This window comes from Sarcophilus harrisii, chromosome X (genome assembly GCF_902635505.1).
Source record: "Sarcophilus harrisii chromosome X, mSarHar1.11, whole genome shotgun sequence".
Lineage (NCBI taxonomy): Eukaryota > Metazoa > Chordata > Mammalia > Dasyuromorphia > Dasyuridae > Sarcophilus > Sarcophilus harrisii.
In genome coordinates, this window is record NC_045432.1 from 25,536,650 (window position 1) to 25,608,738 (window position 72,089).

The window sequence follows — 72,089 nt, forward strand, 5'->3', positions numbered from 1 at the left end:
CTGAGTGTGGTTCACAACATGGCATTTTCACTCTTTTTGTTGTTTGCTTGCATTTTGTGTTCTTTCTCATTTTCTTTTTGATCTGATTTTTCTTGTGCATGATAATTATAGAAATATATATAGAAGAATTGCACTTGTTTAACATATATTGGATTACTTGCCATTTAGGAGAAGGGGTGGGGGAAAGAGGGGGAAATTTGGAACATAAGGTTTTGTGTGGGTCAATGTTGAAAAATTATCCATGTCTATGTTTTTTTTAAATTATAATAACTTTTTATTGCCAGAACCCATGCCAGGATAATTTTTTACAACATTATCCCTTGTACTCACTTCTGTTCCGATTTTTCCCCTCTCTCCCTCCACCCCCTCCCCTAGATGGCAAGCAGTCCTATACATGTTATATATGTCACAGTATATCCTAGATACAATCTATGTGTGCAGAACCAAACAGTTTTCTTGTTGCTCAGGGAGAATTGGATTCAGAAGGGAAAAATAACCCGGGAAGAAAAACAAAAATGCAAACAGTTTACATTCATTTCCCAGTGTTCTTTCTTTGGGTGTGGCTGCTTCTGTCCATCCTTGATCAATTGAAACTGAATTAGGTCTCTTTGTCAAAGAAATCCACTTCCATCAGAATACATCCTCATACAGTATCATTGTTGAAGTATATAATGATCTCCTGGTTCTGCTCATTTCACTCAGCATCAGTTCATGGAAGTCTCTCCAAGCCTCTCTGTACTCATCCTGCTGGTCATTTCTTACAGAACAGTAATATTCCATAATATTCATATACCACAATTTACTCAACCATTCTCCAACTGATGGGCATCCACTCAGTTTCCAGTTTCTAGCCACTACAAACAGGACTGCCACAAACATTTTGGCACATACAGGTCCCTTTCCCTTCTTTAGTATTTCAATGGGGTATAAGCCCAGTAGTAGCATCCATGCCTATGTTTTGAAAATAAAGTTTAACAAAAAAAAATGTTCTATCTCTCTATCTCAGTATGTATGTATGTATACCCATGCCTCATACCCATACCCAACTCCCTCAGCCTTCATATCTAGTCAGTTCCCAACTCTCATCATTTGCACCTCAAGTCTCTATCTCTTCCAATCCAGCTTCCATTCAGCTGCCCAAAGGATAATCCTAAAGCACAGCTCTGACTGGTCAATAAACTCTCTGGTCAACCAACTCTAGTGGGTCCCTACTATAGCTAGCATCAGACACAGATTCCACTATTTGATATGCAAGGGTATCTTCCACAACCTGGCTACATACATGCATTTTTACCCTTCACATATTCTAAGGTAGACCCAGATTGGCTTTTTTTGCTGTTTTCTTTAAACCCCCAGTCAAATGTCACCTCCTACCCAAAGCCTTTCTGAGCCCACTCTTCTATTATTTATTGGTGCTTCTTACCCTCCTCCACTATCTTCCCTACTTATACACATTTTGTATATTCATACATGTGTATACATACAGAGAGAAAGAGAGAGAGAGAGAGAGAGAGAGAGAGAGAGAGAGAGAGAGAGAGAGAGTCTCAACCAATGACATGAAAGCTCCTTGAGAACAGAAGCGATTCCATTTTTTGTCTTTGTATTTCCAGAACCTAGAACAAGGTCTGGCACATAGTAGGAGCTTATTCAGTTTGACCATTTTAGTCAATGCTTTGAATGACATCTAGTAAGAGTGCTACTTCTAAATGAGTAGATTAAGCCTTTAGATAGATTGAAAACAGTGTTCATAGAATCCAACATCACTCCTGACCTAGAGGATGGGGTGGGAGGGGTGAGGGCAGGGATTTGAACTTTCTGATCACTCACCTTCCTTGGTGGCTCTTTCCATCCATTGGTCTTCTTCATGGATCCCTTCCTTCCTCAATGTTTAGTATATACTCCACGCTTCTCTTTTTGATTCTTGGATTCTTTTTGTTCCATGCTTAAATCAAGGATGATGTGTTAAGTTTTATGTTATTGTGCTATAACAAACGGCGAAATGGCAACTTTCAGAGGCAACTGGTGTAACCCACCTGCAACTAAGCCGGGAGGTGAAAGGCTGGCCCCTATGTGGCTCGGTGACAGTGATTCCGGACCAATGAAGCACAATTGCTTCAGATTGGATTGATGCCTGACAATGGTGTCTGGACGTCGACTGTCTTTGCAACTCGAAAGAGGAAATATCAATACAGGGATAAATCAGGGTGCCAAAGTGCCTAATGATGAAGTCTGCTACCCATCTCTTGCCAGAGAGATGGTGAATTCAGGAGGCAGAAGGAAATGTCCATTTGGGGTCATAGTCAAGGTCACTGAAGATTCGTTTTACTACACTCGGCGTACTTTTATAAGTGTTAGGTTTTTGTTGTTGTTTTTAACAGTTTAATGGGAATAAGAGGAATTGAAAGGGAATAAGGGAAGGGGAGTAAATGGCTTTTTAAAATAAAATACCAAGATATTTTATTAATATAATATGTAATATTATTGTATATTATAGATAATATAATTAATATAATAATAATTTTACTAATTGCTTTTCCCCAATGAGAGTCAGTGTGACATAGTGGATAATGTTGTAAACTTTGAGTCAGGAAGCCCTGAGTTCAAGGATCTTGCCCATGACCCTTCCTAACTATAACCATTGGCAAGTCATGCAACCTCTCTGAGCTTCAGTTTCAACTTCTAAATTTTATATTATATATATTTACATATATTCATATATATATTTTATGTATATTATATATATTCAATTTATAAACTGAAAGCAACAATACCTCTAGTAGAGAAGTTCTTTTTTGTGTTCTGAACTTCTTTGGCAGTCTGATGTAGCCTAAGAATCCTTTCTCAGAAAAAGGTTTTTAAACACATAAGACACATAGAACTATAAAGGAACCAATCGTATATTAGAGAAAATCAAGTTGTAGTTTGTCCCTGGACTCAAAGAAAAAAAAGTACTCTCACCACTCTAGTGATGCAGAACTCCCATCATTATACAAAGCCCATTCTCCATCCCTCACTGCCTGCTCTTTTATTAACATTCCCTGGAGCCTCCCTCTTCCCCCAGTGTCCCACTTCAGACCCAGCTACTTTTTCCACTGGGCCCTCTGCAACGCTGCTCCATAATTAACGAATCTTCTCTCATCTGACCATATTCTTCATTCCCTTTTCTTGTTTAACCCCTTCAATCTTTCAAATCTCTCCTCCTCTTCCCCATTTAAAAAGAGTAAAGTGTGATTTCCTTTGTAGAGGGAACTCGAGTTGAGAAAACTGCCTCTACCAATGCAAGTCTACACCTGCTCAGCAGTTCAGTCTTAAAGAGATGGCTGGGACATAAGGGAAGTTCAGTGACCCCTCCTCCTGCTAGGATCACATTCAGCAGGTATCAGAGGCAAGATCTGAACTCAAGTTTTCCTGACTCTTTATTTGAGCCCAGGTTTTCTTATCTCCCAGTTAGTGCTCTACCACACAGCTACCTCTTAGTCTGCCCTTCTGCCACTTACAAATCATGTGATCTCAGTCAAATCACATCCCTCTTTGTGCCTTCATTTTCTCATCTGCAAAATGGGCATCCCAAACCTGGAGCTACCTGACTTTCAGGAGTGTGAAGAGAAGAGTGCTTTGTAAAGCTTAAAGTAACACAGAAATGTTTATAGGGACACGTGGTTCAAAGGGGTAGCTGCCAATCTCGCTTCATCAGCTTTTCCCTAACTATGATGGAAACTATATGGTACCCTGCCCCTACCCCTACCCCGGTCTCGGCAGTATAAAATCGTTTTCGGTGTAAGAAGCATATAATGTGTGCTACCTTTATGTCAATATGCATTTATTAGATACCTACTATGTACCAGGTGCTGCATTAGGCACTTAGTAGGATGTAAAAAAGGTAAAAACAAGGTCTCTGTCTTACAGGGGCTTCCATTCTAATTGGAGGGACAGGATGCAAACAATTGTGTATGAAGAAGACACTGAAAGAGTGAATGGATGGTGGTCATGGAAGGAACTATGGGGGTGGAAAAGATAGGATTTGAGCTGAATCTTGAAGGAGGCTGGGAGGTGGGAGAAGATTCTAGGGATGGGAGATGGCCAGGGCAAAGTCGGGAGCTCGGGTATCGCCTGGAAGGAACAGAAAGAAGGCTAGAATTCTGAGATGGAGATAATATGAAAGGGAGTAGAATATAAAAAGATGAGGAAAGCAGAAATAGGCAGTGTTGAGAAGGGTTTTAAGAGACCTGAAATCAACAGGAAGGCACTGGCGTTTGTGGAGTGATCTGGTAAGATCTGCACTTTAGGGAAGCTCACTTTGGTCATTGAGTGCAGAATGGGCTCCGGCGGAGAGAGACGAGGCAGGATATTGCAGACGATTGTAATAGGAGAGTGTGAGGTGACAGGACTCATGTAAGATAGCAGCTTTTTGTGGAGGGAGGGGCAGAAATTGAGACAGAGGAAGAGCGAGAGCAGGAGAGAGAGGAAGGCAAAGGAAGAAATTAGAGGGATGATGATGATGAAGGAGGAAGAGGAGGAAAAGAAGAAAGAGGAGGAGAAGAAAAAGGAGAAGGAGGAGGAGAAGGAGGAGAAGAAGGAGAAGAAGGAGGAGGGGAAGGACAAGGAGACGGAGAAGAGGAGGAAAAGGAGAAAAAGGAGAAGAAAGAGAAGATGAACAGCCACAAGAACAACAAGAACAAGAAGAACAAGAACAAGAGAGGAGGAAGAGGAGGAGGAGGAGGAACAAAAGGAACAGCAGGAGGAGGAAGAGGAGGAGGAGGAGGAACTTCAATTTCCTCATCAAAAAGTGAGATTAATCTCACTGGTACTACAGGAGGTCTTAACTTTTTTGTATGATCTCCTTTGGCAGTCTGGAGAAAACTAGGGCTCCCTTCTCAAAGTAATATTTTTAAATGTATAAAGCACATGTAATAAAAAGGAAACAAACAAAAGTTAAAGAAAATAAAGATCTGACCCATCCTTCCCACTACAAATGGACAGAGACAGGGCTAAGGAGAAATAACACAAGTTTATTTGGTTGAGTTTACAGAGTTTGGAGCAAAGATGCATCAAAGGCTTAATAAACTGGTTTTTGTGATTAAAGAACTTATTAGAAAGTTAATATTAATAATCATTCCCCAAAACCTAGTAATATAGCGCTAAAAGAAAATGGAGAGGTGTTAAAGGGATATTTGATTAGTCATCCACCCCCTTCCAGGCCTGTGACAGTCTTCAGTACCCAAGACAGGTGGGCACTTACTCTATAGTGCTTTAGGAAGGTGACTTGGCCCAAGGCACACAGCTATGGTAGAGCAGAGGCAGGTCTTAATCCAGTCATGTCTGCTACTCTGGCTAGTGTTAGCTTCACTGAAATGAAATCCAGCCAGTGAAATTTGGGGGGGTAAGATATAAGAAAGCACCTGTCCCCATATTTCCTTTGCAGAAGTAGGAATATGGATATGGAACACTGCATACAATGTCAGTCTTTTAGGAGGTATTGATTTTTTTTTACTGGACATTTATCTTTTCTGATTTTTTTTAAGAAAAGGAACTCTGAACCAGGAGATCATTGTACACGGCAACATCAATATTATAGGTCGATCAATTCTGATGCACATGACTCTTTCAAACAATAATATGATTGATGCCAGTTTCAATGATCTTGTGATGAAGAGAACCATCTACACCCAGAGAGGGGACTATGAGAACTGAATATGGATCATAATATAACATTCTTACTCTTTGTGTTGTTGTTTGCTTGCATTTCATTTTCTTACTCATTTGCTTTCCTTTTTGATCGGATTTTTCTTATGTGGCAAGACAATTGTATAAATGTTTACACATATTGGATTTAATACACATTTTAACATGTTTCATATATATTGGATTGCTTGCCATCTAGAGGAGGGATGGGGGGAAAGGGGAAAAATTGGAACACAAGGTTTTGCAAAGGTCAATGTTGGATAATCATCTATACATATGTTTTGTAAATAAAAAGAACTGATTTTAAGAAAAAAGAAAAGGAACTCTAAAAGGGGCAGGTATATTGGCAAATGTGGATGATGCAAGAACAAAAAGTATCAATAAAGTTGCGATCAATACATCTATAACAAATGCAATCAATGAAAACGAAATCAAGAAAAATAATTCTACAGGATTACTCAGCTGTAATGAGCTTCAAAAGAGAATGGCAATATTGGGTGAGTAGGGAAATGGAAAAGATGTCTTATTTTTTTCTCATTCTCCTGCTGTTTTGCAGCTGCGCTATACTAGGATAGAGATGATGAGAGAAGGGTAGAATTTCTTGTTCACTTTCTTGTTGGTTGTATGCCTGGAATTCTCTCTCCCTTTCAATTCTTTTAAAGTGGCTCAAGGGCCACATCCTACTTGAAGTCTTTCCTGATCTACTCTCCTCCATTAGGTTATATTAATTCAATCTGTACATATGCTGAATTCATCAAGTAGCCTTTAATCTCCTTGAGGGCAGGACCATTTGGTATTTATCTTTATATTCCCCACATTCACAGAGCAATGCTTGGCATGCATAAAGCATTTAATAATTCGTTAATTGATTACTGGCTAAAATGAAGAGGAAAGGGGAGTTCTGATGGTACAGACTTCCTTCTTAGAATCGGCAAGCCCCTCACAACTCTAGACAGGATGAGCCAAGAGAGGAGAAAGGAAGGAAGAGAAACTTGCCGGAGATGGCTTTTAGCATCTATGAAAAATGTCTATTGTCAATCAAAGCTTAAACGCTCAAAGCAACAAGCTGATAAACAGGTGGCACATTTGGGGGGCACTTTGGGGCAAGAAGCCAAACGGTGATACTAACTACTCTGAGAAATAAGATAATAGCCCAAAAATTAACTGCCATGTCTCACTGCTACCAAGATTGGACTTGGGGGAAGAGGGGTGCAAAGTAGGAAGAAAAAGCTCAGACTCAAGCAACTGCTGTGAAACTTGGGGGCCTACAATGGGAGAGGAGGGCAGAGTGAGCAGGATTCTGAGAAGGCTTATGGGGGATAATTTTTTTCCATTTTGTTATAGGCCCCAGAGTATCCTTTCTCAGAGCTTCTCACTGTCAGAGATCTGAACTGGGCTTGCAGGCTAGGATCACTGACCAGAGCCAAAGTTAAAAGGCAATTCAAGAAGGAAAGGGATGCTTTCATAGCTTTCCCCAAGGAAATTCTAGAACATGGCTGACTGGGAGGAAGATAAATGTTGAGTCTGCATTAGTCCAAACCGTCTATTTTTTCTTGAGATTATGCTTGCTAACTTGATGAGTGGCTACACTGAGGATTAAGCAGCGCTTGGCGTGCTTGCGTTTCAAATACCTACAAGGTGAGTTCTCATTTCTAAGGCTTTTGGTTTCAACTTCCCTAAGATGGGCATACCCTTCACCAGTGGAGATCAAGGCTCCTCCCCGATGGTTTTTGAGAGATGCTGTTGTTGACTGGTGATACTAACGTGAGCCTCTGAATTTAGCAATAGGCTAGTCTTTGCACAATAGAAACGTAATTCATCTTGAGGCTTTTTTTACTTTACAGACTACTATTATTACTATAATTACTACTATTATTACTACAATTACTACTATTACTACTACTATTAATAATCCCAAGAATAAGAATAATAAATGGCAAAAAATTAAAGAAATCGCTACATGAAATAACTATCAATCTATTGATAATTCCTGCCTCAAAAGGCTTGGCTATGGAATTACTGAACGATCTATGGTCTCTCACTCTTTGCTTTGGTTTTCTTCTTGGCCAGGGAGAACCAGGGTGGCCACCTGAGGAAGCTGAAGAGACTCTTCTTTTTCAGCTTCAGACACCTGAGATGTCTCTTGATCTCCAGCTGCAATCACTGCAAACAACACAGGAGGATAAATTAGAAACTACAGGTGTGATGGGCTCACAGAGCACAACTTTTCCCCCTCCTCGGGTCCCTTTGGATCTCCGTGCCTTCTTAAGGTCATCCAAGTTTTTTCTGTTGCAGTGGAAGCTCAGTCACTGATTTGTTAGGTCTGAGTCTCACTTTCCCCATTTGTAGAATAGGAATAAGAGGAATATCGATCGCACTGGCTTCTTGTGAGTTACTAATGAAATATCATATAGAAAGAACTTTTCAAACTTTAAAACACTAGATAAGTACTAGGTATTATTATTATTATTGAGACAGAACATAGTATATTAGAAATCTGATCTCAGAGCCAGAAAGACCTGGGTTCAAGGCCCACCTCTGACATATACTAGCTACGTGACTCCAGAATAGTCCATTAACCTCTCAGTTCTCTCTAGACAACTCCCTAAGGCTTTAAGTTGCAAAAAAAAGAGGCCAAACAGCACCGGTGGAAGGACTTTCCTTACCTGGGACTTTGCCATTGTAGCAGTTCTCAAAGTGTTATCTGAGAGTCTCCTATGACCCCTTTTGGGTAAGGGAGTCTGCAAGGTCAAGACTATTTTCATAATTACACTAAGATGTTGTTTGTCTATTAAAATAACCCTCCCTTTTCCAACTACATATCTGTGAGGACAGATTTTCTCCATATACTTCAACCAAAACAACATATTGCAGAAGGCAGAAGCAGATAGGAGACTCCAGCTGTCTTCAATTAAGGCAGAAAAAAATGAGATTTACATAAATATGTAAAAACAGTACCACTCTTCACTCTCAATGTTTTTATTTTGGAAAATATAGCTATTTCCCCAAAATATGCTATTTATGTTAACATATAATGGATTTATTTGGGGTATTTTCAAATGAATTAATAAGCATCATAAAAACTTTTTAGATATGATTTCTAATATGGTAAATATCAATAGTCTAATCCACATAGACAAAACTCTTTTGGATCCTCGCTCCTTGTTAAGAGTATGGAGGAAAAAAAAGGTTGAGAACCACAGCTGCCATATCCCAATGAAATCAAAGGTCCAGGGGCAGCTAGGTGCCACAGTGGATAGAGCACTGGCCCTGGAATCAGGAGGACCTGAGTTCAAATCCAGCTTCCGTCACTGTGACCCTGGGCAAATCACTTAATCCTGATTGTCTCAAAAAAAAAAAAAAAAAAAAGTCCAGTAGCTATCCCCTATTATAATGATGGTAGAGAAAGCTTCTAGGGAAAGTTAGCCCAAGGCATGATGGTGATAACCAACTGAGACAGACTTCCAAGAGCAATGCTTAGGACACAGGAAGTCCAGGAAAGTCACAAGCTCATAGATGGAGCCGGTTGGGATCTCAAAGGCCATCTAGTCAGGAGAGTATCAAAATCTGAGTTTGGGCAAAGCCAAATTAAAATGCAATTGGGAAATGTTTAACAAAATAAATAAAAACACAACACCCACATAGAAATATTAACTTGGGGTTTTCTAAGTCAATATGCTAAAAGCAAGAATGTGTTTCTATTTAAGCTTGACACTACTGATCTAATCTAACCTTCTCATTTTATTATATTATTTGATATTTATTATGGATCATGATATTTTCTATTATATCATATTTATGAGAGCCAGAGAGGTGAAATAATTTGCTGCAAAGCCGCACAGGACAGCAGGCCCTCCTCACTTTTTTGCAGCAGTAAATCAGTATTTATTAAAATTTACATCCCCACTTACTTGCAGTTTTGAACATAGCTTGGGGTGCAAGTAGCAACTTGCCATTTTTATAAGTTCAAATAAAGGAAAATTATTTTTTCTCTTAAGAATTTTACAACTCCTCTGGAGGGAAACACCATAAGGAAACCCAGAAACAAGTCTGTGCTAGTTAAGGAATATGGGGCCAAGTTGTTCCCTCTCCATTTGAATCCGTGTTTCTTAGCCCCCTGGACTCAGAAAAAGAGCTAGCCTTCACTTTCCAGGCTTTTGATTCGGTTCATCAGCCATTCTGTGCCTGGCTGGCTCAGTGGTGTTAATGAGATCAGTAACAGATGTTAGTGTGCAGCTGGTTAACTCTGCTGATTCATATGCACAGACAACCCCAAGCTCCCTAGGTTGCTGAATCATATACTTATCATACATACACTGAGGCACAAGGGGATTGGGCAAGAGGATATAGCTCCTGCAGATCCGTTCCTACTATTGGATGACCCACTCCCAAGACATTACTAGCGCTACTGGTGAGTACGTCATAGTTACAAAAGCCCTTTTTATATAATTTTTTCAGTTTCTCAGACCACTACTCAAGAGACACCAAACACCTTAGATAAACCTCTCAAAAAGTTCATCAAACATGCATTTGCAGATGCTCTCTCTCAACAGTGAGAGAACAGTAGAGAAGTTACAGCTTGGTACCAATGGAAAAAGTGGGTGCTGTGCATATGTGTAGGCTCAAGAGAGGATGTTATAAGGGTGGTATCAGCGGTTAGGCACAAGCTCTATCAGCCACCAGAAAATAGTCATATTTGTCAAGTCATTATTTAAGAAAGAGATGCATGAAAATATGGACAACACGTTGGTCTTATCCAAATCTGCAAAAGGTAAATTAGCAATTTCCTATTGTACATCTCAGCCAGCTGAGCCTATATTCCCTTGGTCAGGAGCTCTTACCTGTAGTCTGTCGGTTGGGGTGGAAAGAGTAGGAAGATCTCACCCAAGTGACAAGGAGGCTTATATTAGGCCTCTTTATTAGTATATTATAAATACTATATACTAGTATTCGTATATAGGACAAGCTAGATACTGTGCATGTAAAGTTCACATTTGGTATCAAAATATAGGACTTGAAATTTAGCACTATTTAACTCCATTTGATTTGATTTGTAAGATCTTTTTAATTTTTGACTTTCTAATCTAATGGGTTAATTATCTTCCCCAGTTATCAAACTGTGTTTGACAAGCCTCCAGATAGATAAAGATGGTCCCAGGGATCAGCACAAATAGGACCAATAAGGGTAAGTAAGAGATATAGAGGCAGATCTAGCTCAATATAAGAGGAACTCTTTGATAATCAGAACTGGCCCAAAATGGAATGAATGGGCTGCTTCAGGGATTAAGGAACTCCCCAGAACTGGGGCCATTCAAGAAGAAACTGAACTTTGGACAACTTGTAGGGGTGTTCCTTCAAATAGAGGATTATAATAAATGACTTCTGAGTTCCTTAAAGCCAATTTAGGTGGTAGGGAATATACAGCATGTCCCTAAAGTCTTAGTGCAAGTTGAAGCTTGTAAAGCGTCACTTAGCTTCAGCTTGCACTAAGGCTGTTGGGATACTCCATACGTTGAGATTTTAGTCATGTTTTGCCAAGGATATTTTTTACCTGTTACGGCAGAAACGACAACCTCCACATGAGGTGCCTCTTCTGGCTTACGGGTGTTAGAAATGTTACTCTTTCTTGGTTGGTTTTCCACTTCGGGATCAGCTTTCTTGAATATACAATGAGGACAGAGAGCATGTCAGTCAGAAAAGCATGAAGCGAGCAAAGATTATCAGGCAATAAATACTTATCCAGTGCCCAGAAAGTAGGAAAAATTCTGTTCTAGGCACTGTGAATCCTGTAGTGATAAGAAAGCAAATACATCATTAATTTACACTCAACTCATTTGGAATTAACAATAACTACATGGACCTGGGCTGAATTTTGTCATTATCTGATCTATGGAGGATTGTCCAACAAAAAAAATGAAAAATGAATGAAGAGTGTTGACAAATGTACAAAAGTACCATTGGACCTACTGAAGAGAAGACTGGTTTCCAGGTCTTTGACAACATCTAGTTTCATGAAGCCCAAAGGTGGTACAGTGGATAGAGTGCTGCACCTGGACACTGGAAGACCTGAGTTTAAATCCTACCCCAGCCATATGACTCTGGGAAAGTTGTATCATCCCTCTCAGCCTCAGTTTCCTTCTCTGAAAAATGAAACCTCTTTGAGCATAAGGATTGTTGTTATTTTTGTTGTTAGTATTAATTACAACAGAATCTCACCTAGGCTTCCAGTTGTCAGGGGAGATGCCTAGAAGGGTCCCTATATAACAAATGCTTTTTTAACAAGCATTTAACATCTAGTCTAAATCCCCCTTTGTATTAAAACTCTTCAAAAGGCATTTCTTTTTTTAAGTACTCTAGCATTCAAAATTTTCCCTGGTTCAAATATCCTTTGAGAAAGGTCACTGGTGTCATGGAAATATCAAGAAGAGAACTTGAGTGGAAGCTTGACTACTCACTAGCTATGTGACACTGGACATGTCCCTTCCCCTCTCAAACCCAATTCTTTCCTCTATAAAATAAGAGAGTTGGACTGAATAGGCTTGAAGACTCCTTGCAGTTCTATCAGTGGGTGATTTGATTAGTCCCCCCATTTTGTGAGATCCTGTCCCTCTCCATATTCTGATAAAAAAGAAAGCTTGGAAATAAAGGGCTTTTCCTATCCTATCTGCAATCCATGGCTCCTTGATAAAAGGAGTAAGATTATGGTAAACAGATAAATTCGGATAAGTCTCTTAATTAATTGTTCAATTCTGTCTTGGATTGTCCCGTCAACGTGGGGATTGTTGTTGTTCAGTAGTTTCCAACCCTTTCTGAATCCCATTTGAGGTTTTCTTGGCAGATACTGGAGTGGTTTGACATTTCCCTGGAACTCCAATATGTCTCCATTTAAAGATGAGCAACTTGGGCAAATAGGGTGAAGTGACTTGCCCAGAGTCATACAGGTAGGAAGTGTCTCAGGTCAGATTTGAACTCAGGAAGATGAGTGTTCCTAACTCCAGGTCCGGTGTTCTATCCACCACAGTACCACCTAGCTTCCTCCTTGTTAGGGATGAAGATTAATATATAGTGAGATGGGGACCAGGACCAGAGAGCCACACTCTTTGCACATCGTGCTATCAACAAACTCATATCCTCTGTCTCAGTTTCTATAGCTACCAACAGGTGAGTCACTCTTTAAACACATACGATATTTTTAAAAATCTCAACCTACTAAATCACTAATTATGCAGGTGATACACATTTTATGTCGCAAGTGGTTCAATTGTCCATCTTATGGGATGGATCTTTGCTTTTCACACAAGTCAATACAGAGATCAGCAGAAGAGGGCAATAGTTAAAGGAGGGGAGGAGGGTCAAGAAGCCTGAGTTCAAGGTCTACCCTAACACATATTTGCCTTGAGATCCTAAGCACATTGGGTAACTTCTCGGGGTCCCTCTAAAACTACAAGTCACAGAGCTGTATTGGTGAAAGGAGTTCCTTACCAGAAGTCCTCTATATTGGTTAAATTATAAGTCTGGACTTTTTTTTAATAAAAAGAATGAATTTAAGGTTCTTTAAAAAAAAACCCTCCTTTCCCAAGTTTGAGGGGAACATGTTTTATGTGGCAGTGAAACTTATATATATGGTTTTAAATGCACAGAACACATAGAAAATCAATTAGAATGAAATAAAGATTATTTTCCCTATAAACCCTGAGTTAAGAATCTTTATCCCAGATAGTTGAAGACAAGAGTAGATTTGCCCCAAAAATCCAATATACATACACACTTGTGTAAAATACTTTTCAAGGATGCATTGACTGGCTAAAGTAGAACATACCTATATTCACAGCAAAAGACAAGCAGCCAGTTCAAGTGTCTAGCCCTGTAAATGTCCTTCTAGCTATCAACAAGCATTTATTAAGCACCTACTGAGAGCTGGGGACTGTGCTGGACACACAAAGACATACACATAGGAAAAAAAATGAAAGAATCTCTACTCTAAAAGAGGTTCCATGAATGAGGAAATGAATGAATGAACAAAGAAATGAATGAATAAATTTAATAAATACATAAATGAATGAATTAATAAATAAGTAGATAGATAAACAAATAGATAGCTATCTATTTAGCTATTAGATAAATAAATGAGGAAACACTTAAGGGCTGATGATGTGCCAAACTTGTGCTAAAGATAAGAAGATATAAGTTAACTGTCTGTGTATCTTCTAAGAGAGGAGAAAGCTATGAACTGAAACATATAAGTCTAGAGCAGATGGAAAACCACTTTTGAGGAAATAATACTCTGCCAGGGATTGAACCAGTAGGCAGTGATTTCTTGTCCCTGATTTCCAGACCATGTCACCTCTCTCCCCACCAGAATGTTTCCATACCTCCTCGGTATTGACGTCAGCTGCTTCATCTGTACCTTTTTTCTCAGAGAAAAGTCCTTTGGCAAGAAGATGCCCCTGGAAGCCCTTCTGCTTCTGCTTGGCCAGCATCACCCACGCAGGTTCTGAGTCACTTTGGGCAGCGGCGGCCTTTTCTGAGGAAAAAGAATTGAAGGAGCTTAGAAAGAAGATGAGAGATAAATGCTTCCATCCTCAGAACCTGGTCCTTTATTAAAAAGCTAGCCCTCCAGAGAATGGGTTTAATGCTCCTTTAATGATCACTCCAACAGAGAGGCTTCTGGGGTGGTAATTATGCCCCTGCATCTGGACAATGTTAGAACTTGGCTAAAAAAAAATTATTTCAACTGGCACCATTTTCACAACCCATACATCCTGTCACCAAATCAAGTTGGGGCAACTTGGTCTCCCTGGAATAAGTTGAGGGCCCTAGACTAGCTGAGCTCTCGGGCTCCTTCCAGTCCTAACATTATATGGCTACTGCCAAGGTGTCAGATCAGTGCCCAGATGTTTCCACTCCCTCTTTTCTCCTCAATGGAAAAGGGACATGATATAATTCTGTCCTAGGCCAGTGGGTTCAAGTGGAGCAGAGACTGAGCAAGAGAATGCCTGACAGAAGCGAGAACCTAAAAGGCCCCAAACATCTTTGGTTCCTTCTCCTGAAAGGGTAAGGATCCACCTGTGGGAGAAAATGCACCTCTTCTATCTCTCTTCTCTACTTGACTATTGCCTTTCACAGCTGATAAATGATGATAATCCTAAGAAATGAGGTACAGTTACAAAGTCCTTTACCAAGTTGATGTAACCTGTGGTGTAAGACTCTGATGAGGAAGTTTAATGGCCATAAAAGCATTTTAGAAAAAGCACTTTGGGGTTGGGAGACCCAGTTTGATAAAGCAAGCATCGCAAATATTGTTATTCTGTGGGAAATGACAAGCAGGATGTTCTCAGAAAAAACCTGGAAAGTCCCCCATGAACTCAAGCAAAGTGAAACGTACTGTGTACAAAATAACAGCAATGTTGTGGGGTGACCAGCTGTAAATGACCTTGCTATTCTCAGTCATACAATGATCTAAGATTATTTTGAAGGACTTAGGGAAAATGCTATCTGTACAGAGAAAGAACTGATTGTTTCTGAAAACAGATTGAAGAATTCTTTTTTTCCCTTTTTTTTCTTGAGCATTTTTTCTAGGGGGGGGGGAATGGAAGATCTATGTTTTCTTTTACAACATGACTTTTACAGAAATGTTTTTGCCTAACTTCACGTGTATGTTCTTAAAGGAGGGTGAGGCAGGGAAGAAGGGAGAGAATCTAGGATTCAGAGTTTCAAAAACAAATATACTTTTTTTACAGGCAACTGAAAAAATTAAATAATAAATATTTTTAAAAATTAAGATAGCAGCAGCTAGATGGCACAGCAGATATGAGTGTCAGCCCTGAAGTCAGGAGGACTTGAGTTCAAATCTGACCTCAGACACTTAATACTTCTAGCCATGTGACCCTGGGCAAGTCACTTACCCCCAATTGCCTCAGCAAAAAAAAAAAAATTAATAATTAATTAACTTAAAAATAAATAAAGCAAGCATCTCATGACAATGACAAAATGTGGGCATGTCCTGAAAGATAATAATAGTTAGCATTTATAAAGTTTGCAATGTTATTTACATATGTTATCTCATTTGATCAATGATATGAAGGTAATGATGAGGGAATTTGTATGAGGGAAAAAGAGCACTGGATCACAAACCGGGAAACCTATATTCTAATCTGAGTTTTGCCACCAGTTTGCTATGTAACCTTGGGCAAGTCCCTTCATATCTCTGAGCCTCAGTCTTGCCACCTGTAAAATGAAAAGGAGCATGTTAGAGTCAATGGTCTCCAAGGTCTTTTCCAGGTATGACATTTTTGAAAGTTCCCAGGCTATGATTTTCCTTGGATGTCTTTTTCTGACATAGGAAAAAGCTTTGGAGGCAGATGACCTGGATTCAACTTCCACCTCCTCCATACCTGTAAAAGTCCTTAAACCTCAGTCTCTCGTCTGTAAAAGGAAGGAGTTGGATTGAGTAGCCTCTGAGGTCCCTGCTACCTTTGCGACGATGAGTATATGAATCACTGAATGACTGATCTCAGGCTCCAACCCTAATCACTGAACTCATGCTTCCAAATCCCCTTACCCAGCTCCCAAGTCCACAAAATGGCTCCGCCAAAATATCAACCAAAGGGGAGGTATGCTAGAAATGGGTGATTTACTAAGTATGTACGTCTCACTCGGGTTTTTCCAGGTGATTGGCTAAGTCAAGATAAGGTCTCACCTAAAGGCTTGACAGCACGGGGCTTTCTGTCTTCACTTTCCAACTTGAGTTTGAAAGGAACCTCTTTCGGAGGGACCAAGTTCTTGTCAAGGTCTGACGGCTCCTGTCCGGGAGTCTTGGCCCCTTCGGCTTTGGGATCCTCCTTCATTATGGAAGACATCTGAAGAGACTCTTGTTTCTTCCGTGTCACCTTCAGGGAAGAGTTGATCCTTTTCAGTCGGACCCCAAATGGGTTCTCCGGGTTGGTAGATTCTTGGACGTTTGGGTCGCTACCGTTGCTCTCCACAGCAGAGGGTTTCTCTTTGGATGTCTTGTCGGATGCTTCTTGTTTCAGTGGAAGTGAAGAACTGCTATCCAAGGGCTCCTTCTTAGAACCGGAGGCTTCTGGCTTCGACTTTGGCCAGACGGGATTCATAGTGAACCTCACAGACTTGGTGGCTGAAGGGTTTGGAGGATCTTGGCCAGGCTTTTGGGGCAGGTCAGCTTGAGCACCCTCTGATGGTGTGGGGTCAGATAGCTGGGCTTCTGAATCACTGGGAGACTGAGATGGGTCCACTTCTTCAATAAGCTTTTCATTTGATATATTCTGCCAAGCTGCAAAATGACCTTTTGGCACCTCATCCTCTTGGACAGGAGGGATCTTTGCAGCTTCTTTAACGACTGGTTTCTTTTTGGGCTCTAGGCCAAATGAAGACTCGGTTTTTGACTGCTCTGTTTTGAAGATTCTCTCTTTGCTGAATTGCTTGGTACTGGAAGGCTCAAAAGTGCTGGAGACAGAGGAGCCCTTGTGGGCGGAAGATTCTCTCTCACTGCCTTTGCCGCCCAGGGAACCTTTCTTGACCTCAGGAAAGAATTTCAGTAATGGTGTCCACTTGCAATCTCCGGGCATGGTCTCGCTCCTTCTTCCCAGGCCAAGCAAATAAGAAGGGAAATCCCAAGATGATCTTCGTTCTACAAGCGCGGGTTTGGACAGCCCGATGATTTTACATCTGGGGTAGCAAGATGGGAAGATGGGTTCCCTGGAAAGGTCTTGGAAAGGCCTTGATCCCTTATTCTCTTTGATGAACAAAGAACCAATTTGTTTAGGTGGGACTTTGGGTCTGAAGGCTGCCTTAAGATTAGCATATGAGGCTTCTGAAGAGTCTTCCCTCTTTTGCCCATCAGTGGGATCAGTTGCTGCGGCAGGCTGGGGACCCCGTCTCTTGGTGCCCCCGAAGCTTGGAACCAGGTCTGGCATGCTCTTATCCCTGTCATTGTCGCCCTCTACAACGGAAGGACCTGGACATTTGCAAAGGTGAGAAAGACATGAAGAGTTTGGGTTTTAGCTTCCAGTTAATAAGGCTGCTTTAGACAAAATCCTGGTTCCCTGTGTAGCCATCTACCATTGAATTCCCTAACGTTAAGAGGCTGTTCTTCAGGAGACACAGAACATTGAACTCTATCTCTAGAACTAGAAACCAAGGGTAGTCCAAGTAGAGCTGGCACCAGGATCTAGCCACCCAACCTCCTCGCCAATGTGCACGCTGCCAGGCAGAGCGGTACATTCGGAAGAACGCTAAAAACTTCTTCCTGTAGGACAACACGTGGTACCAGTTCAAGGTCTTGGACTAACCCGAACCACTGACCAGATGGAAAACATCTTTTCTCTTTCCTCTCTAGTCTTTTTTATCAAAATGAGCTGGTTAACACACAGCTCTCAATGCCAAGGACGGATACCTCCAAGAGTAGGAATGCTTTGATTGCAGGCTCCAATCCTAATCTTAAACAACTGTCTCACAAATGAATATTCACAAATTACATAAAGAATGGGGGGGAGAGGAGAAAGGAAGGACAAAATCCAATGGATGCAGCCCAAACTCACTCCTCGAGGAGAGCACAGTCATGTGTTCTGACAGCAACAAATCAGTCATGTGATCTGCAATATGACAAAGATGTCTTAAGTGAGGGAGGGGAGGATGGACGGGTTCCTGATCATTTCCTTTAACGGGATTTTATTCTTAAGGAGTTAAAAGTTTGAGTGCAGAGGTCAAATCCCACCATGACATACTCCAAGGAAGTGCCTGGACTCACTGGCTCTGCTTGGATTTTAGTACATGAAATACTGTCCAAAGTAAGAAGGTCACAGGATTTGGAGACCTCCTCCCCCCTCACCTTCTTTTACAGCGATTTTTCACTGTGTTGATATTTCCTATTCTGAGTTCTGCTCTTCATGCCTCCCCGAGACGTCCATCTGTAGCTATACCCAATCCTTCTTCCTTGCCCAGAAGTATCAGAATCTGTCTCACCACTACCAAGGCTATTTCTCTTCTTGGAAAAAAAATTCATCGTACTAGAATACAGTTCTAACTTCTGAGTGTTCTTCTCAACCTTCAGTGGCTCCCTATTGCTTCTAGGATAAAATATAAACTCTTCAAGCCCTGCATGATGTAGCTGTCGCTTACCTTTTCAATCTTACTTCTTACAACCTTGTTAGCATTGTCTGTTCCAGTCAAACTAATCTGCTAAGCCTCATTTCCCTGTTCCACCCCCAGTTTCCATGCTCTTGCCTCTCTCAATGCCAAAAGCCACAACTAGCACGGGACAAACAGAGGAACGCTTCCTCTCCCCTGCCGTTCCTGTACCTTCACACAAAGGACTAGGGAGACACAGGATGCCCCTTTGGCCCTTTCTGAAGAATGGGGCTACCTTCACCGAGAGCACGTTATCGTCTAGTCCAAACTCTCTCATTTTACAGAGGAGAAAACTGTCATTTACAGAGTTAAATAACTTGGGGAGCCACCTCATGATCAACAACTCCTGAAGAGCCAGTGTGCTATAGGAAGGATGCTAGATTTGCAGTCATTTCACCCGCGTTTAAACCCTGTACCTGCTACCTAATACTTACGTGGTCTTTCAGTCCCTTCACCGGCTCCCTCTGCCTTGGTCTCTTCACCTGTAAAATGACAGGAGTGAATCAGATGATTTCTTGAGTTCCTGTCCAATTCTCTATCTCTGAATCTGGGAATTTTCCCAGGTGTCATTTCAGCTGGTGATGGCTTGGCCCATGTATGAAATATATTCCTCTTAGGCCTCTGAATATATAGAGCTCATTTCCTTACATGAATCTATCGTGACTCCAATTGTTGCTATCCTCTATGGCCCTAGAAATCCCTTTGCATCTGCATTGTATTTACTTTTCTACATAGGGGAATGGAAACTCCACAAGGGCTGGCACTGCTTAGTGTCTGGCTTACTATACTTACTACACTTATGGTAAATGTTTGCTACATTGGAATAATACATCGACAATGAATCGGTAGCCAATCGGGTGCTTTTCTGGTCTACACAAGAGGGCCCCGCCATCTAAGGCAATCACCACCCCAGCTCAGTTCTGAGGATCCCTGCACGGCAGACATTTTGTGTTCTGAACTCTAGGCAAGGGATTGGAAACCATCACACTGAAAATTCACATTCAGCAAGGCCTGCCTCAGTAATCACACCTGAGCTGCATCACACATGTGCCCCATCCAATTGGGCTATTTTAATAGTAGTAGTGGTAGTAGCAGCAGCAGCAGCAGCAGCAGCAGCAGCAGCAGCAGCAGCAGCAGCAGCAGCAGCAGTAGTAGTAGTAGTAGTAGTAGTAGTAGTAGTAGTAGTAGTAGTAGTAAGAATGGTACTGTCTAGTATTTATACACAGCAATTTTAGGTTTATAAAACACTCTAAAGATCTTCTCTCATTTGATCCTCAGAGCAACCCTGGGAAATAGGTAGGTATTATTATTATCTCCACTTCTCAGATGAGGTAAAGTGACTTGCCCAGAGTCATACAGCTGGGAAGTATCTGAAGTTGGATTTGAATTTGGGTCTTCCTGACCCCGGGACACTGGCAGTGCTACCTAGCAGCCTTGGACTTCAATTGTAATTCTCAAGGGAAAGGAACTGGGTCTCAGTGACACTTTCTTCAAGGCATTTATCAAATCTACACATAGTCATATACTTAGCAAATGCTTTGGGGCATGAAGAGGAGAAAGTGGAAGAGGTGGAGGAGAAAGAGGAGGAGAAAGAAGAAGGGAAGAAGAAAGAGGAAGCGGAGGAGGAAGGGAAGAAGGAAGAGGAAGGGGAGGAGGAAAAAGAAGGGAATCAGGAAGAGGAAGGGGAGAAGGAGGAGGAGAACAATAAGAACAAAAATGAGGAAAATGACTACCTTTAGTCTTTTTGTCATTCTCGTTGTCCTTTTCTTCATGGTCATCATTATTCTTTTCTTCAGCCTTTGGCTCACTTGGTTTTGCCTCTTTTTCCACCTGAAACAGAAGAAGAGATTGGATTGGACTGAGTGTTACTCACTCTGCTGTGCCCAAGTGAGAATGAAGATTCAAGTTCAGACACGTGTCCTTGATAGCCCACTGTCCTTAATATACTTATCACTGATAGCGTGACAGCTTTCTGATGTACTTTTAAAATAGATTACTTGGGACCTGCTCTCTGGGGATCATGGGGCATACCTGTAAGCCCCTGAGGCTCCACCAGCAGGCACGGGTCCGGTAACAGCGTGGACAAGTCTGATAAAAGGCACTTCCCTAGTAAGCAGGAGCTTCTCACATCTAAATATCTGCCAGCTTTAAATACCACTTGGCTTCATTTAGTGAAAACAAAAGGCATCCTAAAAGGCTTCCTGCAGCCTAAGCTTTAATAGCTGTTACAAACAGTATCTTTCCAAGACAAAACTGATGAGAAAAGAGGATTGGGGGGTTTAGTAGGGAGAGGACATGAAAGGTCCGTCTTGTAGAGAGAGAAGACGGTGAAATTGCTTTGGTCCCGGAGATCCAAGCAACGCTGCATGGGAGAATCTCAGTACCTGTTACCCTTAGAAGCCCTTGGCAGCATGGATGTGAAGATAAATCGGCACCCCCACCAGAATAAATGCACTCACAGAGAAAGCCAGTTTTAAAAGAATGCATTAGTATGGAAGGGGAAATGTGCTTCACTACTTCCCTTGGATACTCATGCAGCAAGATAAAAAAAATACTTTCATACCCCTAACTTCATTTGGATAGAAATTGTGCTTTTTTCTTACCCTTTTTTTTTATTCTAGACTTAAGCTTCCCCCAAAGGGGGCATTTCCATACACACAGCAGAACACACAAAAAAAGAGCTCTTCATGAAATTATGAATCAACATTTCACACTTGCTTTTGCTTTAAAAAAAAAAAACAATAACATATAATCAATTCTACCCGGCCCTTTCCCAACCATACTGCTTATCTATGCTAAACAGAAATCTTTTTAAAATGGGTTACACAAAACGACTATCTCCTTGAAGCAGAAAAGTGGAAGACTAAGGGTACAAGTCTATGAACAAATGCATAAACAAATGAAAAGGCGTTTATTAAGTGCTTTCTACGTGCAAAGGACTATGGATCTAAACAGAACAGCTAGAGATCTGATTCTCAAGGTGCTTCTATTCTAATGGGGTACAACACATAAGAAAAGTGTGGGCTACAAGTCAGATGGAAAAGTCTCCTGGCCCTTAAGCCACAACAACAAAGCAGATGGTGATATTTTATTAATATGTGTGTATGTGTATATCTGGGTATATATATATATATTCATAAACATACAAGGTGTCCCAAAAGTCTTGGTGAAGTTTTATTATTACAAGTTTTTATTATTACTATTATTTTATTTCAATTTTTAAACTTTATTATTTTTTAATATTTAATTAAAATAAATTACATTTAAATAATTTTAATAATAAATTTAAATAAAAAATAAATTAAATTTAAATTTAAATATTTAATATTTGATTATTAAGTTTTTGTTAGAGGTTGAAACTTCATGAAGACTTTTGGGGTAGCTAGTATCTAGTCAAGTGTGATATTTTTACTTGTTTTTCTTTGTCACAAGGAAAACTTCAAGGTGGGAGTGGAGGTAAGGAGGAACTAGTATTTCCAGAAATGAGATAAACATAAAAGGCATCGATAAATAGATATCTTTCACTAAGGAAGAGAAAATAAAGTATTTCAAATGTGATTTATACTCCTCTACCTTCTATAGAATAGACGACTTCAACATAATTCATCTTTTCCTTGATACAAGGCAACTGGGTGTCTCAGTGGCTAGAGAGAGCTCTGGGCATGGAGTCAGGAAGACCTGAGTTCAAATTCAGTCTCATACACTTACACTATCTGTGTGACCCTGAGTAAGTCACTCTACTTCTGTCAGCTCAGTTTCCTCATCTGGGAATGGGATAACAAATGGGATAACAAAAGCATCTACTTCCCAGGGTTGTGATGAACATCAAAGGAGATAAGATTTGTAAAAGCACTTAGTACAGTGCCTGCACATGGTAGGTGCTTAATAAATGCATATTCCCTTCCCCTTCCCTTGATTCAGGGTTATCCTTATGAACATCTGTTACTGTGCTATTATAATACTTTGTTGCTCTCAGAGAATGTAAAAGGAGAGCTGGTTGCTTCTGAGATGAATGACTCCCACCACTACTTTTTCACTAGTATTTGTCCTATCTTTACTTTTGTCTCTTCTGGATGGGATCAGTAGGCACTTTGACTCTTCCTCGAACCCTTATTTCACCCAAATTAACCCGGCGGGTAAAGAGTATCAGATTTGTGCCAGCCGTTCCCACACTAGAGGCCCCTCCCCCCTTTCTCAAAACTTCTCTTTGGCTATCACTTTTGGACTCTCGGTGGTGGTGGTTGCCCCCAATTGGCCCAGTGGCTAAGTGGGGAGAAGGAGGGCTTTGCTGCATTTCGTGATGGATGGGATGTACTTTGACAACATAGCCAGAGACATCCTCCACAACAAAGAATGGGCGCGTTGCCAGGTGCCGAGCCTGGCTTTTCGAAGGTCAAAAGTATCTAACGTGTTTCTAGGGCCTCACAGAACTTCCACTTCCTGTCCTGGTCCTAGTTTTAAAAGTCTCCAAGTCCAAGCTACCCTGGCCTAATGAATCAATGCCTTGGGGAGTAGCCGGGTCAAAGCTAAGACCAGCTCTGTCCTCTCCTTCCCTGGCCCTGCTCACTGGCCCATTTCCTGGGCAATTCCTACCAGCCCTACTGGCCTACTCAAGGGTGCTTTCTAGAACTCCAGATCTGTCTTTCCTTTTGCATGGCTGTCAACCCCCCCCCCCCGCCCCGGTTGTGGGGGTTTTCACAACTGAGCACTTACTTTTGCTGCTTTCTGGTTCCGGTTGATTTTTTGCTTCCTTGGGTTCAGTGCCATCTTGTGTCGAGCAGCCGAGGTGTCCAAGCACCCCATGGGGCTGGCTGCGGTATTGAAATCAATGGGGAGCTCGGAGACGGTCTGAGAGGCGACCGTGGATGAGTCCCGTGTCTTAGCAGGTTGGGAGGAGGCAGATGAGGAACTCTAAAGGAGACAAAACAGAAGCCATGACGTGCTCACCCTGTACCATGACTGTTCCCTCAGGATTTCATTTTGTCACAGGGCCTGGCCCATTCTAGGCACTTAATAAACACTTGACTGCTTCTGAACCTGCACAGGACTCATTATGAGATAAAAGACTAGTCCTTCGTCCCCAGACCTGTATATTCTAACATCATTATGAGCATAATCTAGAAAATAATCAGAACTCAAAAAGCCTTCGTCGTCAGCTAATCAATCAACCGACAAGCATTTATTAAGCACTCAGTATGTTCCAGGCACTATATTTATTAGAGCTGGTGGTTGTGCTTTGTTCTCAAAGTCCTTTGTTCTTGAATTGGACCGAAATAATGTCATGACGTCGGGGTGAAGGTACAGTGTGTCCGACTAGATGATCAGCTCAATTTGAGCTTAGAAGGGTCAGGTCCAAATGGTCCAAATGAGCATTTGAGATGGAACTGGCTCAAATTGAGCATTTCATGTTTCTTTTGAGCTACTGCAATTCTGCTTTGCTCATAGATTACGGTGCCTGCTTTGATGTGGGAACATCGGGCTAGATGTTCCCGTGGCCGGCATCTCCCATGTCTCATAATTGATTCCAAAGTTCTTCAGAGGAGAGGTATGGGTAAATACCATTTGGGCAAACTGATGCAAAGTTGACTATTGGTTCCCATGTTAAGTACAAAACCAGTGGGGCAAATGTCTAATATTCAATCAACAAGCATGTATTAAGCACCTACTATAAACCAGACAGCAATAAATAGGTGGGACAGACTGCAGTGTTTTGGAGCATTGGACTTGGAAGAAAAAAGACTCATCTTCCTGAGTTCAAATCTGACCTCACACACTTACTGGCTTAGTTGTGTGACTCCGGGGAAGTGACTTAACCATGTTTGCCTCAGTTTTCTCACCTGTAAAATGAGCTGGAGAAGGAAAGGTCAAACCATTCCAGAATTGCCAAGAAAACCCCAAATTGTGTCCCTAGCATGGAGGGGCCTCAATACTTGAGGGAAAATAATGGGGCCTGGCACATAATAGGCACTTAACAAATGCTTGCTGATTGATTGGTTCTGTACCAACATATACAAATATGTACATACAAAGTAAACACAAGGTCAGTGGAGGGGGGTGAAAAGGCACCGGCAGCTGGGAGTGGGGCAAGATCAGGGAAAGTCTCAAGGAGAAGTTGGCATTTGAGCTGGGGGAGTTTTAGGCACAGGCTACAGTCAATATAAAGGTACGGGGGTGGGAGATGGAATGTCATATGGGAAGAACAAAGAGAAGGCCAGTTTGATTGGACTACTTGTTGGGAACACTGTAAACACTTCCTGGCTGGCTGAAGCTGGGCAAATCAGTGAAACTCTCTAAACCCATTTTCTTGGCTCTAAAGGAGCCATAATAATAACTGTATTTCTTACCTCGGGGGTTGTTATGAGATTCAAACGAGATAATGTCTGCATTGTTTTGCAGATCTTAAATCCTGTATCAATATCAGCTGTCATTAGGGCCTTATTTTTAATTGGGCTTGTGATTTCCTTGATAGAAAAAGTCCCCGATGAGGAAATTCTTTCTGCTGATAGACATCTTCCTGGCAACTTCTAATCTTAAAAGGCTGCATAGGGCATGAGGGAAAACTACCTAGAACCATGTATCCCAAGTGGGATTTGAACCTGTGTTTTCCTGACTCTGAAGCCAGCTCTCCATCCACTATACCTCACTGCCTTATTATTGTTATTGATAATTAACATCTGTAATTATTCATAAGAGGTGTAATAATAATCATTTTAAATATGATATTGTTCTATTTATAATTTATATTATATGTAATAATACATAACAATATGATAACTTATAATAAATGAATGTAGTATTTATTATTCTATAATAACATGAGTAAAAGCATATTATTATATTTAATAATAAATAAATAAATAATAAATAACAAAGAAATAATAGAACCATTGGTTCAGGATTATTTCTGAAGTCCTTTCCAACTCTGAAATTCTATGATTCTAGGAAATTCAGCTAAAGCTCAGACTGCTTATCCCTGAGCACGGAGTAGAAATGCTTAGTGGTTATTTATGCCTTAACTCTCATCAGATCCCTGTCCAGAAAGCCTTAGGATAGTGGTTCTCAAACTTTTGTTTTCAGTATCTTTATCCTATTAAAAATTACTGAGGATCTCTCCAAAGAGTTTTTGTTTATCTGGATTATATTTATAGACATTTACCATATTGGAAATAAAAACTATTTTTGAATTTGTAGACCCTCTAAAAGGGTTTCAGAGCTCCCCAGGATTCTCTAGACCATATTTTGAGAGCCACTGCCTTAGGGGATGCCCAGGAGAGTTGACAAAGTCATGCCCCCAAGCCGAGTCTTCATGCAAACCATGGGGCCAAAGCCATTCACACTCTTCCCAGCTCTCTCCAATTTCCAAGTTCTTCCCCTGGCCCCAGCCACTACGCCTCCCCATTGATATCTCCATGCTCCTTCTCCCCCACTGAGACTCATTCTAAGCTGACAGAGCATAGAAAGGCAAGGTTGCTGGGATCAGCAGAGAATGACCAGCCTCATTATTAATCATTATTAATTAATTATGAATCATTATTAATCAGTCATTATTAATCAGAGAAATGCAAATTAAGGCAACTCTAAGATACCACTACACACCTGTCAGATTGGCTAAGATGACAGGAAAAAATAATGATGATTGTTGGAGGGGATGCGAGAAAACTGGGGACATTGATGCATTGTTGGTGGAGTTGTGAATGAATCCAACCATTTTGGAGAGTAGTTTGGAACTATGCTCAAAAAGTTATCAAACTGTGCATACCCTTTGATCCAGCAGTGTTACTACTGGGATTATATCCCAAAGAGATTATAAAAAAGGGAAAGGGACCTGTATGTGCACGAATGTTTGTGGCAGCCCTTTTTGTAGTGGCTAAAAACTGGAAACTGAATGGATGCCCCTCAGTTGGAGAATGGCTGAATAAATTATGGTATATGAATATTATGGAATATTAACTGTTCTGTAAGAAATGACCAACAGGATGATTTCAGAAAGGCCTGGAGAGACTTACACGAACTGATGCTGAGTGAAATGAGCAGGACCAGGAGATCATTATATACTTCAACAACAATACTATATGATGACCAGTTCTGATGGATCAGGCCATCCTCAGCAACGAGATCAACCAAATCATTTCTAATGGAGCAGTAATGAACTGAACTAGCTATGCCCAGAAAAAGAACTCTGGGAGATGACTAAAAACCATTACATTGAATTCCCAATCCCTATATTTATGCACACCTGCATTTTTGATTTCCTTCACAAGCTAATTGTACAATATTTCAGAGTCTGATTCTTTTTGTACAGCAAAATAACGTTTTGGTCATGTATACTTATTGTGTATCTAATTTATATTTTAATATATTTAACATCTACTGGTCATCCTGCCATCTAGGGGAGGGGGTGGGGGGGTAAGAGGTGAAAAATTGGAACAAGAGGTTTGGCAATTGTTAATGCTGTAAAGTTACCCATGCATATATCCTGTAAATAAAAGGCTATTAAATAAAAAAAAAAAGAAAAAGAAAAAAAAAAAAAGAGAATGACCAGCCTCTGTGGTTCTCAATGGACCAGCAAGATTACTCTTATTAAAGATTGGTTGACCCACCCAATCCACCTAGAACTGCTGGAAGACTCCACACCCCAGTCCCCACCTCCACCCTTGTCCCTGGTTATCATGTTCCCAGAGCTTCTGCTTCAGCTGGGAAATCAACTGAGCCCATTTCTGCCTGCCGGTGCCTCCTTGCCAGTATGTCATCTCCCAGAAATACCACCAAGAGAAATGTGACCCCGTCAGACATTACTGATCATTTCCAAAAGGCTTCTCTGAGTGAGTCCAACTCTCCCAAAGAGAGATGCCATGGGTAGACTTACAGCATAACAGGGCATGTCTAGTGAGCAAATCTCAGGCCACAGGACGTGGGGGGAAAGCTGAATAATCTTTGGGACATCCTATTGGGGGCTCTTTTTTTAAATTACCCACCCAAATAAGAATCACTTCACCAGCCACCAGTTGTATGAACATACCTTCAAGGACTCATGTACCTGAGTATGGGAAAGAAAAAGTGACGAGGTACAATGTGGCTGATGACCAAGTGATCTGTGCTTTATGTAAGCTACTAGAGCACAATGGAGACCCCCAAGGGGGTCTTTCTTAGTGACCAATTTGAAAAACTCACACATATCCTGGAGGTGAATCTGACTACTCTTCAATCCCATGACACTGGCATCTCGGTTGTTCCCTGAACAAGACCGCATCTCTCAGCTCCCATTCTCTCTGGCTGTCCCCCATAGCTGGAACACACCCCATTGTGCTCCAGCTACTGACCTCTCTGGCTTCCTTTAAGTCCCAACTAAAATCCCCCTTTCTATAGGAAGCCTTCCCCAACCCCTCTGAATTCTGGTGCTTTCCCCTACTCAGTATTTCCTATTATTTCTACTGCATCTATTTTGTTTATATATTGTCTCCCCCATTATATTGTGAGCTCCTTGAGGATAAAGGACTATCTTTTATCTTTTTTGGTATGCTTCACACTTAGCACAGTGCCTGGCACACAGTAGGCACTTACTAGCTATTTCCTGATTGTTTGATTTATTAGTTAAGTCAAACAGTGGACCAGAAAATCCTATAGCCCACCTGACTGCAGATCTGTGAGTAGGCTGAGGAAAATACTGCAATGCGTGAAACTAAGCTCATGGAAGAGCATGATAAGCTCAAGGAGACCATCCACCAGAGGAAACAAGTAATTGGGGTCAAAATTAAAAAGTCCAAGGTGATGAAGCTGAGGAATTTAGCCCAGCAGGCTGTCAATTGCCACCAATCTCTAGAACAGTCAACAGACGTCACCGGCTCTGCGTCAAGCAGAGCACATCCTGCAGGAAAAAACGATCGGGGCACGATTCCTATAATCTGCAAAGAACGTCATGGAGACGGCTGCCATGGCAACCGCATCCTCTCAAGCTCTATTCCCAGACATCAATTTTAACCATGCTTTTGAAAATTTTCCTTTAGGTTTTTTTTTTTTCCAGAGAAAAGAAAATGTAGGAGGGGTTGTATTACTAAACAACCCCAAACCCACCATCTTTTTCACAAAAAAACCTTGCATTGCCTTACATTAAGGAAAGAATGAATAAGTGAATAAGTATTTATTAAGCATTTACTATCTATACAACACTGTGCTAAAGCTCTGGGGATACAGAAAGAAAGAAAATTATTGATTTCAAGAAGCTTACAGTTCAATATGGAAGACAATACATAGAGAAGGATTCACCCTCCCATGGAAGGAGACTTGCTTAACATATCTGAATTTGTAGGTTATCAACGAGAACCCCACTGCCCCCAGCCTAGCAAAAAACCATGTTTCTATTATATCTAGGAGTGGTCAGGGTCTTTGTTAACCAATGTAACCTGAGAAGAGTTCAGCTGTTAGGATGGTACTATCCCCTCAAAAGTCAAATGTCTTTTGGCTGTGGTCCTAATTCCCTCACCCCCAAAAAGCGAGCCTGGCAGAGAAATCTGAGCCAACAAGGCTGAGATGGGCAGTGCCCAGGTGTCCCAATGGCTGAGTCAGGCTGCTCTGGAATACACAAGGGTCTTGAGCCTGGGCAGAGAGCCCACTGACACACACTTACCGCTTCCTCCACATCTGTCCCAGATAAACTCTTGGAGCTCTGGTCCTGATCAACAGTGGGAACCTGGGGGATTGAAAAAGAAAAAAAAAAGGGTTAGGCAAAGGAAAAGCAATCAAGCATGGTTTAATTTGAATTAAAATATAAACCAACAGCAGCACCAAAACCAAATACAGTTAACACATTGAGGAGCTTTGGGATGTGATGCTGCAATCTGGCCATCTGGAAAATCCACCTAAAATTTTGTGGCCCTCCCTACCAGAGGAGTCTGATTTTTTTTCTTTCATGGGGTGTTTATAGTACCCCGTTGTGAAATTTGGATTGATATCACACAACACGATCCCTATCTTTTATGGATTTCTAAACTTTTTTCTGTGTCAATTGCTGGCTTTAGTGGATCATCTGCAACTTCTGCAAAGATTCCCCCCAAATTCCCAGGGAATTTCTTACAGTGATGGGGAATGTCATGAAGTGGAAGGGGTAACTGTAGTCTTCAGCTAAGGGGATGCAGAGGGATCCATTGGGGTGTTAAAGGAAGGCAGGGCTCTCATCAGTAGCCAACCCACAGATGGAGCTACCATTTGTCACTTGGTAGCAGATTGGGGTAAATGTACATGGTGACCCATAACAAAATGCAGAATCGTCTCCCGGGCTGGGTGCTGCCCTCCATCCCCACCCCCTCCCCGGGGCAGGGGAAAATGACAGAGGGCGGCAGAGACAACTCAGATCTGCCAAGAGTCCAAATGATTCCCCCCACCCCTGACAAGGCTCCCGAAGAAGGAAAGGGCGTGGGAATCACAGCCAAAGAAACCGAAACAGGAGGAACCTGTGAGTTTCCTTTGCTTTGTTCTAACCAGGCAATTTGCCCTCTGCTGCCTCCTGGGTCTGAAGTGGAACTCTGCCCCCTACAAGCTCTGTAACCTCCCTAAATCTTTTCTTCTCCCCAGCCCGTTTCCTCATCTGCAAGATGGTGGAGACAAAGCTAAACAAAAGCCTCCGACATCCCTTCCAGCTCCAAATCTGAGACCGGGCGATCCTTATGCAGGCTAATTAATTCAGGCTGGAGCCTTGCCCGCAGACCACTGGTGCACCCCATCAGGTGCATCCCATTCTCCTGGGAACCCAGAAGCAGGAGAGTCATCTTCCTAGGGCCAAACTCATCTGTATTGTAAAATGAAGGGTTTGTCTAGATTTCTAAGGTCTCTTTCAGCTCAAAAACTCTGTGATCTCCTAATCCCTCTGGGCCGCAGCCAGGGAAATCATATAAGCCGGCATTGGGAACAATAAGGAATAAGGAGGATTCAAAAAACTCCAACCTTGATCTCGTGCCTCCCACACGTGAGGCCCCGTGCCTGCGATTGCTGCAGGTCCAAAGCTACCCAGGGCCCCTGCCTGGCACGCATTTTAGCAAACCCCCTCGCCCAACCTTCCGGCAGCAGCGTTTGCCTGGGTAACAACACTGAATAATGTGGCCAGATAGAGATCAGCTCACCAGCACCGAAGCCTGACTCTGCCGCCCATCCTGTTCTGCTCGGCTACCTCCCTTTATGGGGGAGGGCCGAACCACAGTGGATCCCAACCCCATGGGGTGGGAGCCCCATGCCCACCTTTGGAACCCAGAGATAGGACCCACCCCCAATCAGTTGCTAGATGCTCATAAGCCTCAGGCCCTGCTCCCACAGGATGGCTGACACATCCCCTATTCTGCGCAGAGGCGAGGGCCTATGGGTATCAATCACTGTAAACAATCTCAGACTTTTTGGATATATTGATTAGCTTTGCTGGGTTTTTTTATTTGCACTCTTTATTCTTTGTTATAAGAGATGACTCTCTGGAAGGGGAAGAGAATACACTGAGAAATGTAGCTGATAGAAAAACAAAATCTAGAAATGAAAATTTATTTTTACAGGTCTGAACATCTGAAAAAGGAAAGGGGCTGGAGGTATTTCTGTGCTTACCCCCACTTCGAGCCCAGATAGCTTTTTTTTTTTTTTCTGAGACAATTGGGGTTAAGTGAGTTGCCGAGGTCACACAGCCAGGAAGTGTTAAGTGTCTGAGATCACATTTGAACTCAGGTCCTCCTGACTTCAGGGCAGGTGCTCAGCCCAGATAACTTTTAATCTTTCCTGCTGATGCACATACACACACACCTCTCTTTATTCTGCTAGGGCAGCACCCAAATGGTTAGTGCATCCTAAGTTTAGAACCGGAAGGGCCCTCACATGGAGTCCAAGTGCCATGTTTTACAGAGAAGGCACTGAGGCAGAGATTGAGTGATTTGCTCAAGATCACACATAGGATCCTAAAGGAACCTCAGAAACCGTCTGATCCAATTCTTGAATTTACAGAGCAGGAAACTGAGGCTCAAGGAAATAAAATCATTTGACTAGCATCAAACAACTAGTAGTCAGAGGCAGGATTTGAAAGCCAGCCTTGCTAACGCCACACCCAGTGTTCTGCCCACTGAATTACCCAGTGGCTCCCTGCTTTAAAATCACTGACTTGGGATCTGGGAGACCCCCTGGGAGGGCTTGATTTGAAGTCTGCCTTTGCATAATCGGGGAAGAAAAGGGGGGACATATCAAGCATCTGAATACATTGCGATAGGTTAGGAAGGAGAATATTTTCCTCTGTAAAATCACCTCTTTTCAGGTTGGAGGAAGCCTCCCTGGGATGCAGACAAAAGAGCTCCTCGGGCTGGCTAAAAAATGGTTAAGTGTCTAAAAATGTTGGATTTCGTGTGTTGTTATAAAATGGTAAACATGTCTGGAACAGACAGTCCAAATGGAAAAAAAATGGGCCTGGAATTAGAGCTGAAAAGGGTCATGGGCTGCATTGCTTTCAGATAATTATCAGGCTCCTTTCTTCTCCCTGTTTGCCATGGAAACCAAGGCCAGTCATTTGAATGCAGCCATTCTATAGGGTGCAGCAGGCAGTAAGCCAGCAAGACATGGAACACAACCATCTCCAAGAACAGCAGGTGAGCATCACCCAGGGAGCGCCAGAGAGGTAGCTGGCAGCTGAGAGATGGCGGCAATGTCTGCTCAGAGAGCGGCTCCAGAGGAAGAATAAGATATGAATGTGATACAAATGACAAGCAATTGTTAGGCTATTCATGGCTGCGGGCCTCTCCTGGGTGATATTTTGCAGAAGCCCAGAATCTCCGAGTGGGAAGGTGGCTCAGGGGGGCAGTGGGTCCACCTGCTGAGTCACCGAGCTCCCTTCTAGCCAGAGAACAATTACAAAAGCTAGAGAGGCTGGGGGAGGGGGGGAAACTGAGGCTGGGAGAGGGGACCCCTAAGAAACGCTAGCTTTCTGAAATTCAGTTCCAATAAGCAATTAACTAATTGTCACCTGTGCTGGGTTTTACAGTGAAAAGCATCCTGGGTCCGAAATCAGTGAACTGAGTCTGTAGGTCTGTCAGGATTTCACTTTGTTTCTTTAAAATGGCCTCCGACTAGATTTACAGCTCTGCCCCTCTGTGTGACATCACAAGGATTATTTCATTCGGTCCCCACAACAACCCTGGAGGTTCTATTATTAGTCCCTTTTTCACAGATGAGGAAACTGAGGCAGAGGTAAAATGACATGCCCGGGGCCACACAGCTAGTAAATGTAAGGAGGCCAATTTTGAGTCTTCCTGACTCTAGGTGCCATCCCGGATGCTTGATCCTTAGACTCCATTAGAGTAAAACAGTTTAATTAATAGACTAAAATGACATCCAAGATCCTTTCTTGTTCTAAATCTCTGGTCTTATAGGTGACCTCCTATCCGATATAACGACCGATAATAAAACTAGAATTGCTCTAGCAGCTATTATGTGCCCGGCTCTGTGCTCCAAGCTTTAATCCTCACTACAACTCCACGAGACAGTGGGATTCATCTTGCAATCACAACAAATAAGCCGGCTGGCTTTTCCTTCTCAGGAGACCCACTGCATAGTCTAGAAAGTGCGCTCTCATTGTGAGCTGCAGTGTAAAAAAACACAAATGTGAACTGCTTCTTTTCTTTTTTTTTTTAATCATAACGTTTTATTTTCAAAATACATGCAAAGAAGGTTTTCAACATTAACCCTTGTAAAGCCTTGTTTCAAAATGTTCTCCCTCCCTTCTCCCTACCCTCCACCCCCTCCCCTAGATAGCAAGTGATCCAATATTATGTTAAACTGGTGCAATTATATATGTGTGTATGTGTGTGTGTGTGTGTGTGTGTGTGTGTAGATATATATATATATATATTTCTACAATTATTGTGCTCTAGAAGAAAAATCAGCTCAGAAAGGGAAAAAATAAGAAAGAGAAAAAACAGCAAGTAAACAACAGCAAAAAAGGTGAAAATGCTATGTTGTGCTCCAGTCTCCATAGTCCTCTCTCTGCATGCAGATGGCTCTCTCCATCACAGGACTATTGGAATTGCCCTGAATCACCTCACTGTTGAAAAGAGCCACGGCCGTCAGAATTGATCATCACATAATCTTGTTGCTGTGCACAATATTCTCCTGGTCCTACTCACTCCACTTAGCATCAGATCCCGTAAGTCTCTCCGGCCCTCTCTGAAATCCTCCTGCTGATCATTTCTTACAGAACAATAATATCCCTTAGCATGCATACACCGTAACTTATCCAGCCCTTCCCCGACCGATGGGCAGCCATTTTGCAATTCATGTAAGTCTCTCCAGCTCTCTCTGAAATCCTCCTGCTGATCATTTCTTACAGAACAATGATAATATCCCTTAACATGCATACACCATAACTTATCCAGCCCTTCCCCGACCGATGGGCAGCCATTTTGCAATTCATGTAAGTCTCTCCAGCCCTCTCTGAAATCCTCCTGCTGATCATTTCTTACCGAACAATAATATCCCTTCACATGCATTTCCACATATATATATATATATACACCATATATATATTTCCATATATATACCATAACTTATATACCATAACCGATGGGCAGCCATTTTTTACCATTTCCTTGCCACCACAAAAAGGGCTGCCACCAAGCTTTTTGCACATGGGGGTCCTTTTCCATTTTTTATAATCTCTTTAGGATACAGACCCAGTAGTCACACAGTCCAATAGCCCTTTGGACATAGTTTCAAATTGTTCTCCAGAATGGACGGATCAGGAACTGGTTCTTTTTACATTAATGATGGACAAAATCTAGGACCCTGTCTTAGATTTTTAACAGAAGACACATTTGTAGGGAAAGCAGTTTTTTTAAGGCTTTCTGCCAGACTGAAAGTCCTTTTTTGTGGGGTGGAGAGTAATAAACTCTGACTGAAAAATAGTAACTTGACATAAGTGACCCTGATTGACCTTAGGAATGTTCCTAAACTATGTGTTCAGCATACTTTGATTCTCCTCATTCTTGAAGGGAGCGAGGGAGGAGGAATGTTGAGAAAGGGCTTGAATTCATTGAATTGATACTTCAACTGTTACTAATTTGGATCATTTGTAAACGAGACACGAAGTCAACAGTGTTTGTGGGTAATATTTTTGGTATGCATAGGAAACATCCTTATAACTGATACAGAGAAAAATTTGTCCTTCAAGTTTTGCTTTATTGTCAAGAAAAAGGATTTTTCTATTGCAATGGAAGTACATTTCTGCCTCTGATTTATCTTATCAAATACTGTAGAAAAATCGCTAATACTGACAGCCAGACAGAGAATACTCATGTTCTGTAAAAACACAAGTGGTCGTGTCTCTGAGAGAAAGGCTCTGTCCTAATTAGTTTCTGAAATTTCTATTTCATGATTTTGAAAACAATTTTAATTTTTAAACTTGTTTGTAAACCTAAAGATACCTCTGTATTAAAATAATAACCCCCCAGGGGACGGGATGGTCTTATTATCCCAATTTTACAGATGAAAAAACTGAGAAATGAGCCCAAGGTGACACAGCTAGGAAATGTGTAAATGCGTTTTCCTGATTTCAGGTCCACCACTCCATGCACTGTGGTGCCCCCTAGAGGCCTTATCTTTCTAGCTATAAGATTTTAAAGTTGAATTTTGGGTGGGCTTTGATTTTCTCATCTGCAAAATGAAGGGACTGAACTGATTAAACTGTAAGCTCCCTTCTACCTCAAATTTATGATCCTATAATCACACAAATAGACACAAGTCACAAATACAGACAAAACACACAAATAGAAGGAAGAGCAAAGCTTCCTCTCACCCATCCTCCACCCTCACCCCTATTCCCATTCCCATTCCCACTCCCACTGCCACCCCCAAGGAGACCACACTCTACTGAGGAAGTAAATTGGTGAGCACATGTGGATAATTAAAGAAATTTAAATAAATTCAGATCCACACAAGAGTTGGTAAACCTTATTGGGAAGCTCTGAACTTCCAATCCCATTTCTCAGTAAAAAAATTAATGACTAGTCTAAAGACTCATAAGTCCAAAATACCCTTTGGTGACTATCTGTATTTAGGGTCAAACTAAAGAAAAAAAAATCATGGGGCTGGTTTCTTACCTGGGAGGTTCCAGAATTTTCTGGTGGACCACGCTGAGATTTATCTGCAGACTTGTCCTGGGCTGAATCCAGCATAAAGATGCTTTCATCAGACAAGGATTTGGTCGACATGTTGCCTTTGGAACTGGAAGTGAAGGAAAAGTTGCTCAGAGCTGTGCTCAAACTTAAGGCAGAGTGAGACTCTCCCAAAAGGCAACTGGAACACTGTCCTAGGGATCTATGGGAAGAAAGTAGTGCCAAATAGCAACAGCACTTCCTGCAAATGCTCCACCATCACATGAGCAGGTTGCCCCTTTTGGCAACAAAGTAAGCGAAATATTCCCAAGCTCCCCCAGAGGCCCCTCCGACTAGGCTTAAGAGATAAGGTATCCATATTTCTGTTTCTCTGAGACTGGCTCTACTTAGGAGAAAGTTATAAAAATGATTTCCCCTTCCATGGGCAGATCAACTAACGCAGACTAGAAAAACCTCTCCATGACTCTAGTCTGTGGTCCAGACACCAATCTGCCATCTTAGAAATGTATAAATAAGGGGATTTAGGCTAGAAAGGGTAAATAGCTCAAAATGCCATTTAACCCCAAAGCTGCAACACTGCAACAACCCCAGGGCAAACAATAGATATTTGCAGCATCATTTGTTAAGATAAACTATGTGTTCAGCAACTGAAATATGGGAAAAAACTACGGTATGTAAATATAATGGAATATTACTGCACTATAAGAAAATCCCAGAATCATGGGAAGATCTAGAAGAATAAAACAAAAAGCTTTCATCAAAAAGAAATACATTAAAGGTTTTTTTTTTAATTTTTTATTTTTTTGAAAAAAGAAAAAAACAGGAAAGAGTCATTTAAAATGGCTTATACCTTAGTTTCCCCCTCTAGAAAAGGAGTGATCTCTAAGGTCCCTTCTAGCATAGGATCATCTTGGTGAATGGACTTCCCCTTTCTGTGCCTTAGTTTCCTTTTCTGTAAAATGAGTTCTCCACAACTAAACCTTCCCTGACCCTCACTTCCCACCTCCAACTGAAAATCATTCCTCCTTCCTCATATTTTCCACGATGTTCTGCCCGGCTCACATCTCCAGCTTTTATTGTGCCTAAAAATCCACTAAATTTCTTTGATAAACCAGAGGATATAGATCACAACCTTAGAGCTGAAAGGTCTCAGCGCCTAAATTGTCCTACATATTAATTTTATGGGTCACTCACAGGATTCCAGATCAAGAGCTGCAAAGAAACTCAGAGGTCATTACTCCAATCCCCTCCTTTTAGAGAACAGGAAACTGGGAAGGGGGGGAAGGTACTTACTCAAACTTACAGATGAAGCAAGTCCCAGGTTGGGGATTTCAATCCAAAATCAGCACCTTTGTGCTATGCTTTCCCTTAGGTCAACTAAGAAGAAAAGGCCTAATCGTTTCCTAGAGCAGGCAGGTGGTGCTATGCTTGAGGTCAGGAAACTACTTCCTGAGTTCAAACCAGACCTCTGATACTTCCTGGTTGTGTGGCCCTAGCCAAATTATTTCATTCCGTTTGCCTCAGTTTTCTCATCTGTAAAACCAACTGGAGAATGGAAAACAAAGTCCTGTTTGTTTTGTCTCGGTTTGGTTTTGGGTGTGTTTTTTTTCCCAAGAAAACCCCAAATGGGGTCCCAAAGACTCAATCCTTCCTTCCTGGATCCTGGACAAGGTGGTCAGAAAACAAGCATCTTATATGGGACCCGTGGCTACCTGGTGTTTAGCTTGGAACAAATATATGTCTAAGGGCACACAATTGGAGCAAGCATAGGAATTAGATTTGCCCAACAGTATCGGACCTGAGAGGACAGGCCTACCTTCCCAGCTGGCGGGGGATGGATTTAGAAGTCACACCTGAATTACCTCCTCTTGCTTCTGGAGTGCTAGTTTCCAGCCTTCCTATCAATCCTGCTACAAAAGGTAGCAGGATAAAGTGTGTTATGCTCTCCCTTGTGTGAGATCTTGCCAATCAAGGTTAGGTAATTGAAATCAGGTCTAAGGCCTAGCTCAATTTTCTAGAAAATTACATTTCCTCCAGCCTCCCCCTCCACGACAATCCCTTGATACCTGTAGATGGGCCCACCTTGACACACTGGCTTCTTAGAAGTAGACAATGCTTCAAAGGTCACTTCTTTGGGGAAAAAATAGATAACAAATTACAGATTAAGACCAATGAGGTCTCTTTTAACTCTAGATGAATCATGTTGGGGAATTTTTCTTTTAAAAAAAATTCTCCATTCACCACACACCAAACAAAATGGACAATTTCATAATCATACTGCAACAGAGGAGTTCTCCAGCACATACAGCTTACTTTTCTTTGAAATACATGATAAATTCAACCTAGCTTTTTTATATTTATTTTTTATATTTATATTTATTTTTTTATACATGACCAAACCATTATTTTGCTGTACAGAAAGAATCGGACTCTGAAAGATTGTACAATTAGCCTGTGAAGGAAATCAAAAATGCAGATATGCATAAATATAGGGATTGGGAATTCAATGTAATGGTTTTTAGTCATCTCCCAGAGTTCTTTCTCTGGGCGGAGCTGGTTCAGTTCATTACTGCTCCATTGGAAATGATTTGGTTCATCTCATTGCTGACAATGGCCAGGTCCATCAGAACTGGTCATCATATAATATTGTTTTCAACCTAGCTTTTAAAGCTGTCCTACTTCTTTAGGACTGATTTTATTTTCTGTGCATTTTTTTTTCCCCTGAGGCAACTACGGTTAAGTGACTTGCCCAGGATCACCCAGTTAGGAAGTGTTAAGTGTCTGAGACCACATTTGAACTCAAGTCCTCAGTGAATAGAGCACTGCCGCCACCTAGCTTGCCCTTCTGTGCATTTTTTAAAAGAGACTTCAAAGATCCTCTTCTCTTTCTTTTATTTTCTCCTTTTCTTTTTTGGGGGGGAGGTGGGTAGTTGTTTTGTTTGCTTTCCTTTCTCTCCCTTCTCCCTCTCACCCGCTACTACTAGAAAAAAAACACAAAACAAAAGTCTTTGTAACAAATACGCAGCTGAAAAAATTCCTATAGTAACCATTGCTGAAAATGCACATCTCAATGATCTCAGGAGGGACCATGGGCAAGCCATTTCCCCTTCGGGCCTCAGTTTCTTTCTACATAAAAAGAGGGGGCTAGATTAGAAGATGGCTTCTGAGCTCCCTATGTCTGATCCTTTCTTTTGGGGAAAAGTTTTTCAATGACCTGATGTTGTTGCTCTGGTACCAAATCCTAAGTCAGGGCTCTGGTTTCCATCTCCCACTAGTCACCATTTGGTCTTTCTAAAGTTTGGTATAGTGAGTCAAGCCAAAAGGCACTTCTTCTAAGCATCTGGTTGTTGGAGGAGAAAGGGAAGATATTTTTCCCATTTTTATATATATACACACATTTTCTCTGCTAGGACTATGGAGCCAGAAAGTGGAAAATGTCTTGATTTTGTGAAAAGTGGAATAAATGTATTTCATTTATACTTTAACATACTTAACATGTATTGGTCAACCTGCCATTGGGGGGAGGGAGTGGGAGGAAGGAGGGGGAAAATTGGAACAAAAGGTTTGGCAATTGTCAATGCTGTAAAATGACCCATGAATATAACTTCTAAATAAAAATCTATAATAAGAAAAAAGAAAAAAGGGGAATAAAAAGTCTGAAAATCCTGGGCCACTGAGCCTGACTGATTCCTGAAGAAATTTTAGAATGGATTATTAAAGGGATTGTCAGTGAACATATAGAAAAGGAAGCTGCAATCACAAGGACCCTGCGTGGCTTCATCAAAACACAGGTCATCTGTGATGGAAAATGCCATCCATGTCCAGAGAGAGAACTATAGAGACTGAATATGGATCACAGCAGAGGATTTTTGCCTTTTTGGTTGTTTGTTGTTGGCTTTTTTCTCCTTTCTCATGTTTTCCCCTTTTTTGATCTGATTTTTCTTACACAGCTTGATGAATATGAAAATATATTGTAGAAGAATTGAACATATTTAATCTATATCAAATTGCTTGCTGGCTTGGGGAACGGGGAAGGAGGGAGGAAAGAGGGAGAAAAATTTGCAACGCAAAGTTTTGCAAAGGTGAATGTTGAAAACTCTCTTTGCATGGATTTGGAAAGATGAAATTTTATTAAAAATTTAAAAATAACAAAATAGCACTGAGCTAATTAAAATACTTTCTCAAAAAGAAAAAGCACAGGTCCTATTCAACCTAACCCCATTTCCTTTTCTCAAAAGATTACTAAGCTAGTAGAACAGGGAGATGTTCTCCTTATTTTAAAGAGAGAAAACTAAAAGGATTTCTTCATGGTCATCCAATCAGTATCTGTCAGAAACCAAATTGATTTGATTTCATGTCAAGGACCCCTGACCACTTTGCAGCACTACCTGTCGTGTATCTCTGGATTTCTCCACGCCAGGCCGGGATAAGCAGCTGAGATGATTCATAAGTAACAGGGAAGGGAGGTACCTGAGGTTGAGACCTTGATGTGAGACCCCCAGAAGAGTAAAAGCATCCTCTGCACCTTAGGGAAGCAGTCTCGGTCGTGATATTTAGTCTTCCCTTGACTTACCCTGGCTGAATTAATGGATGAAATACCCCAAGCTCTGAGATGGAGTTCTCACTGCTGGACTGGCTCATTTTCAGGTTAGTCTTTCTCAGGGACTTAGTAAATATCTTCTTCTTTTTGGTAAAGAAATCCTTGAAGGCCTGAAGTTTGGATTTCTTCCTTCCTGGAAATGGAATATGAGAGAAGAGAAGAACACCATCCTAGCAGAGATTAGGCTGATACACACAGGACATCTGCTTCCATGTGCCATTTGCTAACTTTGGGGCCTGTCCTGATCATTGGATGATTGAGCCCGAGTTCCTCTGGGAAAAGCGGAGGCCCTGATACCTAACCTTTGAACTCTAAGATGCTTCTATTCTCTCCACATCTTAGTACTTCATGTACTAAGTTTCCATTATTGATGCTATCTGTTCAAAACAGCAAGTGAAGAGATTTCCTTGTCCTGCTAGTGATATGTGGCCAAGCTGCTTAATTTTCTGCGATGCCCCTCCCCTCCTCCCACTCTAAAATTTTTCCTGCTTGGTTAGTCTCACCCTAGGGCCTGACGGCATTAAAATCTAACTAAAAATAAAGAAGGTACGTGCCAGAAAAACAATTTCCATGCAAACCACCAATCTATAGAGACTCCCGAGTCGGAAGAGACCTGAAAAAGGAAACGGATCCAACTCATACCTGCTATCTTAGCAGCCAGGTATGTTAGAGAGCTCCCGCTACTCTCCAAACTTTGTTCCTCACCCACAACCCTCCCCTCTGAATGTTAAGCATTTGTCAGGGAAAACTGGCGACTCCTAGACCGTAGGCCTCCTGAGGGCAAAAATACTTCCTTATGTTTTTATACCCCCAGTACCGAGTGCATCCTTGATGTTTAACTGAAGCTCTGCTTCTTAGCTATCCTAACAGGGTGGCTGGGTAGCCACGGGACCATCCCCGTTCCATTTCCCTTCTGCCACTCAGCCATGGCTTACTTCAGGTCAACACATTCCCCACCTGGATCAGATTGGGGCTTGCCAGGACTGGTAGGAGGAAGAAAGGAGGAGTATACACTAGAGGCCACACCTTCTTTCTCCCATCTCTCCTTCTCCCCCAGTCACAATGCTCTTCTCCCATTGGGCATCATAGCCAGATTCTAACTCAAACCTTTCGCTCCTTTGGTGAATAATACCTCCTCCTGGGCTTTACCCTTTATCCCAGAGACCTCTCTTAGCCCCAGTTCCCAGATGTCCAATTTCTTCTGAAACAGAAATGTTATTTCAGCCCATTATGTACAAAAGACTTTGCCATCACCCTACAGACAACTAAGGCAAGGGGGAGGAGGTGCCCGACATAGGAAGGAGCCCTTTAACCCTTAGCAGGAGAAAAGGAATCAGAGAGACCCTCTATGGAAAAGAAAGGCTGACCAAAGGGGCAGATGGGACTATAAGATGTCCTTAGGGGTCCGTGCAGCCTTTCCGGCACAATGGCCAACATCCACTAGTTTGGAATGGAATTAGTTTATAAGTTGGATACTGTTGGTACTAACCCAAAAGTCTCCATGAAATAAGTTTCAAAAGGGAAAAAAATAGCTCCTTACCTGAAAAATTGTCACTGGCTTCGCCAGCTTCATCACCATCAAACATTTCATAGCTGTATTGGTCATCAGTGTCGTCCTGAGGCTCACGGGGATCATGGAATCCTCGGGGCTCAGGGATCTCACAGGCCTGTTTGGCCTTTCGGCCTTCTTGAGCTTTTCGGGCCTCACGGCTTTCCTTGGCCTTATGGGCTTCTTGGATCTTAGAGGTGCCTTGGAGCTCGAGGCTCAAGCAGGGTTCTTGATACTCACAGACTTCCTCCGTCTTAAGACTCTGGAAGATGTCACTTGACTTCAGAGCCATAACGTAGTCACTAAAAGAGTAGAAAAAAGCCAAGAGTAATTCTGTGAATTCTAAACTGCTTCACGAACAATGAAATAACCCTTTTCTTGGAAAGAACTCTAACAAGATGAATCAGGAAAATGTAGCCCAGCGTTCTAAACAGAAGACTCCCTAGCTTTGTGGTGGGGTGCGGAGGGCAAAGGGCACCAATCGTTGCTATTCAAAAATAACGCCAAAGAATTCTAAACCTTCTCTAGGAAAAAAAAAAAAAAAACCCTGATAACTCTTCTCAGAGCCAAGCTTGGTCATTAGGAGTTTCATGGGTGTGTTCCTTCCTTTTACATTGTTGTACTCATTTGAGTATATGGTCTCCTTGGCTGTGTTTCCTTCCCTGTGTAGCATCTCAAAATAGCCTTCCCATGGTTCTCTGATTTTTTGTGGTCATTGTCTCTTATGGCAGAGAAAGATCCATATAACCCAAATCTGATTAACTGTCTCTTGATTGGCGGGCATCTATTTTGTGATCCATTCTTTGCTACAACAAAAAGTGCCACCAGAAAGTTTGGTGCTTTAGGGATCTTTTTCCTGTCTTTTGACCTCTTTGAGGTAGATGCCTGGTACTGAGGTCCCTGGGTCAAAGGGATGGACATTTTAGTCACTTTCAAAAGAATTCCAAAGTGCTTTCCAGAATGGTTGGACCAGTTTGCAGCTTCACTGACAATGTATTAGTGCGCATATGCATTTGTGTGTGTGTGTCTGTCTGTCTGTCTACAGACTCTTCCATGTGGATTCCACCCCTTCTGATATCAACTCAGTTATCAAATCTTATTGTTTTTATCCCCAAAGTGTCTTTCACATATACCGCCTCCCCTCACTCCAAGCCCTCCTGCATCACCTCTTGCCATTCATCTCAGGTTGGTCCAACTATATAACTCATTTCTTTCATCTCCTCCCAAATGACAGTGTTGGGCAAATAGTATATTCAACATGCTGTTTTACTTTAATTATAATGGTGGGTGAGAGAAGCTAGTAGCAATAGCCTCAGGGGCCAGTCGGGGGCATCAGCTGTCTCCCCCAGGCTCATCAGTTGTTTGCTTCTATTCTAAGGGAAGGAAGATGACCTGTGTGTGTGTGTGTGTGTGTGTGTGTGTGTGTGTGTGTGTATGATACAATGAGTGTCATGCACTAGCTCTTTGTATAGTTACTATGCCCTTGTGCCATGGGAGATGATACCCCTTGGGAAGCTGGGCTACTGGGGAACCTTGCTACTTAAGTGGCCAGATCCGGTGCGGTTCCTGAGGAGAGATGGCCTGAGATGCCCACAGCTAAGTCATCTCTTGAGAACCGTGGAGCTCACAAACAACCGCCCAGATCCACTGCAACATTTTTAGCATGAATTGTGATTTTACCTCGAATGTGTTTCTGCTATTCCAGTAAAACCTGTGGTGCCATGTCCGTTGCTCCCAGATGGTTCGTTTGACTGAGGATGGCTGAGTGAGCAAAAGGGAGGGAGAGTGGCCATTGTTTCACAGAAGCAGAGATCTCCAGCTGGAAGGGACCTCCAAGGCCACCTAATCCAACCCCCTAATTTTACAGTGGGAAACTGAGGCCTAGGAAAAGGAAAGAACTTACCCAAAGCCACACAGGCAGAGCTGGGATTGCAGCCTGGGTCGTGACTCTGCACACACTACATCATCCTCCCTCCTCTGGGGGTACAGAAAGGAGCCGCCAAGAAGGAAATGGGAGAATCACTGCCTTTTCAGGCCTCCTCTGTAGGAAGGTCACAGTCTATCCAAAGGCCAAACAGGAAATGGAGGCTTTAACTCCCCCCCCCCAAAAATAACAGGAGAACTTTCACATGGGTTCCAAGGCCTCCAAAAGGTACTGTACCAATGGGTATCAGGAAGTCTGAATCAGTACAGATAGTCCCTTTCATTATCAAGGCACCAGGGAACTATTACTTCCCTCAGTCTGTCTCTTTGGGGCTACTCCAGCAGCTTATCATCCCACGTATCCCCTTTTTCCTGACTGCCTTAGGAGCTAACCAAGCCGGGAAGAAGAAGAAGAAAAACAAGGGACCCCCTTTCGAGACGGAGGCTGCAATGCTTTCCTAACGGCCTGGTTCAGGTTCAAGGATTCCAGGACCTCTCGTGCTCCACTGGGGCCCTACCCCCCAGCACGGGGCCTGCTAATGGGATGCAGCTGGCTTGGGCCCGATCCTCTTAAAGAGATGGGGAGAACCGTTTTCCACCGAGTCCCACAGGCTCTATCTAAAAGGGAAGAGGGAGAAGAGCAAAAGCAAGGAAATTTGGACACCGGGTGGCAACTGTGGTACTGGACAATCGGGGGTTCTTTGAGGCAAGCCTTCTTCTAAGGCACTAGACGCGGTGGCATGACCCTCATGGGGGTTGACTCCCAGTGTTGCGTGCAGGCTAACTAGTGCAGTCATCCCCCTGTGCCCGGACAGCCCAGGCCACCTAGCCAGAAAAGCTCCCCAGAGCAGGGGGGACGAGTCCCCGGGGCATCCAAGATACTAAGCAGACATTGCCCTTTTAGTCCTGAGGCTAGCTAAGGGTACTGATCAAATGTTGAGCTTTGCCCTCTGGAGGAGTCCCACCTCGGTGGCCAGCCGGAAGTCTGCCTGGGATCTGATCATCGCCCTACCTCCCACAGAGACCGGCAAAGGAGAACAGGCATGCCTATCTCCTCTGCCATCTCTCCCTTTGCCGGGATGGGCCACCTAGATGCCCGTTTCAACCATTACCAGCTAGAGTTATTGTTGGACTCGCTGGCCCTTCAAAGTGGAGATCAAAACATGCCTCCAGTGGTTTCCCCCGGGGGGGCCTCTCCCAAGAAGCCATTTTGCGGGCAATTTCCCAGTAAGCTCCGAGTCAGAGAACAACAGGAAATGTCCATCCCCTATCTCGATGCTGCGGCAAAAGCAGGCATCTGTCCTCCTCTTCCCCCAGTCCCAAAGATCTCCCCCACTGGCCTAAAACCCTCAACATCTGTCACACTTTTGGGTTAAGAACAGCTGCTGTGGTGTCCTGCTGCAAAGCTTCAGTGGGTCCAAGCAGCAGCTGTGTAAAGTAACCAGGGCGAGCAATTAAATCATATTCCCTAAAAGCTGGGAGGAACCTGAGAGGACGCCCGATCCAATTCCCTCATTCGAGAGAGAAGGAAACTGAGCCCAAGAGAGATGGGAAAGGACTTGGCCAGGATCATTGCTACCGGCAGAGCTGGAGCTAGCAGAGATCTTAGAAGCCTGGTTCTTCCTCTAAAATGGAAATAGTGCTAAGAGGATCAAATGGGACAGTCTATGTCAAGTGCTTTATAAACCTTAAAGTAAGTGCCAGATAGATGCTGGCTAGTCCTATTGTGTTTATTATTATTATTATTATTATTATTATTATTATTACTTTCTAGTCCAACCCTACTATGCAGAGAAGGAATCTGAAACCCCCCAAAAGGAAGTGGTCTGAGATCACACACAGGATCATAAATATAAAGCTGGGAGGGAACCTCAGAAGCTATCTAGTCCAACCTCTCCTTTTACAGACGCGGAAACTGAAGACCAAGAGATATTAAACGACCCACCTTAGCTCATAAAATGGTAAACCTGAAATTACAACTCGGGTCCTTAATCTTCAAACCCAGCCTTCTTTCTGCTTCAGCCCGTTGCCTCCTGTTTTCCAGAGAGGCAAAGGGACCGATAAACAACAGAGGCAGGATTCATGCCCGGGGCCTTGTGGCTCCTGAGAGAGACTCCTGTATCAAGACTGGTGAGGAGGGGAGCAGAAGTGACTTGCAACCCTAGAACATGTTATCTAGGTCTCTGTCTCCCTGTCTCCCTCCTTTCCCCCTCTTCTTTCTTCTTCTCTGTCTCTGCTTCTCTCTCTCAACACACACACACACACACACACACACACACACACACACACACACAGATAGCGATCGGGGACTATCCCTATCCAAGCAGGTCTAGTCCTTCCTGACCCCAGATCTTCCTGCTTTGGGGCCCAATTAGGAAACAGCCCTTTATCATGATTTAGAAGTAGATAGGGCAAAGGGAGGATACCTTTTCCCAAAAAACAGAAAGGCCTCTGATCGTGTCCTGCCTACCTCCACTCAAAAACCTTCCCATGATCCCCTAGTGCCCCTTCCATAAAATATAAACTCAACCTGACATCGAAGACATCCAACAGCCTGGCTTCCACCTACCTCTCCAATCTTTCATCCCTACGACTTCCCTTTGTGTCCTTTCTGCTTCAGACCCCCAGTCTAAATCTGGTGTCCCACATCCAGCTTCTACGGGTTCACATCGACTGTTGGCACCCCGTGCCTGGAATCTATTTCCTCTTCCTTTCTCCATCACTCTGAATCTTCATCCTCCTTAAAGATTCAATTGAAATGTTAGCTCCTCTCTGAAGCCTGCTCAACTCAGAGTCAGGGAGACCTGGATTCAAACCCTGCTTTAGACACTTTAGACCCTAGGTAAATCCTTCTCTCTGGGCGTAGCAGTCTTATTTGTAAAATGGAAATAATAGTAGCCCCCATCTCAAATTGTCATCGTGAGGCCCAAACGAGATAATGTATATAAAACTTTCTAGAGACCTTGAAGTGTTATAGATGTGTATTATTGTTTTTGTTATTATTTCCTGAACATTCCCTCCCTTCAGATGTTGGCACTCTCTGACTCCCCTAATTACCTTGTTTTTTTTTTGAGATCTCATCTCGGGCAATTTGGAATTCTATCCAAAAGGCTATAAAACTGTGCAAACCCTTTGATCCAGCAATGCCACGGCTAGGTCTATATCCTAAAGAGATCAAAGAAAAGGGGATAGGACCTAGTTGTACAAAAATATTTATAGCAGCTCTTTTTGTTGTGGCTAAGAATTGGAAATCAAAGAGATTTCCATCCACTGGGGACTAATGGAATATTATTGTGCTGTTAGAAAATACAAGCAGGATCATTTCAGAAAAACCTGGAAAGACTTGCACGAACTAATGCATAGAATAGGGAATAGGACCGGGAGACTCTACCCAGTAACGGCCATCCTATCCGAGGAAGAACTGGGAACGACTTAGCTATTCTCGGCAATACAACGATCCAAGACAATCCCAAAGGATTAATGATGAAACATATTAGTCCCCTCCAGAGAAACAACTGCTATTGATTGAATACAAGTGGAAACATGCTGTTTTTCCCCCTTTCCTTCATTTTTTTCTTTTATTCAAGTCTTTTTAAGCAAAATGACTGATATGTTAATGTTTTACCTAATGGCCCATGGATGACATAGATCTGATTGCCTGCTATCTCAAGGAGGGGAGACGGCAAGAGAATTTGGAACTCATAACTTGAGAAAAGGTTTAAAAGTTGCAGGGAAGGAAAATCTCATCTCAGGAAAAGGAGAAATCCCATCATCGGGCTGGCAGAATCCCAGAATGCTCGCTGGAAGGAAGACAAGAGAAATTATGGCATGAATGGTACCAGCCCCTCACCTTCCCCCAGGAAGGTCCAAGGGAATGGAGTTCTTGGCAGAAAGAGGAGGGAGAAGAGCCGGGGAGGGAATTCTGGGGTCAAAATTGACCTACTCATTACAAAACTGATCACTGACATTTTATGGTTCTCGGAGAAAAATTAATTCATTGAATGGATTCCTGTCTACACTTCTCTCAAAGAGCCCCTCTCAGATTCCACAAACAACACAAGAATCCCAAGTCAAAATCACTTAGGAAAGGAGGGAAGGACTGAAGTGGTGTCCACAGTTCATCTATCTCAAGCCCGTGGCCAGAGGAGATGCCCAAGAGTGCTCCGAGATCTTGAACTTGAGCCACTGCTCACCACTGCCTCCCTCTGGCCTTACTATAGCTTGGCAAAATGTTGCCCAGATGCCCACCTCAGAAAAAGAAAGGAGAAATTGCCAACCATTGCTCGGATTCTTTGCCAACAGAGTCCATCCAGTCACCGGGCAGGGCCCGCTCACCTGGCCCAGCTGGGTATCGCTCGGGACACCCAGACGCCCGGCCCGACCGATCTTCGAACGTCCCTGTCCTAGAGCCGGGCCACCAGCGGAGTGTCCTAATCAGAGTTTGGCCTTCCTAGAGAAGGAGGGGGGCTCTGCCGGCTCTTGGAGTCACCTGGGATCACTCCCCGCGTCAGCTGCTCAGCACACACATACCTTGTCAAGAGGAAGAAGCGCCTTATTTTTGCCAAATCCCAGATGCTTTGCAACCAAAGGAGTCTCTTCAGAGCCAAAGATATGCCAGGGAGGTCAAAAGGTCTTATTGTTCCCACAACAGAGACCACACAGGGTGCCTCACTGGCCAGAGATGGGGAGACCCAACTTATTTCTAGTGCTCGGACAGAGCTAAGTGGGAGCCAACTAGTGTGGTCTCCAGTCATCTGAACCCTTCCCGCACACCACATGAAGGAAAGAGATGGGAAATGACAAGAGAACAAGCTTGTGTCAGTAAAAAATAAAACAAGCCCCAACTTCCCAGGTCCATTCTGTGTTTGGGCCCATCTCCCACCTTTGCTTCCTCCTCAGTGACAGCAGGGCACTGAATATACAAGCCACGTGCAGCAGAAGCCAAAAGCAACCCCAGCAAGCTGAACCCCAAACATCCAAACACTGTCTTCACCCAGACTCCAAATCCCAGGCCCTTTTCCCTGCCCTTCGATAGGTTGTATGTTCCTATAGGAACCATTTGATTTCAAAAGGTTTTTCTCTGTTGTTCAGTCACGTCTGACTTCATGCCCCCATTTGGGGTTTTCTTGGCAAAGACACTGAGGTGGTTGGCCATTTCCTTCTCCAGCTCATTTGACAGATGAGGAAACCGAGGCAAATGGGGGAAAGTGACTTGCTCACAGTGACATGGTCACATAGCTAGTAAGTGGCAGCATTTTAACTCAGGAAGATGCATCTTCCTGATTCCCAGTCCAGCACTCTAAGATTCATCACCCTGAGTGTAAATACTTCCTAGCTGTGTGATCTTGGCCAGGTCACTTAATCCTGTCTGCCTCAGTTTCCTCATCTGTCAAATGAGCTGGAGAAGGAAATGGCAAGCTACGGCGGTCCCTTTGCCAAGAAAATCCCAAATGGGCTCATGGAGAGTCGAACATGACCCAACACTGCGGTACACCCGCAATGGCATCCTTAGGAAATACATAAGGCAAGGGTAATTATTTCCACTTTGTAGATGGAAAGACTGAGAACAAGAGAGAAGTGATTGGCCCGATGTGTTCATGACGAGGCTGGGACCCGAACCCGGATCTCCTGCCTCCCAACCCCATGCTCTGACGGACAAATCTTCCCACTTAAAAGAGGTGACCAGTTTGGACACTGGTCTCCGTGGCCTGTATCAGGAGTCAGCGAGCTCACTTACTGACCTCATGCTATATGTACATCACCATATTCAGAGCTGTGGGGAAAGAGACAAAAGCCGTCACAGCTGTGCTTCTGGGACTTCGGACATGGCCCAGATAGCTCGGGATTCAACACTAACACCTGGGAAATTAATTAGGGGCAATCTCTAAGCTTGTCAAAAGCTGATGCCCTCTTGGAGCTTATCTGCATGAGTGGTGATGATAATAATAACCATGTATGTAATCCTGCCAAGTTTACAAAGCATTAATATTAGTTACTATTAATAATAAATTAATCAACATTAATTAGGAAATTAGATCTCAGCTAAATTGTTAATATTAATTAACCAGTTATTTAATTATCAAATTTATTAATTAATAAATTACATGGTTCTTTATTAATTAAATTTAATTTAATTAATAGTCTCCTACCAAAAACTCCATTCTCTCATGGATAAAAGAGGGCTGACAAGATTTGGAGCTTAGGAAAGGAGGGAAGGACGTGAAGTGGTGTCCCAGGTTCATCCATCTCAAGACTGTGGCCTCCTCCCTCACCTGGGGATTGTGGGATAATCATTGTGGGGACGTGAGCATCGTTAAATATGCCGGTAATTGTCACTAAGGTGGAAATCTGGAGCTCCTTTGGCCTAAGTCTCCCCGGCCTCTTCCCTTCCCCTGCCCTCTCTGCACACTCTCTGCTGAAGAACAACCCTAGTGAACAAGGAAGTGGAGCATAATATAAAATAGATCAGACCCAGAATCAGAAAGTCTAGCATTCAGATCCTACCTCTGATACTTAATACAGGTGGGACTCTGGGCCCCTCCCAGAGCCTCTGCCAAATGAGGAGTTGGGAGAGGACAAAGACACTACTGGAGCGGGTAGGTCCTGGCAGGGAGGAACTTATATGTGTGGCCAGGATAAAATGGGAGAAAACCCATTCCAGAGCAGTGCTGTTAGAATTCTTGAAATTTCAGCACCCTTGGGGCAGCTAGTGGGCACCATGAACAGCCCTGCAGTTAGGGGAATCTGAGTTCAAATCCAGCCTCAGATACTTAACACTTCCTAGCTGTGTGACCCTGGACAAGTCACTTAACCCCAACTGCCTCAAAAAAAAAAGTAAATTTCAGCACCCTGGTGCTAAGCTCTGATCACTCTGTCTTAGTTACACATTCTGCTTGTCTTGCACAGGGGAAGAGTGCATATCTCTATTATCACCCAGGTACAGATGTCTCTGGTCTGCAGCACATGTGCCGAGTTCTTTCCTCAGGACTAGTAGCAGGCTTGTGCTAAGTCAGCGTCCCATACTTGGCCTCTCTGAGGCACTACCCATTTGGGATATGGGACAATGGAAGGCCAAGCAGCCTGTCCAGAGTCCAACATTGTGGCTCTCACATCCTAAGCAGCCCATTAGTATGGTGACAGTTATATAGGATGTTGTCCTTTGCTAGGGGCAGTAAAGGACTAAGGGTGGTGGAGGGTGTGGTGGAGGGGGTTTTGCAAAAGGCTGATGTGATTCCTTTCACACTAAGAGCTCGGGAGGGTGGGCCTCATACTCACAAAAACCAAATCTTACAGGTCAGGCTAGTCTTTGTGCAGAGGAACTAGATCCTAGATTTAGAGCGGGAAGGGAGTTCAGAAACTCAGAAGCCACTGAATCCAATCTCCCCCATTTTACAAAGGAGGAAACTGAGGCCCAAGGAAATTAAGGAACTTTGATCAGCCACTGAAGCCACTGAATTCAATCTCCCCCATTTTACAAAGGAGGAAACTGAGACCCAAGGAAATTAAAGAACTTTGCTCAGAGACATGCAAGGGAATAAGAATCAGAGACAGGAGTCCCAAATCAGCAGCTAGGAGTACATGATCAGACTTATAGAAAGCAACATGGCAGAGAGGAAAAAGGAGGAGGCGAGGGGGAACAAGTTCAAAGATTGTGAGCAAGTCATTTAACCTTTTGTACTCAGTTTCCCCATTCACAGTCACCGCTTCTGAAATCCCTTACAGCTCTGCATCACATCCACATGTGCCTTTGGCCAATCTCCTTCATCTCCCCAGGTCTGTCTCCTGTTCTGTAAAATGAGGCAGCTGTTCTGAGAAGGAAGGAATCCTGGTGCTATCAGACCAGCCAGAGGGGTATGGAGGGCCAAACTCCAAGGAGACCCCCGCAATTTCTACGGCTCCCACGGAGTAGCTTTGCTCTTTCAGGATTTATGGAAAGTATCCCAGGACAAGATCACTAGTTATTTGGATTTCATCTGCATAAATTCATAATGGAAGCCTCCCAATCGTACATCTATTGGTGCTGGTACCTACTAGATAGAAAGATAGATAGAGATAGAAAGATAAATAGATAGATAAATAAATAGATAGAGATAGATAGAAAGATAGATAAATAGATAGATAGAAAGAAAGAAAAATAGATAGAGATAGATAAATAGAAAGATAGACAAACAGAGATAGATAAATAGAAAGATAAGTAGAGACACAAAGAAAGAAAGATAGGTAGATAGAGATAGAAAGATAAATAGAGATAGAAAGAAAGAAAGCTAGATAGAAAGATAAATAGATAGAAAGATAGATGGATGGACAGATACATACATACATAAATACATAGGCGATTGGGTGCATACATAGGCGATTGGGTGCATAAACAGGTGGATAGATGGGTAGATAGATAGAAAGATAGAAATAAAGATAGATAAATAGATAGAAAGAAAGAAAGATAAATAGATAAATAGGTAGAGATAGAAAGAAAGATAGAGAAATAGATAGATAGATAGAGATACAAAGAAAGAAAGATAGATAAATAGACAGAAAGATAGACGAATGGATGGATAGATAGAGCATAGATATAAGTATAGATACGTGGATAGATAGCTCATAAATGTGAGAAAGAGACAGAGGCAGACAGAGAGGAGGAAAGATGGGGAGGAGAGAGACAAAGAAGAGACAATGACAGAGAAACAGAGACAGAGACTGATAGAGAAAGACAGAGACAGAGACCAAGACAGAGAAACAGGGAGAGACAGAGACAGGCAGAGACAAAAAGAAACAGTGACAGATCGAGACAGACAGAGACACATAGACACAGAGAGACAGGGAGAGAGACAGAGAGCCAGAAACAGAGACAGAGACAGAGAGGGAGAGAATTTCTTGAATGCTATGTGCCAAGTATTATGCTAAGGGCTAAAGCTACCTATAAAAAGAAGAGATTGTCCACTGTCCACAGAGGCTCCCAGCTCCCAGGGCCATACTGACAAATGGAAATAAGACCAGAGCCACAGAGTCAGCAGTGTAGTTTAGCAGAACGAAATAACTCAGGCTGTGCCCTCTGCCAGACAATCAGCACTAACCCCTCTTTTCTGAACTCGGAAGGGGAAGGAAGGAGAAGAAGTGCCAGGGGGTCTCTAATGACCACATGAGATACACTTAATTCCAGTGGAGAGGAGAGATCCAGAGTTGTGTCTGAGCAAGAACTGCAATTTGGAAGCAGGAGCTCTTCCCAGGGCCGGTGCTCTAACCACTGCACTATCTAGCTGCCCCACTGGGACTTTTATTTTCGTCCCCGTCCCCATCACCCAGAGCAGTGGCTAGCATTCGGTGGTGTTTAACAAATGCTAGCTCTACTCCTTTGGGGGAGACTCGGACTATTAATCACAAGTGAATATGGGAGATTCCTGCCAAGGAAACCCCTTCTCCCAACACAAATCGGCAGCTGCTCTACCACTTAGTCTTAAAGCATTAGCTCTTAACCTTTGGGCAGCCCTTGAACAGCTTCTGGGAAAGTCTAGGCCTCCTCCTCCAATTGTGTTCTTTAATGCATAAAGTAAAATTCAGAGGATTACAAAGGAAACCGATTATATCGAAAACAAGTCACCAAGTTGTTGTTTAATTTGAAAGTCAAAGACTTTGGGTCTTAATGAGATGCACAGGGCAATTAGTGAGTGATTCGGTTACAGACCAAGGGTCATAAAATCGGTTTGTACCCGAGTTGGGACTTGGAGGCCGGCTCTCGATCAAATTAGGCCGCAGCCATAACTCAAGGGGACGTTACATTGTTTAAAACACAGATATGGACTCTCCCCCAAAAAACACTCCCAAGAAATAGGGCCCCAAGTCTGCAGAACGCTCCACGCACGGCCAGATGTGTTCACTCTGCTGACTAGTCGAGCTTGGCTGTTTTTCTTTGTTCTAAAGAAGGGTTCATTTGGGGAGTACAGAAAAGGGAAGTCATGTTTTACAGTGCAAAAAGCACTAACTCCAGAGTCCCAGAACTCCGATTTAAGTTTTAACTTTGCTACTCAACCATTTGCACCTCCTTTTATAAGTTATGTAAGCTCCCTAGATCTCAGTTTCCTCATCTGTAAAATGGTTGAGGGATAGGACTCAGTGGCCTCTGAGGTTCCTTCTAGCTCTAGGTCTGTAAGAGTCCTGGAAGGAGGAGGGTGGGGAAGGTGGTGGGGGAAAGAGAATTTACTCTGTTACCCATAATTTTTCTAAAGGGACGCTGGGAAAAATACAAACAAAAAACAAAACAAAACAAAAATACAAACTCTACTAGACCTAAAACTATATTATAAAGCAGAGGTCATCAGAACCATTTGGTACAGGCTAAGAAACAGATTAGGAACAGTGGGATAAGTCAGGTTCACAAGATACAATAGTCAATGACTATAGTAATCTAGTGTTTGACAGACCCAAAGATTCCGGGAGCTTCTGGGATAAGAACTCACTATTTGACAAAATCTGCTGGGAAAATTGGAAACTAGTATGGCAGAAACTAGGCATTCAACCAACACCTAACACCCCATACCAAAATAATGTTGAAATAAGTTCATGATTTAAACATAAAGGGTGACACTATAAGCAAATTAGAAAAACAAGGGATAATTCACCTCTCAGATCTGTGAAGGAAGGAATTTATGGCTAAAGAAGAACTAGAGAACATTATGAAAGGCAAAAAAAATCATTTTATATTCTATCGCTGCAATACATCATAAATGATTATATTAAATTAAAAAGTGTTTATACAAACAAAGCCAATGGAGCCAAGATTAGAAGGGAAGCAGAAGACTGGGGGAATTTTTTTTACACCCAAGGGCTCTGATAGAGATCTCATTTCTAAAATATATGGAGAATTGATTCAAAGTTCCAAGAATACAAGTCATTCTCCAATTGATACATGGTCAAAGGATACGAACAATTTTCAGATGAAGAAATTAAAACCATTTCTAGTCATATGAAAAAAACGCTTAAATCACTATTGATTAGAGAAATGCAAATGAAGACAACTCTGAGGGACCGCTGGCTAAAATGACAGGAAAAGATAATGATCACTGTTATAGGGGATGTGGGAAAACTAGGATACTAATACATTGTTGATGGAGTTGTGAACTGATCCGACCATTCTGGAGAGCAATCTGGATCTATGTCCAAAAGGCTCTCAAACTGTGCATACCCTTTGATCCAGCAGTGTCTCCATTGGACCTGTAGCCCAAAGAGATCATAAAAAAGGGGAAAGGACCCACATGTACTGGAGTGGTTTGTAATTTCCTTCTCCATCTTATTTTTCAGATGAGGAAACTGAGGCAAACAGGATTAGGTGAGTTGCATAGGATCAACCAGATATTAAATGTCTAACACCAGATTTGAATCCATGAAGATGAGTCATTTTATTCCAAGCCCAGTACAAGCCCATATCCCCAGCTTCTCAGCCACTTACCTAATGCTGGGGAGGGGTAGAACTTTCTGTCCTTAAATCTCTCTCCCCCTCTGTGAAATAAATTAAGTCTGTGTCTTCTGAAGGTCCCTGAGCTCGGAAAAGTCACCTCATCTCCCCAAACCTTGCCACAGACCAATTTATTGATGGAGTCATCCCAAACGTAGACAAACACTAGGTGACTGGACCACAGAACAGATCATTTTTCATAGAGGGGCACTGTGATACATGTGCATGGGACACAAAAGCAGATACCCCGGGCGGGATGGGGCCGGACTAAAAAGGAAGGAAGTCAATAGAAGAGACTAACTCACCTGCCCCCGGTCACCCTTCAATACAGCAGGGTTGCAGTTTGGGCTGCTTCAGTTCTCAGATTCATAAGGACACATTCATGGTCAGTAGGTAGGACACTGGACCTTAGAAACAGACCTGAGTTCTCATTCTGCCCCAGATTCTAGTTGTGGGCTCCTGGGCAAGCCACCCATCCTGCCTTTGCCTCTCTCAGCTCCCCTTGAATGGGCTGACCTCTAAAGTCCCTCCCAGCTGCCAATCAATAATCTGATAATTTCCAATTCCCACAATTCCCGGTTTGGGCCCGCTGTTCACAGCCCGATATGTCTAAAAATCACTTTCCTACGCCCCCAGTTCTGATTTCCTTTCAAAATTGGGCCCGGCCACTGGCCAAGTCTGTGCTCCAGGGGGGAGTTATAGCATCTAACCACTTCCTGTGTGTAAAACAAAGCGGATACTCCCCAACCTCTGAAGGACAAGTGTCATTTGGAGAGTCCACTTATTAATGGTGTGACCTTGAGCAAGTCAGCTGCTCTGTGCAGGGATTTCTCCTCAATTAAAATGGTAATAGTAACGCCGGTGCAACCTGCCGAATGGAAATGTTGTGAAAATGAAATGGATCTTTTGGTACAAAACATAAGTTACTAACACTCGAGCAGAACCTTTTTAGATTAAGGGCAGTTTTAACATGAACTCACAAATCCTTGAAGTACATGGAGCTACATGAATTCAAGACGATACTCTCCTCAAAAAAGGTTATCTGTGCACTCACCGGTCGGTGCGGAGTGAGGCCATGTTTTCTGATGTCATGATCTTTTAACAGTGAATCGAGAGGCTCTTAGTTTAGAACAGAAACACAACAAGTAACAGCCAGTGCTAATTAGTCTGTGGCCAGGGCCCAGGTGGAAGGAACATGCGTGCCCTTTGGTGAGAGGGAAAGCAGAAGAGAGAGAATATATACTTGGAGTAGTTCGGAGAGACCTGTCACAACTGTTGGACAAATGACTCAGAATGGGTGTCCTACGGATGATAATGGCTCATTAGTGTCAACTAATTTCATGGAAAATGCAAATTGGAGATTATACTGAAAGACAGAGGCAGACAGAGGAGGGAGGAGAGAAGGGGAGGGAAAGAGAGGAGGGAAAGAGAGAGAAAAGAGAAAGAGAGGGGGAGGGAGGGATGAAGGAAGATAGAGAGACAAACAGAAAAGGAGGAGGAAGGGGAAGGGAAGAGAGAGAAAATAGAAGGAGAGAGAAAAGGGGGAATGGAAAGAAAAAGAGGAGAAAGGAGAGAGCGAGCCAGAAAGGGTGGGAGAGAGGGAGGGAGGAAAAGGGGGAGAGGGGGAGAGAGAGGCAGAGATTCAGGAAAAGATAGAGAGGGGAGGAGGGAGGGAGAAAGGGAGAGAGAAAAAGGGGGGAAGGAGATAGGAAGGGAGAGGGGGGAGAGAGAGAGAGAGAAACACAGAGAGAGAAACAGAGAGAGAGAGATAAAACAGAGAGAAACAGAGAGAGAGACAGGGAGAAATAAAGAGATAGAGAAACAGAGAGAGAGAAACAGAAAGAGAGAAACAGAGAGAGAGAGAGAGAGAGAGAGAGAGAGAGAAAGAGAGAGAGAGAAACAGAGAGGGAGAGAGAAAAGGAGAGAGAGAGAGAGAGAGAGAGAGAGAGAGAGAGAGAGAAACAGAGAGAGAAACAGAGAGAGAAAAAAAACAGAGAGAGAAAGAGAGAGACAGAGAAAGAGAGAGAGAGATAAACACAGAAACAGAGAGAAACAAACAGAGAAACAGAGAGAGAAAGATAAGCACAGAGAAAAACAGAGACAGAGAGAAAGACTCAAACCTGTACTTCAGTCCCAATATCAGCTTCTAGGGAACTTCCACTAAGATTCCTGGTTTCCCAGGGCAGCTCTAACCAATGGACAACTGCACACTGACTAGAAGCAGTTTTTAACAGGGATTTTCCCCTGTAAAGAATTGAGAAGAAGGTTGAGAGATCTGTTAACTTCACAAGTGAAAACAAAACAATCCTATGTGTCTGGACACACAACACGTCTGCAAACCCTACCAGGAAAGCAGAGTAGATGCCGCCTCCTACAGGAGGGCTCCCTTGATAGCCCCACTTGTTCGCTGTCTGCCTCCCTCTCAGGAAAGGATGGGGGACTTACCTGCACAGCGGTTCTTTCACCCAGAGAGAAAGCTGCTTTGCTTCAACCCTATTTACATCACCTGCACGGCTAGGAAATAAGAACTATATACAGATGTGAACAAACTCTTACAAGGAAATTTCTTCGGGTGGTTTTCTCTCTCAAAGCTCCTCCCTTTCCTCCTTCTACTCCCCCCTCCCACGCCACCGGGACTGCATTTGGATCATAGAACTGGCAGGAAAAAGGCTACCACTGGAAAGGGCTTCGCCTTTTACTTTTTGTTCCCCGGAGATTTTGCTAATTTCTTGTCAATATATCGCTTCGATTTGCACACAACAGACATTTCCCAATGAACATCCAAACAAGCCCTTACACAAAATACCTTTCCAGGAAAAAATTGAAAAAGGAGCAACGTCCTCCTTTTGCAGATGAGGAAACTGAGGCCCGAGGAGGGTTTTTTGTTTGTTTTTTTTAACATTGACATGAAAGAGCACTAGAATTGGAGGCAGACGTCCTGAGTTCCAATTCTGCCAATTGCTACTTGTGTGACTCAGGGTCAGTCACACACAGGATCTCTGCATTTTGTTTTCTCCTTTGGAGAAATAGGTCCTTTCCAGCTCCTAATCTAGGCTCTTATGATCCCCCGGGTGACTTTAGGCAAGTCACTCTCCCTCCCTGAGCCTCAGTTTCCTCGGCTGTAAAAGGAGTGGGCTGGACTAGGTGGCCACTGAGCTCCCTGCCCTCGACGTGCACGGCTACGTTCCTCGTCGGCCATCGGAGCCGCTAACAGACACGCATGACAAAAATGAAACACTCGACTATGACAAGGGCACGGCCCTCGGAAGGCTATTTTCATCGTTTTCCTCGCGGGCTGGGCGATCGGGATACGTCTGAGGAGTTGATGACTGAAGGGACGGCTTGTTCTCTGCGCAATTCTTAACTAAAGCCCCTCAGAACTTGCGCCCCCCCTCCCCGCGCCATGTCCCTCGCTGTTCAGTCTTGCTGGGCACACGGGTTCCTCGAGGGGATTCCCCCTTGGGGTCCCTTTTAGGGATTTCTCGCCGTCCCGGAGCTCTGGCGCCCGACAAGAGCACCAACTGGAGACGGGTGAGCGCCTCCCCGTCGAGGGCAGCGTGATAAGGGAAGGGATGCTCACGCCGGGATGGAAGGAGAATGGAAGGCCCGTGTTCCTCAGTTCCGGGGGCCTCCCGACCCCGCTCCCACCGACGCGCGGACGGCCAAGCGCATGTTAGTGACGACGGCACCGGGCCCCGGGCACTCACCTCTTGCTTTTCCAGCACCTGTAGGAATTGCTCATGGTTCTGGTCCGGTTCTTCTGGAAGGCCCGCGGGACGGCCGAGCTGCTAGCCTTCTGTGGAAGTGCACTCTCCCTCTGTGCGCGCCACCGTGCGCACGCACGCATACACATAAAAGTCTCAGGCGCACACCGAGTCACCTACACGGGCGCTCGCACTGGCGAGCAGAGCGGCCGCGGGACGGGCGGGCGGGCGGGCTAGATGGGCAGGCCGGGATATGGGCGGGCGCGCCGAGCCAGCCGGCCGGCCGGACGGACGGACAGGCAGCCGTGCGCCCGGCGCTCCGCTCCCTCCTTCTGCGCTCCCGTCGGACTCTTGCTCCAACTGAGCTGTCCCAGCAGCTGCGCTCGCGCCTAAAAAGGCTGCTGTCAGCCGGGCCAGATAAGGCTCTCGCTGCCCAAGCCTCCCGCTCACGCCTGGACGGCTGCCAAAGGAGGAAGGGCCGGCCCGTTCCCTCCGTCGGGAAGTACCTCGGTTCACTCCTCCTTTTCTCCACTTCCCCTCTCCTCCCTCCCCTCCCCTCCCCGAGGCCACCTCAGCCCACAGGCGACGGGGCACGTGGCCGTCCTCCCCGGCCGGCCTCCCGTAGGGCTGCTCAGAAGAAGGGGGGGGTGGGGGGGGGGAGATGGGGCGTGGAGGCGCCTGGTCCAAGGTCACAGTCCCTAGTCGTGGTCGTCCTCCCCTGGAGAAGTTTTAACTAAGATTATAGTAAATAAGGGGGGGGGAGCACTGGCAGCGGCCCAAGCCCCACAAGCACTTATTCCCTGGGATTCAGAACGTGCAGGACCAGCAGAAGATGTAAAAACAATAAATAGCAATAAAAGCTTTGCAAAGAAGTGCTGCAGGCCGCTAAGAGCCGCCCCCCCCTCCCGTTTAGGCAGAACTGAGGCTTCTCCAGAACTTTTCATCGAGGGTGGCAAAGGCATAAACAAACAGCTCCCCAAAGCAAACTCCGGGCTCTTAACGAGCCCTTCAAAGACCGGCCCACAGCCCTCATAAGAAGACAGACGCACATCCAAGCGGCTCTGAGCTTTCGCCTCCCACCCGGGACAGGCCAAAAGCCCGAGCCGGCCAGTGGTGGAGGGGCCGGGGGCGCTGCCCGGCTGGGCAGCAGCTCGCAGTTAGGCCAGAGCCCGGGAGGCACTCACTGCCCGGCGCTTGGCCCAAGGGGCTCCCACAGCCACAGGTCCCACCGCCGGGAAATGGGCATTTCAGCATTGGGGGGGAGGTATGGAGAGCCGGGAGCAAAATACCAGTCCAGTCATCAAAGGGACGGCCCCCGAAATTGTAGTGCAGCTGAAAATGGGGGCCCGAAGAACCCCAGAGAACATCTAGATACGGAAACTGGGGCCCAGGGAAGGGAAGCAATGCCCAGGCTCCCATGGGTAGTAAACATAGGCAGAATTTGAACCCACAACCTCTAAAACAGAGTGAGGACAGAGGGAGGGAAGGAAGGAAGGAAGGAAGAAAGGAAGGAAGGAAGGAAGGAAAGGAGGAAGGAAAAAAGGGAGGGAGGAAGGTGGAGAGGGAAGGAAGAACTTGCATGTACCTGGAGAATTGCAGAGATGTATGCATGTGGAATCTTGTATATATACTGTTATACATACATGTGTGTGTGTATTTATGTGTGTACAATAACCAACAACCAAAAGTATACACACACACTATTAGTGGATAGATAGATAGATAGATATGCTGTTGGTGGGTGTTGATAGTTTTGCTTAACAGTTTGTTTCCTCTCTTTCATTTGTAATCTTTGTTACAAGGGGAGGGGCAGGGAAAGGAGTCTGTCTGGAAGTAAAAGTGATGGAAAAACAAAAAATATCCAAAAAATTCAAAACAGGGATTAAAAAAAGAAAGCCAAGAACTATCTTCCTCACATCTCAATAAGATGCTTCATTGCACAGAGGAGGAAACAGAAGTTCAGACAGGGCCAGGGTCCCACAGCTGAGAAGTGCCAAGATAGGAACCCTGAGTCCAAAAAGAGACAGAGAAAGAGAGAGAAGATCCAGTCGGTGGGTCTGTAGGGAACTCAATCCATTTTAGATCCCAAATACAGGGCTCAATTCACCATTCAATTCAGCAAGCATCTATTAGATAGATGTCTGGAGATACAAAGACAAACAGGAAACAGCCATCTCCCACCAAAAAAAAGTTGACATTGGGCTGCAGGGGAGGGGAGGGCTGGGGGGTCCAGCTCATGCACAGAAAAATCAAGCTATTCAAAGTAATTTTGCAAAGGATGGACAGCACCTAGGTGTCGGGCAGAGATCCTTTGCGTAGGAGGCAGCGTTTGAGTGAAGGTCTGAAAGGAGCTGGGGCTTTTAGGAGAGGGGGAAGGGCACTCTAGGTAGGGGGTCAGCCACTGCAGAGGTGCAGAGATGGGAGGCGGAGGGTCAGGTAGAGAGAACAATGAGTCAATCAGTTTGGCTGGAATGGAGGGGGTGAGCGAGACAGTAATTTGCTTGGTGGGTATAACCTTGGTGTAGAACAAAAGACAAAGGGAATTTTGGTTTGGGTACTAATTCTCAGTTACCATGGTTCCCTTCCTGGGTCTCGCGCCCCATTGGTGAGCTAGGGAGGTGGACCAGATAAGCTCAAAACTTTCTTCCCACTCAATGGGTCTGTGATCTCACAGAAATGAGCAACAAGGAGAAACCAAGTCTGCTTGCATCCCGACCCTGAGGAAAAAGTGGCGAGATAATCCTGGCTAGATTTTTTTCCTGTGCCTACTGTGTGCACTTTACAAATATCTTAGATCTTCACAACAATTCTGGGATCCTCACGACAAATCCCCATTTGGCAGATGAGGAAACTGAGGCAAACTAAGGTTAACTGACTGAAATAATTTGGACTCCGGTTTTCCTGATTCCAGCACTAGCGCTCTAGCCACTGCACCACCTGACCTGGAGATAGAACCCCTAGCCATAGTAGCTCCATGTTTAAAGAGGCAAGCCGGCCCAACACATATATGGAGATAATGCAGTTGAAACTTCTACCTCCAGTCTTGGAATGAGGAGCCCTGGCCCTTCAGAGGGAGCAAAGTACCTGTGGAAGGGACTTGTCCGTCCCATCCCTGCCTTAGCTCCTCCACATAACCTTAACCCTCCTCCCCAACTAGGAGCCAGTGAGTGAGTTATGAGAACCGAGTGTAGAGGAGAAGGAGGTGACATTGGAGATGAAAGAGGTAAGAGTTTTATGTGGACTTGCGTGTGACCTCGGTACGGTCACAGCAAGCTAAATGGAGCAACATCTCAAGGAGACAGGAGAATGAGATAAGGGGTTGTACAGGGCCACCCGGTTGAGGAGCTCAAAGCACTTTCATGGAAAGGCAGTGGACTATAACAAATGGAAAGCTCTCTGGTCTCTTACTGGGCCCCTGTGGGGGGCTTAGGGGAAGAGGGGGAAAGAGTTGCATGGGAGAACAAGCATTTTTCAAGGCTAGACCTTCAGAAGGCCAAAATCCCATGGAATAACATTTGAGTCCAGAAAAAGCAAAATTGAATAATTACTGGGTCCATGGGAGGGCAGTCCCAGAGGTGCTTCAGGGTAGCAAGAGTGATGTTGTTCCTCTTTGAGTTCTTACATTCTGTGATGGCTTCTAAACCAGGGCTTAGCCACAGAATTTTTTTCACTTATTAAATAAATGCTATTAGGATTTTTAAAAATAGAAATCCCACCTGGAATACTCCCCAGAGGTCCTGGAGCAAATTCCTTCTCCTCCCTGAGCCTCAGTTTCCTCCTCTGTAAAAGGAGGGAATTGGACTAGATCTAGGCCAGTTCTAGAGCTATTATAGTATAATATTCTACCTAGCATCCTTGACTTGTGTCAAATACACACCTGGAGAAGAAAATACTGATCAAGAATCAGGGTCACCCATCCGGAGCCCGGGGGTGAGGGGTGGAGTACATTACCCTTTGCCCTCCAATCCTAAAGGGTTCTGCCTTCAAGCCCAGGAACAAGATTCCTGTGAACAGCCCGATGCCCGTTTCACACTTATTTCCTCAACTCCCATCATCATCCCTGGGGACTTCTCCCCCAAACACCCCAAACACTCATTCAGGCTATTCACTTCCCACAACCCATTCCTCCATCCTGCCTCAGCCACGTACGCAGTTTCATACCTGCATTCGCTCATATACCCCCTCCACGTTCAATAACTCTGACAATTCTTATCAATAACCTAGAGGATTTCTCCATCTCCCTCTGCCTTCCCTTACCAAACTGGACTCTTTCTCCACATTGTGGCCCTCGATCCTTTGACCTCTCTGTTCTTTCCCAGCATATCACTCTTTCCACTTTCCTCCCCATCTTAATCCTTTGGGGAACTGGTTCAATTTTGCCTTCTTCTCTTGAATCCCTGACTCCTTTATCATACTGCTAATTTTGTTCTCTCAAGCTTCGGCCTTGGATCACTCCATCGGCCTATCTGAGTTTACACATATGCTAAGAAAATCAATGCAACTGTATCTACTACAATTTATGTTACACTACCTCAACTGGGCCCTCACTGCTGTTGGGTAATTCTTCTGTAGAATGATTCCTTATCGCTTTACTACTCTGCAGAAGCTCTCTCAAACTTTTTTTAATCCTTTAAACCTCCCCTGGCTCCTCCTCCCATCCAAATCTCCCAGCAAAGAATCTTGCTCCATATTTTATAAAAAAAAAAAAAAAAAAAAAACCATTTTCCATGAGTTCCCCCTTCTATTTTCTTCATCTCCTATCACTCAGATACCTTCTATTACTATCTCTTACTTCCCCCTTGCCTCACATGACAGAAGGGACCTTACTCCTTGCTGAATCTAACCTCTCTCCCTGCTCAAGTGATCTTCTTCCATCCCATCTCTCCATCAGCTTGTCCTTCTGCTATCCTCCTTCCATCCCTTATTTTTAATAATAGCTTTTTATTTTTCCAAATCCATGCAAAGATAGTTTGCAGCATTCACTCTTGCAAAACCTTGTGTTCCAAATTTTTCTCCCTCCCTTCCCTAGACAGCAAATAATCCAATATATGTTAAACAGGCGCAATTCTTCTATACCTATTTCCACAATGATCTTGCTGCACAAGAAAAAAATCAGAGCAAAAAGGAAAAAAATGAGAAAGAAAAAAGCAAGCAAACAACAAAGAAGATGAAGATACTATGCTGTGATCCACATTCAGTCTCTGGATGCAGATGGCTATCACAAGTTTGAATCACCTCATTGCTGAAAAGAGATCACAGCTGATCATCACATAATCTTGTTTTTGCTGTGTTCAGTGGCCCCATCATTCTCCTCACTTCACTCAGCATCAGTTCCTGTAATTCTCCCCAGGCCTTTCTGAGATCATCCTGCTGATGGTTTCTTACAGAACAATAATATTCCATAACATTCATATACCGGAACTTATTCAGCCATTCCCCAACTCGGGCCATCCAGTTTCCAGTTCCTTGCCAATTCAAAAAGAGCTGGTACAAACATTGTTGCACATGTGGGGTCCTTCTCCCTTTTTATGATCTATTGAGGATACAAACCCGGCAGTGAGACTGCTGGATCAAAGGGTATCCACAGTTTGCTAGTTCTTCGGGCATAGTTCCAAATCGCTCTCCAGAATGGTTGGTCTATCACTTATTTTTGATCTCTCCCTCTTTGCCGGCTCCTTCTCTATTCCTTCTCAATTTCCTTTGCTGGATCCTCAACTAGATGACATTTTCTAACTGCAGGCTTCCCTGGGGTTCTGTCCCGGGCCAGAAGACATCTTAAGCTCAACATGTCCAAACCTGACTCATTCGCTTTCCCCCTAAACCCTTTCCTCTCTTTATAACTTCCTGATTATTAGTTAGGGCCATGCTCTTCCCCCAGTTCTTCAGGCTCACAACCGAGGAGTCATTCTGGACTCCTCACTATTTCTCATCCCCCACAAACACAACCTGCTACCAAACACCGTCTATTTCACCTTCGCAATACCTTTCTAAAACTTCCCCTTCTCTCTTTGGACACTGCCACCATTTTGTTGCTGACCATCATCACCTCACACCTGACCTCCTGGTGGACCCACTTGTCTCAGTTCTCTCCCCACTCCCATCCATCCTCCATTTAGCCACCAAAATGATTTTTTTAAAGCATGGATCCAATCATGTCATCCCCCCTTATTCAATAAACTCCAGTGGCTCCCTATTGCCTCCAAGATCAAACTTTAAAAATCTGCTAGTTGGCATTCCGAGCCCTTCATTACCTATTCCCTTCCTACTTTTCTGGTCTTCTTACACCTTATTCCCCGCCATGTATTCTTTGATCCAGGGATTCTGGCCTCCTGTTGCACAAAAAAAGACACTCCACCTCAGCTCTGGGCACTTTTTCTGCCTGTCCCGTACCTGGAATGCTCTCCTTCCTCACCTCTTCCTCCTGACCTTCTTTAAATCCCAACTAAAATCCATCTACAGGAAGCCTTCCCCAATAGCTCTGAATTCTAGTACTTTTCCTCTGTTATTTCCTACCTAGCCTGTATAGAACTTGTTTGCATACGTGTTTGCTTGTTGTCTCCCCCGTTAGACTGTAAGTTCCTTGAAGGGCAGGAACTGTATTTTTTGTCTCTTTTTGTATACCCAGTGCTTAGCATCGTGTCTAGCACATAGTCGGTGCCTAATAAAAGCTTATTGACTATTATTATTGGCTAGTCGAGGGGTTTTAAGCAAAAGCCTCATACCCGAACCCGGTTTGCCAGTAAGTCAACAGTATCTGCCCTTTTCTCCTGGAGACTGATCTCATTTAAAAAAAAAAAAAAAGTTCCTCCTTAAATTGAGTTACCCCTGACTTCTTTGGACCCATCCGAAGGCCCCCACCCACCCATCACCACTTTCAACCAGCCCTATCTTGTCCCCCTCGAGACTTCTTCACCTTTGCCCTTTGGCACTCACACCCAGCACCTTTTCAGCTTGATTCGCTAGGGTCCAGATGACCCGAGACACACCTTGAGGAGGGGCTGGGGATGCAGAAAGATGGCATTCTGGTTGATTTGGGCAAAGTTTTCGTTTCCCTTATTTCTGGGTGGGTGAAAACCCACTGATAATAATTCTATGTTCATTCTAACTTCTTTCCTTCTTTCCCTCTCCCTTTCTTTTTCTTCTCCTCCCACCTTTCCCCCAATTTTACCCACCTTTTTCTCCTCTTCCTCCTTTTCTTTGCCCCTCATTTCTTCCCTCCTTTCCTTTGACCTTCTTACCTCCCCTTTTCTCATCCTTCCCCTCCCTTTTCTTCTTTACTCCTTCCATTCCCTTCTTTCTTTCTTCCCCCCTTCCTTCCATCCTTTCTTTCTTTTTCTTTTTTTCTTTGTTCCTATTTCTCTCCCTCCCTCCTTCCTTCCCTCCCTTCCTCCCTTTCTTCCCTCCTTTCTCCCTTCCTTCTTTATTCCTTCCTTTTTCTTCCTTCCTTCCTTCCCCCCTTCTTTCTCTCCTTCCTCCCTCCCTTCCTCTCTCCCTCCTGCCTTCCTTTCCCTTCTTCCTCCCTTCTTCCTTTCTTCCCTCCCTCCCTCCTTTCTTCCTCTCCTTCCCCTTTTCTTTTCTTCTGATTCCCTGTCTTCTTTCTCCCCTACTCCCATTCACCCAAGCCCATCCTTTTCTATTAGAAAAGATAACAGGCAGCTGGAGATTAAGATGAAATACAGTCCCAGCTCTTCAGGAGATGGGGAATAAAGAAATGGTCAATTTTAGAAGAAAAAAGAGGAGGAGAATAGTTGCAGTTTTCTCTTTTTCCTCACCTCCAGTCCAGTCCAGAGCAATACCCCCCGAGCTGGAACTTCACCAAGAGAGAGAAGCACACCCACACACACGTCGGGCCCTCACCCTAGTTGGGGGGCAGGAAGGCTGCTCTCACTCTCTAGCTTCGGCCTCCTAGAGAGTAGGTAATGGGCCAACACCCTGACCAGCTGCACTTCCCCCGCAGGCCTCTCTTTCCAAGGTTCCACCAACAGCTCCGAGTTGTAACCCTGGTACAGGGGCCAGCCAGGCCAGGGGAGGCCATCTCGAGGGAGATCAGAGGCTTGTTTGGCAAGGCAGAGCTCTTTTAACTACCTCACTGGGTCCAGAAGTGAGTCCACTTCCTTTCTCTGGCAGCTAGGAGGGAAGTGACACTCCTAGGTCCGGAATCATTGACTCGCCTCATCTGCCCAATGGCCTCCTGCTGTACTTTTATTTCCTGGGCTGAGATCAGTTCCAAGTCACCGCTGAGACTAGGTAGGGGGTGCAAAGGGTGCCAGGTGAAACCCAGTGAAGGTCACGAGTGAACTTCAAGGAACAGAAGAGACCCTGTCGTGGCAGAAGCACGGGAGCCTGGCGTCCCCCTCACCAGACTTACGCTGTGCTGCTGGGGTGGCCGCTGGCATTGGCACCGAGCCCCAGGTCCCCTTCCACTAGTGGCGTGGGCCCTGCCCAGCTCCCACAGCTGCAGCAGTCATTGGACTTTCTACAATGGCACCCTAACTAGAAATATTCTAGAATAGGTAGAAAAGGGGTGGCCAAGGACATCCAGAAAATAAAGGCCAGAGCCGGGATCTGAACCCCAATTCGGTTACGTGGCACAAAGGAAACTAGAGTTACATGTGGAGTCAGAGGCCCTGGGTTCAAATCCTGCTTCTATCACTTATTACCTGTATGATTCTGGGCCAGTCACTCCATCTCTACAGACCTCAGTTTCTTCCCCTGCAAATGAGAGGAACATACTGAAAAGCACTAAATTGCCTTTCAGTTCCACATCTCGAATCTGGTTTTTTGATTGCAAGTTGTCTGAAGGCAAGGATGATTTCATTTTTATTCTTGCCTTCCAAATGACTAGCATAGAGCCTGGCACCTATGCCAAATTACTGAGCCATTTCAGTGGGGCTGAGTCGAGCCGGTTTTCTTGGCAAAGATCCTGTAGCAGGTTCTCTAGATGTTTAGTAAACATGTGTTCGGAGATTTGCCTTATTTTAGGACTGTGGAAACCGAGGCTCATGGAAGATGATGTGATTTCAGTACCCAAAAGCCTGTCACATATAAATAAGAATGAACCTCATTCTTCTGGTTCCAGGGGGTAATCAAAGTCACAGGAAGGCAGATTTAGGCTTGAGGACAGATTTTCCCCGAGTTACAGCTGCCCCAAGGTCGAGGGGACTGCCTTGAGAAATAGGAGGCTCCCCGGCACTGAAGGTCAGCAAGCATTCGGGATGAGCACTTGTTGTTATGGCATCAGATGCCGCTGAGGTCTCTTCCAACCCTAGAGCAAGGATCTTATTGTGACCTCGGATAAGTCCCTTCCTTCTCTGAGCCTCAGTTTCCTTTTTTTGTAAAATGAGGGGGTTGGACCAAATGACCCTCCTAGACTGAGGATCTTAGGTGTGACTTTGGATAAGCCCTTTTGTTCTCTGAGCCTCAGCTTCCTCCTCCATAAAAAGAGATTTTTTTTTACAGTCCCTTCTGTAAAAAGGACCCTTCTAGTTCTAACCTAGGATGCCAAGGTTACTTACACCACGCTGAGCTCTAGCACGGAAATGTCCGTCATCTCTCCACTCATACCTCAGTGCAAGCACGGACACTGGGGACCAGGCTCCCCGCTGGTTTCCAGCCAAATACAGCAGGAAGTGCCTTCAAATTCACAGAAAGAATGCCAGACCCCACGGAATCATTCATGTGCACACACATACACATGGACACACATATACACAAATACACATGGACACACATATACACATACATATGTACACACATAAATACAGACATATACACACATGCACAGATAAATACACACATACACAAACACACGCATATATATACATATACATACATGTGTACACATAAATACACATACATATACAGATAAATACACACATAAGTACCCATACATGCATACACACAGATAAGTACACACAAATGCACACATATACATACACATACATGTGTGCACAGATAAACACACATATACAAACATGCGTATATACACAGATAAATACACATATACACACAAATACACATGCATATACACACATACATATGTACACACAGATAAATATACACATATACCCAAACACACATACATATGTGTACAAATACACATAAATACACACGTGTGTATACATACACATGTGTACACACAGATAAATACACACATATATACACACTCACACAGAGTTCCTATAGACTCCTCTTCCTACTTGGACATGAGTGTTTGAGGCAAAACCCCTACGCCATCCTGGCCTCGGCAAAGGCTGCCAATGGCAATATTTCTTAGGAGAGAAGCTCTTTTGGAACCTAGAGTGTGGATTCCAAAGCAATGGAAAGAGGTACGAAGGCGTCATCAGGCAGAAATTTCTTCTTGCACAATGCTCCCAGGAAATTGGGGCTTTGGAATGGTGTGGGGTTTTTGGGGGGGGAGGGGAGAGGAGGAGAATTGTGGTCCTTAAGGGACCATAGTCATCAAGATAAGGCTTACCTGCCTAGGCCTCAAATCAGTTCTTAGAAAGCCCCCAGATGTGAACCGAGAGTGAATGAGATTCTGTGCAAAGAGTCCTGGGTTCTAATCTTAGCTCTGCTATTCATTTGCAATATGATTTGGTATAATTAGAAGAGCTTGATTAGGTCCAGAAGATAGAGGTTCAAATTCTACCTCTGAAGTTTCCTACTCATGTGACCTTCAACCAGTCCCCTTCTCTCCCTGTGCCTCAGTTATCACTTCTGTGTGGAGGGAGTTGGGCAACAGGCCATCCCAGAGCCCTTCCAGCTTTAACTCTGGGATCCTCTGTGTGACCTTGGGCCCTTTCCTTCCCTGGGTCCAAGAGGCACAAAAATGCTTTTAATTTTTTTACATTGCTAATACATGACCAAAATGACTAGTATTCTCTATTTCCACCCTGTTTAACATATATCGCACTGCTTGCCATCTGGGCAGAGGGGTTGGCGAGGGTTGATATCACAGAATTATCCATGCAGATGGTTTGAAAAATAAAAAGGTTGAACCAAAATGACTAGTATTATTAGAAGAGGGAAGCACGGGGCACGGTGTGGATTTCCTTTGGGGAGATCAGGCCAAAGGCAGGAGTTTCCCTTGATGATATCCAGGGGGTGGGGGGGAATTTGCCTTCAAGAAGCTTAAGTGGGGAAACAAACCTTGAAGTCTCCCTTCCCCCCGTTCACAGCCTCAGCAAGAGAATGTTTCCAAGTCATCATGGTGACTAGATTCCTCCTTGGAAACAAACTCGTCTGTGGTGGATGGTGAAATCATGTGAGTTTGGAACTTTGTCCAAAGGGCTATCAAACCGTACACACGCTTTGATCCAGCAGGGTCTCTCCTGGGTCTGTATCCCAAGGGATCATAAAGGGACCCACATGCGCAAAAACGTTTGTAGCAGCCTTTTTGCAGTGGCAAGGGACTGGAAACTGAGGGGATGCCCATCAATTGGAGAATGGCTGAATAAGTTATGGTATATGAAGGTTAGGGAATATTATTGTTCTGTAAGAAATGAGCAGCAGGAAGATTTCAGAGAGGCCTGGAAAGACTTACAGGAACTGATCCTGAGCAAAGTGAGAAGAACTAGGAGATCAGTGTACACACCAACAGCAAGATTATGTGACGATCAATTGTGACAGACGTGGCTCTTTGCAACTGCAAGGTGATTCAGGCCAGTTCCAATTATCTTGTGATAGAGAGACCCCTCTCCACCCAGGGAGAGGACTATGGGAACTGAATATGGACCACAACATAGCATTTCCCCTCTTTTTGTTGTTGTTTGCTTGCATTTTGTTTTTCTTTTCTCATTTTTTCCTTTTTGATTTGCTTTTTCTTGTGCAGCATAAATGTGGAAATATGTCTAGAAGAATTGCACATGTTTAACCTGGATTGGATGACTTGCCCTCCAGGAGAGGGGGTGGAGGGAAAGGAGGGAGAAAACCTTTGGAATATTATTTGGAAATTATCTATGCATACATTTGGAAAATAAAAGTTTTCATTTTTTAAAAAAAGCTGATTTTATAGAAAGAAATGCAAAGACCTTCCTTCTGGGAAATAGAGAGGTGGCCGGTAGCCAAGGGGAAGTACCAAAGCCAGTGAAATGTTGTCAAAGCAAACAGGCCTACAACATGTCAAGGGCCTAACCATACAATGCCAGAACTACAGGGCGCCTTGGGGATCATTGAGTTCAACCTATTATCTCATTTGATCTCCAAAACAGCCCTGACAGAGCAGGATTGAAGTGGGGAAAAGGAGGAAAGAGATATGAAATATTAGTCAGATGACATGGTGAATGAAAGGGAAAAGAAAACTCTTATCAACCACTTTCCAAACCTTGCCAAACACAGTGGCAAAAACTGAAGCCCAGAGAGAAAGGACTTGTCCAAGATCTCACAGCTAGTATATAAGAAGAAAACAGACCCAGAGAGAAGAGACTTCTTTCTTCCAGGTCCTATAGTGGATTAGTGGGCATAACTGGGATTCAAATCAAGGTGTCTTATTGCCCAATACACTGCCCTTTCCTCTATGGTATCCTGTCGCCTTAGTTTATTGAGGGGATTTTCCCATTAGAAACCATCTCTAATTTTAAAATACAAGTCCGTAGGCTTCCATTTGCATAAATTCGCTCACTGGGTTGGAAACTGTCCACTCCTGTCTCTACAGAGAGCCTATTCATAGCCCTGGGCGTGCTGACTGGCTTTAACCAAAGACCTAAGAAAAGTCTGAGGGGGACTGGGAAGCAGGTCAGGCCCAAGCTGAGACACCCAGACTGTTGGTCCATTGTTTTCCTGAAGCTTATTCCAATGAAGACCCTTTCTCCCTGCCTTCCCCTCACTCACCTCAAGCCTGACTCACTCAGAGTAAAAGACCCTAGAGGCATAGTCCTCAGTTCCATGTGGGACTGCAGTTGCTGGCCCAGAGTTC

At 43.8% G+C, this 72,089-nt stretch overlaps 1 protein-coding gene across 3 annotated transcripts; it reads right to left on the reverse strand.

The window, feature by feature from the left end:
• Window positions 1–5,937: 5,937 nt before the first annotated feature.
• Window positions 5,938–59,691, reverse strand: KIAA1210 (KIAA1210 ortholog). 3 transcript variants are annotated; one of them, XM_031944404.1, is made up of 12 exons: window positions 59,177–59,691; window positions 42,092–42,402; window positions 40,525–40,684; window positions 35,937–36,060; window positions 29,456–29,518; window positions 23,545–23,742; window positions 20,565–20,661; window positions 19,266–19,313; window positions 16,382–17,659; window positions 14,055–14,206; window positions 11,234–11,339; window positions 5,938–7,845 (listed from the first exon to the last, which is right to left on the reverse strand). In XM_031944404.1, the coding sequence occupies exons 1-12, from the start codon at window positions 59,320–59,322 to the stop codon at window positions 7,721–7,723; spliced, it is 2,808 nt and encodes a 935-aa protein (XP_031800264.1). In that variant the 5' UTR covers window positions 59,323–59,691; the 3' UTR covers window positions 5,938–7,720. The 3 variants fall into 3 exon arrangements, with proteins under 3 accessions (XP_031800264.1, XP_031800265.1, XP_031800266.1); XM_031944405.1 differs by lacking the exon at window positions 59,177–59,691 and adding an exon at window positions 57,915–58,042; XM_031944406.1 differs by lacking the exon at window positions 11,234–11,339 and having other exon boundaries at window positions 7,798–7,845.
• Window positions 59,692–72,089: the final 12,398 nt, after the last annotated feature.

What these genes read in the sequence shown, in the direction of transcription:
- KIAA1210 (XM_031944404.1), bottom strand. Translation starts at nt 59,322, where the DNA reads ATGTGTATGCGTGCGTGCGCACGGTGGCGCGCACAGAGGGAGAGTGCA. An exon ending in CATCCATTAATTCAGCCAGG is followed by an intron (nt 36,061 to 40,524) that starts GTAAGTCAAGGG and finishes CTTCACTTCCAG; the next exon opens with TTCCAAAGGCAACATGTCGA. An exon ending in TGAAGGGACTGAAAGACCAC is followed by an intron (nt 17,660 to 19,265) that starts GTAAGTATTAGG and finishes GCAAATGTCCAG; the next exon opens with GTCCTTCCGTTGTAGAGGGC.